Raw genomic sequence first — 62,500 nt, forward strand, 5'->3', positions numbered from 1 at the left:
AGTGGCCCAGTGGTTAGGGCAGCGGACTCATCATTGCACACATATACACATACAAACACACGCACACATACACTCTGTAAAGCACTGTTATTCGCCAAACACCCTAACTCTACGCCTACACACACGAACACACACACATGCACACACACACACTACAAACAACACACACACACGATACATATACATACACGCACACACACACATACATCAAACTAGCAGTACCTACTACTTGACCTGTGGTAGAGACAAAAGGAGCCACGCCCAATTCCTTCTTCCTTGACCTTAACACTACTAACCCTACAACACGCAAAGTTTAACAGCCACAACCACACACACATACACACGCACATACACACACACGTGTCATCATTGCACTCATACACACATACACACACACGCACACGCAGACCTCCGCGCCCGCTCTTATCCACACTTACACACACATTCCTCCTCCTCTACCACTCTCCTGTCTTTGAAAGAACTTTTCTTCACCCATTTCCCTCCGGTCATTCAAAATGTGTGTGCGTGTGTACCGTTGGCGATTCTTTCCTCTGTCTTCCCTCCTCTGGATCATTCCATCTCGTATGTTTCCGACGAAGAGCTCCACCCGAAACGTTAAACCCTCCTTCTTTCTTTCCTTCCTGGGCGTCCAATAAATACTATATTTGTTCCACGTCCACGCGTTGATGTGCTTCTTTGTGCTTTTTTGTTTGGATTAAATTTAACTATATATATACATGTGTATATATATATATATATATATATATATGTAGAAATATCTATGTGTAAATATATATGTGTCTGTATGTGTGTGTGTGTGTGTGTATGTGTATGTGTGTGTGTACTAGCAGACATACCCGGCATTGCTGGGGATATACTCTCCTTTGCAGCAGTGTGCGCTGTGTCTAACACGACCCATCATCGGAAATTTTGACACCTCACGTCGGGTTTCTTGTCCTACATCACTCATAGCGTAAATTTGGAGGAACTGTGGTTGTTCATTCGCGAGTACCAGGGAACCAATGATGGGATAGACTTGCCCTTGAACTTTGACGTCGGGGTAAATTCATGTTTATCTATCTTCTTTGAAATGCAGAGTTGTATTGTCTGATATTGTTCAGAAAATCCTTTGACTTGATGGAAGCGCCTTCTAGAAGATTCATAAGGGGTTGAGATTGTAGTGTTGGCAATGATACCTGTCCGAATATGTTGTCATCTATTGCATTGTTTTAAGTTCTAAACGATAATAAATACCCTGAAGTTCTATTTATATGATGCTATTTCTATTTTTTCACAGAACCGTTTCATCTCCAAGAAATCTCTCGACGATAAACCTGATGACACACCAAGTAAGAACTAATTTTATAGCTTAAGTCTTTTACCCGTGACTCATTAACTAATGATTAATAATTACACCAACTTTGAATCATTCGTGAAAAGAGACCCGAAATAATGATGTTCCACTTTCCTACACAGTCGGTATTTGTCAATCCTGCCTTGGGGTACTCGTCAGCCAACCCATTCGGTGCACGTTGTTGGTGGCCATCAGACGAATCAGGTAGCAGCATGTCGTCTACAAATAACAGTCGACCGATCACGTAGAGATGAATTAGGAATCCTCTACCACAATGGCTGCGCATATTCAACCAGATCACAAAAAAGAATGTGAGAAGGGGCACTAATAATGCACACTTCAACTAAGGGAAACCTTCACGTTGAAAACTTTCGACTTTTACATAAATACAAACATTTGAACATCCATATAAGTACTTTATGGCAAACAGTATTTGCACATTAAACACATCTTCCTGGAAAACCATCCGCAACATGCCCCAGGGCACGTGATCGTGTGCATTTTTGTGGTTTACAGCGTATAAACCTTGGAAATATTTCAATGTTTGCTGGGAGATCTGTCTTTGAACGTCTAAATGGTCGGGTGTACTGCGTCCCGGACAGTAATCTTGGGCGCGACAATTTCCCTACATATCTTTTCTTGACATCTAGTGTAGACTTTTCGATAATATTTTTGTATGTATGTATGTCTGTATGTATGTATGTATGTATGTATGCATGTATGCATGTATGTATACATGTATGTATGTATGTATGTAAGTATGTATGTATGTATGTATGTATGTATGTACGTATATATGTATGTATGTATGTATGTAAGTATGTATGTTTGTATGTATGTATGTATGTATGCATGTATGTATGTATGTATGTAAGTATGTATGTATGTATGTATTATGTATGTATGTTGTATGTATGTATGTACGTATGCACCTATATATGTATGGATGGATGGATGCATGTATGGATGGATGTATGTATGTATGTATGTATGTATGTATGTATGGATGGATGCATGTATGTATGTATATATGTATGTATGTATGTATTATGTATGTATGTATGTATGTATGTATGTATGTATGTATGTATGTATGTATGTAAGTATGTAAGTATGTATGTATTATGTATGTATGTATGTACGTATGTATGTATGTATGGATGGATGTAGGCTTATATGTAAGTAACGAAATCCGAATTGTATTTGTCTCGGATAGAAACCGTGACACCAAATTAACAAACTGGTCATTCTAGTATTACAAGCCAAAGTTACAAATTACATTTTTATACAAATAGTCTCGGCTTGGATATCTTCTCAGGTCATATACTGATTGGTTTGGACCATGATAAAGGTTTCCATTGACAGTAAAATTAGGGGGATCCATAGGCCCTTCAAATTTTGTCTGCGTCATCCTGTTGTCTATTCCTCTCCATTCCGATATCGTATCAGGAAACCTCTGTTTATTTAGAAAGGCAATAAAATATTTCTTATCCCAGAGACAGTAATACGGAACATGCGACCTTTATTTACGTCACCAGAACAAAGAATATCTAAACCCCAAATCTCTTGTGTACAATACATCAATAGATTTTATACTGTTCGGCTTTTAATGAGCTTTTGTCGTTAAAGCCGCACACACTCACATACACACACACAAACACACACACACACACACTCACACACACACACACACACAGACACACACACACACACACACACACACACACACACACACACACACATACACACACACGCACACATAGAAATCATGCGTAAGCTCATCATTGTCCTTTACCATCGCAATCTGAATGTTGAAAGTTCCTTTTCAGGGCCTGCTTTGAAACAATGCTTATCTTATTTCATATTCAGCTTGTCTTACTTCATGTATATTCTTGCCTATTCTTTTACAACGGAGTTAGAAAAAGCCGCAACTATATATCGTAGTAAATATCAATTAAACTTATACAGAACTAATACAATCATTTCTTTCATTAACGCTAAATCCCATCATGACCATAATATTCTGTGCGATGTCTGTTTTATACGAGAACCTGCTGTTGCTATGAAGTTACACTGGTTGGACAACAAAGTATTCAGCTTAATTGGTGAGCCATTGCCACAGTCATAATTTGTTATACTTGCCTTCAGAAAATGTTGAAAAAGAAACGAAAAAACAAAAACACATGATAGACTGTGAGAAATATGAAAGCATAACAATGTAAACCTGGGCGAATAGTCCAAGAATCATGGTGTAAGGTTCTGTGCATAACATTTAAATCTTAAAGTAAAATGATATTTAGTTTAACAGGAATTTCTTTACTGTCTCAAATACACCAAACCTTAGAATGAAGTACCATCACAGAAAGATTTCAGCTGTTCACGCGCAACTTTAAAAATTCAAGCAAGTCTCGTACTGGCGCCACCATATCAGACGTATGGCTTTTCAAAGAATCACTCGGATTCATAATACAAACTAAGACAAACTCACTGAAGCACCACACTACTTTACAAACTTATCATGAAATATATAATGGCTACAACAACAAAAGAATTACTCCCACATGTACAACTCTAACAAAAATCAACATCCGCAGATCTTTCCGCTCAATTCTCCGTTACCATCCCATGAATAACTTTTCACATCCACTTAGGAAACACCGCAGAATGCTGCTTAGCTAAATACATATAAGGCTGTTATGTCTATGGACTTTACACGGAAAATAGTCTTGAAAATTCGACTGGAATATGACTACTTGTCCTCTCAGTGACAATTTTTAACCTATATTTACATAAACTTCCCACACCTTATATTCGGATCTCATACCACTCAGATACGTCCTAAATGCTCTTCAACTAGAATAATAAATGAAACCACACCTGTACATATTTTCAGTCATTAAACTGCAGCCATGCAGTTTTTAGTGACTGAATTCTTGAGACATCTCTTTTGAATGTTTAGTTTATAAAGTTTGCCTAGGTGTTACTCTAAACAGCAATAGTAGTAAAGTTAGGAAGGAGTTGGTGGAGAGGAAGAAGACGAAGAAGAAGGAGAGAGATAAGGGAGAATGAGAAGGAATGCAGGTAGTGTGATTGTAGTAGCGTGTTAAATGGTCACTTGACCTAAATGTGCCTCGTTATGGATTATAGCAGCAATTGGGACTTTTGAAAAAACTGTTTTTTCAAAAACAGTCCCAAACACTACTACCATCCACAACGGGTCACTTTCAGGGCACTTGACCATTTAACATACTACTATCATGGCACTCCCGCATTCTTCTTCTTCTTCTTCTGAAAGCGGTACAGAAATGTTTTTTGTAAAATTAGTTTAGCATCTCCTACCTTGACTTTTTCCATACATTCATACATACATAGATACATACATACATACATACATACATACATACATACACACACACACACACACACGCACACACACACACACATACACACGCACACACACACACACACACACACACACACACACACACACATATATATATATATATATATATATATATATATATATATATATATATATATACAGTTAAAATTTACACACAGCAAATGACGAAGACAGGCGTAGGAAAAACGGGCAGATGTATTAGTTTAATGCTTGGGAAAAATAGCCCCAAAACTGGAAAAGAGCCCCAATGAAAGGTAGGAAATATATAATAATAGTAATAATATAAGACAAGGGCAGGCTGTCAGTTCAGAATTAAAAAGCGACAAATTAAACAATTGCTCCACATGGAAGATCTTTTGGTACTTAGTAAGAGTGAAAAAACGTTACATTTATAATACAGACTGTAAGACACTTCAACAACGATATAGGCATGGAATTTGGCATAGATATTAGTTATGAGAAGGGGCAGATAGTCAACAGTGAAGACGTCCAATTAACAGATGGCCAGACCTTTAAATGATTGGAAGGAGGAGAGAGCAGTAAGTATCTAGGAGTATTAGAATCTGGGTACTAAATACAGAAATGTAAACGAAAATGGAGAAGGAGTACATCGGAGGGTGAGGAAGCTAATGAAGGCAAAGGTAAATAGTCCAAATGTAGTGAAGGCCGTGTTTACTTAGGCAGTCTCATTACTTAGATACTCAGCAGCTTTTGTAGATTAGACAAAAACTGTATTTGCAAATTTAGACAGATGGATGACTCCACACAAAGGCAGGAGTAGTAAGATTATATCAACACAGAAAGGAAGGCGGAAGAGGGTTAGTATCAATAGGAGACTTTTTGGAGTTACCTTGATTAGATATAGATTCCTATGCATTGTAGATTTCCAAAGATAGTAGCATCAAATTGTGGTACTGGGAGAAGCTCATGTTTGCAGAAAGGGAAGCTGGAGCGGAAGACAAAGTTTGTTAGTAGCGGCATAAGATCAAGTATGGAGGACTAATTTGATAATGGCCAAAATAGACAAAAACAAAGTAGATTACCAATGAATATTATGGAAATCAAAAGAGGAAAGCGTTAATCCTTTGGTTAGTGAATGTAGCATGCTGGTACAGAAGGAATAGTAGAAAAGACATGATAATCTAGGGAGATAATCCACTGGAAGCTATGTAGAAAGCTACGATTTGAACATGGTGATAACTGGTATGAACATGAACCTAGTAAATTAGTAGAATGTAAGAGATGTAAAATGGTGTGGGTCTTTAACATTCAGACTGACACAGTAATAGAAGCTTGAAGGCCTGATTTGGTATTAGTAGATAAAGAGAATAGAAAGTGTCCTGACAATTGACTTTTCAGTCCCAAATAATGAAAACATTAATAGGAGAAGTATAGAAAGAAGAGTAAAGTACGAGGACCTGGCCTTTCTGTTGTCTTTATTTGAGAGTAAAATGTATTGGAGTACTTAGAGGTGTATTGGGAACTATCCTGAAAGATGTGAAGAGATGGAGAGAGGAAATGGGTATAAAACCCAGATTCGTACGGCTCTAGAAAACAGTTTCATTAGATACAGCTTAGGGACCTACTTTGGAGGCCTCTTTGCATCTGAGATTGCTTGTTGTAAATCGATGCTAAGATTATTTCTTTTCCAGCAGTCTAATTTGTTGAGGGTGTATGAAAATAACAATTGTAACTGTAATCCAAACGAACTAAGGTGCTCAAGCGTGTGTGAGTGGTGTGTGTGAGGGTGTATATGTGAATGGCAGCGTGTGGGTAGATATGTATGAGCGAGTCTGGGTGTATATGTGTGTGCGTGTTCGTATGGAAATGTGTATCTGTGTTAGTATGCATATGGACGTGTGTGTATGTGTGGGATTAACGTGTGCGTGTTGTGTGTAGAATGTGATGTGTCCTTGTTCAGGTGGAGCCTGTACTTGTGTATGTATGTGCCAATGACCAAATAGTGTGCATGTGTATTGATTATGTATTGAGGGCGAAATTTGTCGGTGCGTATGCATACTGCGTGTGGTTATGTGCGTTGCGTGTTTGTGTATATGCATTGTCTGTATTCATGTGTTATGCGCCTGTCTGGGTGCAGTAGTGTGCATTATGGCGTGTGTACTGGGTGAAACAATGTGCGTGACTGCCTGTATAGTGGCATGTGTGGCGCTGCTATTAAAGATTGTGTGAGTGTATGCGGATAAAGGTATGTGGTGTGCGTCCTGAGAAGTGCTCGGTGGTAGTGTGACTGGAGGGGAAAGATGATTATGGTTGTGTGTGTTTAAAGCTGGTATATGGCTTACCGCCGGAACCCACACGTAACTGACAAAATGCTGCGTCGTTCGTGCAACCCGACTCTCGGGCCGATGAACACCGTCGATCGCCGCCGGCTCCGAATGGGCCTGGCACCCGCTCTGGGCAGCCCCGATCGAGGGGACTCTGAACCTAGCCGGGCGAATCGATCGACCGTGTACGACCCTTGCGCCACAGCTCTCGACGACCGGCGCGGCAAACGAGATTCGGCGTTGGGCTTCTCCCGGTTCACTCGCCGTTACTTAGAGAATCCCGGTTGGTTTCTTTTCCTCCGCTTAGCGATATGCTTAAGTTCGGCGGGTAATCGGGTCTGAGTCGAGGGCAGCGTGAAAAAATAAAGAGTTCCCCGCTGCGAAGAGACGGCTGCTGCTCGTGCTGCAACCGGCGCACCGCTGCCGATCGGCACAAACGCTCGCACGAAGGAGATATTCCCACAGAGCGAACGCCGAAAGACGAGACGGCGGTGGCGGTGGCAGCGACGACGAAGGGCGGTGGGAGCGACGACGAAGGGCGGCGGTTGCTCGGAGGGACGTAGAGGACGTTGACGGGACGAGGGGCCTCGCCGTGTCGTCGTTGTTCCTACTACTGCTCCTACTCCTCTGCTTCCGCTCGTCGGCGGGTTCCCTCCGCGATTTGTCGTCATCGACCGCGCGATTCGGGGCGGCGCGGCCGTCGCAACAGCGCTTCGCAACAATGACGGTCTGGCATTACGGGAGACGGACGATCGAGCGGCGGCGGCTCGCGCGCGAGATAATGCGGGCCTCGCGGTAAGCGCCCCCCTTTCCTGTGACTCCCGACTCCCCGCCGCAGCCAACGGCCGCGGCGGACGGCGTTTTCGTCTCGTGACCGCCTCTCGACCAGACAGGGTCCCGGGACAATAGGATCCCGGGGCCGCAATGTGCGTTCGAGGTGTCGATGTTCACTGAGTCCTGCAATTCGCATCAGTTCACGCGGATAGCCGTGCTATTCATCGACGGACGAGCCGAGTGATCCTCCGTCCACTCGGGCGAAGGCGGGAGAAGGCGGGAGAAGGCGGGCGCAGGCCCGCCGCTATCGGCCGATACCTGCACTGGCCGCAGTTTGTCATCTTTCGGGAATTTACGAGACGGACCACGTCGCCGTATCGAACGCCTGTACCTCGCAACATCGGTCGCGGCTACGTCCACGCGTACGTGGGCGACACCGCGCGCTTAGATTCGTGCTTTCGATTTCACGCACGGTAGGGCGGCGGAGACGCGGGCGACCGGCGCAGGACAGCCGCCACCTGGTGCTAGCCGCAGTTGTCATCTTTCGGGATTTCACGGGACGGACCACGTCGCCGTATACACCGCGTGTATCTCGTGAAGGCCTTCCGGCATCGGTCGCGGCTACGTCCACACGTACGCGGGCCATACCGCCAGCTTAGGTTCGTTCTTTCTATTTCGGGCACGGTCGCGTGGCGGAGCTGCTGGCGAAGGCAGCCCCTACTTATACTGGCCGCAATTTGTCATCTTCCGGGAATTTACGAGACGGACCACGTCGCCGTATCGATTGCGTGCATCTCGCGACATCGGTCGCGGCTACGTCCACGCGTAAGTGGGCCACACCGCGAGCATAGGTTCGTTCTTTCGATTTCGGGCACGGTTGCGCGGCGGAGCAACGGGCGACCGGCGCATGCCTGGCGCTTACGGCCCCGCGGCGCGTGGACGAACGGGAAAAGCAAGGTGGCGTGAAGGCGGCGGCCACCCGCCGGGCTGACGGCGTCGCAGGCTGACGGCGTCGCAGGCTGACGTCTCGGGCTTCCTGCCGAACGGTCCCGGAGACATCCACCTGCCGACTGCAAGCTCTCAATATAGTCTTGACACCCTTGGGGTGCGACGGTCACCTATAGCGTGACTATCCAGCCGGGGCCGACTCGTAAGCTTACGGATCGAATTCTTTAACCTTACGGGTCGGACCACGTCGCTCTGTCTACCCGGTTCGTATCGCCACACACTTCCGGAGACTGACGGCATCGATCGCGCCTATGTCCACGTGTACGTGGCCACACCGCGCGCTTTGTTCGTTCTTTCGATTTCGGGCACGGTAGCGCGGCGGAGCTGCGGGCGAAGGAGGGAGCATGCCTGGCGTAGGCAGCCCCTGCTTACACTGGCCGCAGTTTGTCATCTTTCGGGAATTTACGGGACGGACAACGTCGCCGTATCCAGCGCGTGCATCTCGTGACATCGGTCGCGGCTACATCCACGCGTACGTGGGCGATGCCGCGCGCTTAGTTTCGGTCTTCCGATTTCGGGCTCGGTAGCGCGGCGGAGCAACGGGCGACCGGCGCAGGCCTGCCGCCGCTACCTCGTGCTAGCCGCAGTTGTCATCTTTCGGGATTTTACGGGACGGACCACGTCGCCGTATCGACCGCGTGCGTCTCGTGAACGACTTCCGGCATGGGTGGCGGCTACGTCCACGCGTACGTGGGCCATACCGCGAGCTTAGGTTCGTTCTTTCTATTTCGGGCACGGTAGCGCGGCGGAGGAACGGGCGACAGGCGCAGGCCTGACGCTAACGGCCCCGCAGCGCGTGGACGAACGGGGAAAGCAAGATGGCGTGAAGGCGGCGGCCACTCGCCGGGCTGACGGCGTCTTAGGCTGACGTCTCGGGCATCCTGCCGAACGATCCCGGAGACATCCACCTGCCGACTGCAAGCCCTCAATATAGTCTTGACCCCCTTAAGGTGCGACGGTCACCTAGAGCGTGACTATCCAGCCGGGGCCGACCCGTCAGCTTACGGGTCTGATTCCTTTAACTTACGGGTCGGACCACGTCGCCATATTCACCCGTTTCACATCGCCACACACTCCAGGCGGCTGGTGGCATTGATCGCGCCTACGTCCACGTTCACGTGGGCGAAAGCGCGAGGTTCGCTTCAGCGTCACTAGATCGGGCACGGCAGAGCGGCGGAGCTCCGCGCGACTGGTGCAGGCCCGCCAATACCTGCACTGGCCGCTGTTTGTCATCTTTCGGGAACTTACGGGAAGGACCACGTTGCCCTATCGACCGCGTGTATCTCGTGACATCCTTCCGGCATCGGTCGCAACTACGTCCACGTGTACGTGGGTGACACTGTGAGCTTAGGTGCGTTCTTTCGATATCGGGCACATAAAATCGCCGCTTCGTGCCTCGTCGATAACACACGGACACACACACTCATGGTCTTCGTCGTACTCACACTTACTCCCCGGCAATCAACCGACCGCATAACTTGGCGCACTCGTGCACTTGACCGAGAACTCTTGAAAGTAAAATCGCCGCTTCGTGCCTCGTCGATAACACACGGACACACACACTCATGGTCTTCGTCGTACTCACACTTACTCCCCGGCAATCAACCGGCCGCATAACTTGGCGCACTCGTGCACTTGACCGAGAACTCTTGAAAGTAAAATCGCCGCTTCGTGCCTCGTCGATAACACACGGACACACACACTCGTGGTCTTCGTCGTACTCAGACTTACTCCCCGGCAATCAACCGACCGCATAACTTGGCGCACTCGTGCACTTGACCGAGAACTCTTGAAAGTAAAATCGCCGCTTCGTGCCTCGTCGATAACACACGGACACACACACTCGTGGTCTTCGTCGTACTCAGACTTACTCCCCGGCAATCAACCGGCCGCATAACTTGGCGCACTCGTGCACTTGACCGAGAACTCTTGAAAGTAAAATCGCCGCTTCGTGCCTCGTCGATAACACACGGACACACACACTCATGGTCTTCGTCGTACTCAGACTTACTCCCCGGCAATCAACCGGCCGCATAACTTGGCGCACTCGTGCACTTGACCGAGAACTCTTGAAAGTAAAATCGCCGCTTCGTGCCTCGTCGATAACACACGGACACACACACTCATGGTCATCGTCGTACTCAGACTTACTCCCCGGCAATCAACCGACCGCATAACTTGGCGCACTCGTGCACTTGACCGAGAACTCTTGAAAGTAAAATCGCCGCTTCGTGCCTCGTCGATAACACACGGACACACACACTCGTGGTCTTCGTCGTACTCAGACTTACTCCCCGGCAATCAACCGGCCGCATAACTTGGCGCACTCGTGCACTTGACCGAGAACTCTTGAAAGTAAAATCGCCGCTTCGTGCCTCGTCGATAACACACGGACACACACACTCATGGTCTTCGTCGTACTCACACTTACTCCCCGGCAATCAACCGGCCGCATAACTTGGCGCACTCGTGCACTTGACCGAGAACTCTTGAAAGTAAAATCGCCGCTTCGTGCCTCGTCGATAACACACGGACACACACACTCGTGGTCTTCGTCGTACTCAGACTTACTCCCCGGCAATCAACCGGCCGCATAACTTGGCGCACTCGTGCACTTGACCGAGAACTCTTGAAAGTAAAATCGCCGCTTCGTGCCTCGTCGATAACACACGGACACACACACTCGTGGTCTTCGTCGTACTCAGACTTACTCCCCGGCAATCAACCGACCGCATAACTTGGCGCACTCGTGCACTTGACCGAGAACTCTTGAAAGTAAAATCGCCGCTTCGTGCCTCGTCGATAACACACGGACACACACACTCGTGGTCTTCGTCGTACTCAGACTTACTCCCCGGCAATCAACCGGCCGCATAACTTGGCGCACTCGTGCACTTGACCGAGAACTCTTGAAAGTAAAATCGCCGCTTCGTGCCTCGTCGATAACACACGGACACACACACTCATGGTCTTCGTCGTACTCACACTTACTCCCCGGCAATCAACCGGCCGCATAACTTGGCGCACTCGTGCACTTGACCGAGAACTCTTGAAAGTAAAATCGCCGCTTCGTGCCTCGTCGATAACACACGGACACACACACTCGTGGTCTTCGTCGTACTCAGACTTACTCCCCGGCAATCAACCGGCCGCATAACTTGGCGCACTCGTGCACTTGACCGAGAACTCTTGAAAGTAAAATCGCCGCTTCGTGCCTCGTCGATAACACACGGACACACACACTCGTGGTCTTCGTCGTACTCAGACTTACTCCCCGGCAATCAACCGGCCGCATAACTTGGCGCACTCGTGCACTTGACCGAGAACTCTTGAAAGTAAAATCGCCGCTTCGTGCCTCGTCGATAACACACGGACACACACACTCATGGTCTTCGTCGTACTCACACTTACTCCCCGGCAATCAACCGACCGCATAACTTGGCGCACTCGTGCACTTGACCGAGAACTCTTGAAAGTAAAATCGCCGCTTCGTGCCTCGTCGATAACACACGGACACACACACTCATGGTCTTCGTCGTACTCAGACTTACTCCCCGGCAATCAACCGACCGCATAACTTGGCGCACTCGTGCACTTGACCGAGAACTCTTGAAAGTAAAATCGCCGCTTCGTGCCTCGTCGATAACACACGGACACACACACTCGTGGTCTTCGTCGTACTCAGACTTACTCCCCGGCAATCAACCGGCCGCATAACTTGGCGCACTCGTGCACTTGACCGAGAACTCTTGAAAGTAAAATCGCCGCTTCGTGCCTCGTCGATAACACACGGACACACACACTCGTGGTCTTCGTCGTACTCAGACTTACTCCCCGGCAATCAACCGACCGCATAACTTGGCGCACTCGTGCACTTGACCGAGAACTCTTGAAAGTAAAATCGCCGCTTCGTGCCTCGTCGATAACACACGGACACACACACTCGTGGTCTTCGTCGTACTCAGACTTACTCCCCGGCAATCAACCGGCCGCATAACTTGGCGCACTCGTGCACTTGACCGAGAACTCTTGAAAGTAAAATCGCCGCTTCGTGCCTCGTCGATAACACACGGACACACACACTCATGGTCTTCGTCGTACTCAGACTTACTCCCCGGCAATCAACCGGCCGCATAACTTGGCGCACTCGTGCACTTGACCGAGAACTCTTGAAAGTAAAATCGCCGCTTCGTGCCTCGTCGATAACACACGGACACACACACTCGTGGTCTTCGTCGTACTCAGACTTACTCCCCGGCAATCAACCGGCCGCATAACTTGGCGCACTCGTGCACTTGACCGAGAACTCTTGAAAGTAAAATCGCCGCTTCGTGCCTCGTCGATAACACACGGACACACACACTCGTGGTCTTCGTCGTACTCAGACTTACTCCCCGGCAATCAACCGGCCGCATAACTTGGCGCACTCGTGCACTCGACCGAGAACTCTTGAAAGTAAAATCGCCGCTTCGTGCCTCGTCGATAACACACGGACACACACACTCGTGGTCTTCGCCGTACTCAGCTCTGCTTTCGCTAGACAGTAGATAGGGACAGTGGGAATCTCCTCGCCTTCGATCCGTCCACCTCCCCTTATGTACTGAAACTCTATAGAGTTTATTCCCTGTTTTTATTGTGGGCGGTCCCACATTCTCAAGGCCAATTCCCTATCTTGCGACAACCTTACATGCCAATCTAAAATGTTAAAATTCTTCCAGAAATTCAATCCATAGTAGAGAGGGATCTAAAAACATCAGCAAGGCGGGTACTTTTTTCATAAACAGAAAAAAAGAAGTCAAATCCGGGTATTTTTTTTTTTTTTTCAGTTCCTATCGAGGCACGGCCCCCAAACCTTGCCACCTCCTCAAAAAAAAAAAAAAAAAACTTGAGGGGCATCCTGCACACCAGCCTCTCAGTCCTCAAAGAAAAAAAAAAGTTGCGAGGACATCATCGAGGGGGTTTTATGTGCAGGATCCGATAGGAACACACAGGGTCAAATTTGGTGGTTGAGCCACTGGAAATGCCTGTAGTGTAGCTGACTCTTTACTACTGCAAGGAACGTTAATATTGGCCCAACGTGATTGGGCAACACGCTCGGCCAGGCTTGGAGGCCCCGCTCTTAACCTGCAAGCCACCAGCTTATACGGCCCCTGGCAACCGTATGTTTTCTACCTTATAATGGATTCAAACTTCGCGGCATTTTCCAAGAGTACGTGGACGATAATCAAGAATACAAGAGTAAGGAGTCAAGCCCTGTAGACCGTATGCCAACATCCTTCCTTGCCAACCGAAATCCATACACCATGCCAAACACCCGGCAACAGCCCGCGAAGGGCTCCATACTGACAGTTTACCTGTCAGTGGGTTGGCTCCACTAGTGAGTCCAGAAAGTGAGTCCACCCGCGCTATAAATATTGCGGGTCACAACAATCTGGCGTCTGGAGACATCAATCCAGAGCCACCCAGGGACAGTAGCCTTTACGAGGCGCTAACTTATAGGCGAGATCAGAGGCAGGATGCAAACACCCCATCCCCACCTCTTCTTGTTAGCAGCCCAAACCGGCCTATAAGAGCAGCCGTTCCGACCTTAACCATCCGAGGGCGCCGCCCCGTGAAATTCTCCTGAGAAATGGGGGGCCTTTACACAACACCGAAGCCAAGTAATGGCCGATCCGGATGAACAGAAGGCCGACAAGCGCAGCCACGACCAACCAACAGGGCATCATCTCACTCTGTAAACGAAAACCTCCACACTGCTTGGTCCCCACCAAATGATTGGCACCGCTATGGGGAAAGGACACTTTTAGTTTGTCCACGGAAGGGTTGGTACCAGCAAAAGCCAATAATGGCTTGCATCCCCCCCCCCCGCAGACGTAAGCTCTTACACCACGACAAGGTAGTGTCCCAGTGGGTGAAGCCTGGCAGTGAATCAATCTCCTGGATAAAACCCTGCAGATCATAACATACCAGACAAACTTGATGGTGCATCCACCCTCTCGCCTCGCTGCCAACGTTCCGATCGGACACCGCAGGTGTGTATCCCCCTCTACACCACCCACACCGGTGTTCCTATAGGACACCGCAGGTGCCCTCAACCGACTGGATCTTTTCTGCCCCCAACGAAACTCGGTGGGGTGGGGACAAATCGCATCAAATCGTACCCAAGCAAGTTCACCCCAAGTGAATGAGCAGTAGGAACAACAACCATTTGCAAGGTTCGTGGGTCATAACCATCAAGCCCCACGTAAGAGAGTCATAGTTACTCCCGCCGTTTACCCGCGCTAGGTTGAATTTCTTCACTTTGACTTTCAGAGCACTGGGCAGAAATCACATCGCATCTGTGCGGCTCGGCCGGCTACGCGATGCTCTGTTTTAATTAGACAGTCGGATTCCCCCGGTCCGTACCAGTTCCGAGTCGACTGTTCGCCGCCGGCCGAACGCCTGCCGCGCGTCGCGATGCGCGACGACGACCGACGCCTGACGGAGCCGAGCCGCGCGCGCACCGACGCGACGGCGAGCCCGAAGCCGTGTCGCTCCACGGCGTCCCGGGTGTGGAGCTGTTTTGTTCGCGCCCACTACGCCCGGGCACCCCGTATAAAACCGAGCCACCGCCGAAGGACGGCCCGCGCACGCGCCGGGAGGCGCGATGCGCCGACGCACGAGAAGGCCCCGCGCGCGGTTCCGGCAGCCGCGGCAACGCTCCAGCCACGCGCGGGCTTTCCGGACCGGGAGGTCCCTAGGTGGCGGCGCGACGGAACGCAGCGCAGCGGAGGGAGAGTACGCGCGCGTAGAAGCCGACCCGCGTTGGCCGTAGGCGCGACCGCGCACCTGCGCGAAGCGGGTTGCCCGCCGGCGCAGCGACGACTGTCGGAAAAATGGGGCGCACCGGGATGCCGAGTCCGACGCCAACGCTACAGCCCCGTACCGGTCCGCCGCTTCGCGTGAAGACGTGCTCCAGCGCCCGGCGGCGCGACGCCGAGCGCACGGCGACGCGACCGAGCGCACGGCGACGCGACCGCGCGGGAGCGAGGCGGCACACACGGCCCGACCGACCCGGTCCTCGGAGCCAATCCCTCTTCCGAAGGTACGGATCCATTTTGCCGACTTCCCTTACCGACATTGGCGCTATCGACGAGAGGCTGTACACCTTGGAGAACTGCTGCGGATGGTGGGTACGGACCGACTCGAGAGCTGCGATTCGTTACGGATCCGGATTTTCCAGGGCCGCCGAGAGCGCACCGAACGCCGCCCGAGACGCGGCGCTCTACCAGTACCATATCCCTATCTCCGGATGAGCCGATTCCACGGACGCGGTCCTTTGCGAAGAAGAGAGAACTCTTCCCGGGGCTCCCGGAAACGTCTCCGGGCTCGCTTGCGTTGCCGCTGCTTCGCCCAGCCGCCGGCTTCGACGACGGACGCGCTGCTAGGAAGAGCACGCCGCGTTCCCGCCGACGGACGGGCACTCTCTGAGTTCGGGTTCGGGAATATTAACCCGATTCCCTTTCGATGCGAGGCCCGCCGCGTACTACGATGAACTGGAAGTTCTTTGTTTACAACGACGGATCCGGCGCCTTTCGTGGAAGCTTTCGCCCGCTTCTTAGGACCGACTGACCCGTGCTCGACCGCCGTTGGCACGGAACCCTTCTCCACTTCGGTCTTCGAAGGTCTCGTTCGAATATTTGCTACTACCACCGAGATGTACACCCGCGGTCGGCTTCACCCGGGTACGCGCCCGCGGCTTCCACGCGCGCAGCGGCGCCCTCCTACTCGACCGGGCATCGGAAAGTCGCCTCGCCGGCGATCGCGCAACCTGTCGCCCGGCCGGTCCGGCATCGGTCGCTCGCTCCAGCGCCATCCATTTTCGGGGCCGGTCGATTCGGCAGGTAAGTTGTTACACACTCCTGAGCGGATTCCGACTTCCGTGGCCACCGTCCTGCTGTCTATATCGACCGACACTCTTTCGGGGATCTAATGGGCGAAGCGTAGGGCACCTTAGCCGGACGTTCGGTTCATCCCACATCACCAGTTCTGCTTACCAAAAGTGGCCCACTTGGCACCTTGCATTCGTTGTCGCATAACGGCGGCCGCCTCCGATCGAGAGAGGAGCGGCCCGTTTCGCCCGTTCCGAGTTCGAGAGTAGATCGAGGCCGTCAACGTCCCCGGGGCCTCCAGTCGTTCGCCTTACCGGACGGAATTGCGTGTCGTTCTCCCGCTGGCGCCAGCTATCCTGAGGGAAACTTCGGAGGGAACCAGCTACTAGACGGCTCGATTGGTGTTTCGCCCCTACACCCGGTTCCGACGATCGATTTGCACGTCAGAGGCGCTTCGGACTTCCACCAGAGTTTCCTCTGGCTTCGTCCCGACCGGACATGGATCGCCATCTTTCGGGTCCCCGGCCGCCTGCTACACCTGAGTCGGAGCGGGAACGCCGGACGCGAACCTCGCGGCGAACGCGCGGACCCGACCCGGGAACAATGCTTCGAAGCGCCGTCACGCCGAAGCGAGACGGCGACGTCGTGTCACGTTCTCGCTTTCGCTGTGCCGTCGGAGTTCGCGAATTGAAAGGCTCCAACGACTCGCAGTCGACTGGGACTCCTTGGTCCGTGTTTCAAGACGGGTCGGGTAGGTTGCCGATGCTCGTCGCTGACTGGCGGCAGCGGGCGGATTTTCGGGCGAGGTGTCCCTCGACCGCAACGCGCGTCGCCCCCTTGCGAGGGATTAGCGCGGTCGCGGCGCGCGGGCGGCCGCGTCGCTCGCGGTCTCGGAAGCTGACAAATCGAGATCAATGTTATAATTTATGCGGTTTTAATCTCACAATTCGGATTCATAAAAGGACAGAAAGTGCATGAGGGCTTTACCGACAACAACAACAGCAACAACAAAAATAACTTCTATATGCACCATTGCGTTGGCCCTGAATGCGCATCAACAGTTTCCTATCTAGATTCAGTTCTCGTCTTATAAAAGGTATTAATTATCTGCTTCAGAAATATCACAAAATGTACACCACCCAACTAACTACCTGTAGGTAATCATTCATGCATGTTGGTGCGTGTGGAGTATTTCTCAGATAAATGACTGTAAGATATCGGTACGAAGACGGATATATATATATATATATATATATATATATATGCAAATATATCCATATGCATATACATATTATATAGGCGCAGGAGTGGCTGTGTGGTAAGTAGCATGGTTCCGGGTTCAGTCCCCACTGCGTGGCATCTGGGGCAAGTGTCTTCTGGGCCGACCAAAGCCTTGTGAGTGGATTTGGTAGACGGAAACTGAAAGAAGCCTGTCGTATATATATATATATATATATATATATATATAGGTTATAAAATGAGATAGGGGTTGAAAATTCAACCCACCATGGGATAATATATATCCAATATACTGCCAGATAGGTACCCAACAAGATTAATACATAGATGTTAAAAATTGTCAAACAATCAGTTCATCTATTGTATTATATGGGTAAAGGTAATAATATTACCGTAAATTAATACTACAAAATTAGAGAATGGAGAAACATACTTAAATCAATAAAACATCAACTATCCGATGATACCCAATCAATACTTTAATACACCATTACATATGAGTAAAGGCATTATACAAAATGAGAAATACAGTAATAGTAAAAAGATAAAGAGATATAAGTAAAAAATTTCAAATATAATATGCAATTAAATCAAAACTGACAGCTGTTTCGGCAGTGAGGGCAGTCATACCTCATTTAACCTCTAAGCCATAAAGGCAGGTATAAATGAGGCATTAACAAGGATGCCCCACGGCCTCTTCAGAGAATTAAATTAAATTTGTTATAATTGTGAAAAATATTATATAACCATATACATATAAATATAAAAATATAAAAATGTAAAATATAAAAACTTATACATCATAATGCTACACTTATATAATATAATACTCATTACATAGGGAGATGAAAAATAATAATTAAAACCATGGTTCAGTTCATAAAATTCTAAAGCTATGAAAGTTAATAAAAATTACTATTAATATTAATAATAATAATAATAATATAATAATAATAATAATAATAATAATAATAATAATAATAATAATAATAATAATAATAATAGATACAGTTAAGGTTGCACCAAGTCCATCCTTTCAAGATCGAAATAACTATGAGTTTAGAAATGCTGACCACTAGGTAAAGAAAATTTAGATTAATTCGATTGGCTATTGGTTTGAAATTTAAATCACAAAAGAAAATTATACGGTTGGTTAGTCAAGGAACGCCAATATTCACACACGCATCTACAGATCAATCGCACATACACACATAGTTATATGTATATACATACACTTATACACATACATAATCACAAGCAACAACTAGCACATAGATAAACAAAAAGGGAAGCAACTATGCTACCATTTAGTCCTTCAAAATTATAACTGTGCCTCAAATAACGAAAAAGAACCACGCATGCATTTCATAAAATATTTAATTTAGATATAAATATATTTTTAAATATCAGTATGTTACTAAGTCAGATAATTATTTCATGGGTAACTTAAAATTTATAACACCGGTTTGTTGCATAGTAAACATACGGTTGTTAGATTTATCGTAAGTTTGTTATGATTCCAAGTACGCTAAATTATAAAATATAAAATATATATTAATTTATATATTATAAATAAATCTCTTATTTACTTAATAAATTCAATGCCATAATATACCAGTTTAGGCATTAAAAAATAGAAGGGGAAGTTTTGATTTAATTGCATATTATATTTGAAATTATTTACTTATATCTCTTTATCTTTTTACTATTACTGTATATCTCATTTTGTATAATGCCTTTACTCATATGTAATGGTGTATTAAAGTATTGATTGGGTATCATCGGATAGATGATGTTTTATTGATTTAAGTATGTTTCTCCATTCTCTAATTTTGTAGTTTATATATATATATATATATATATATATATATATATATATATATATATATATATATATATATATGTATATATATATATATATATATATATATATATATATATATATATATATATATATATATATATATATATATATATATGTATGTATGTATGTGTATGTATATGTTTGTTTGTCTGTGTTTGTCCCTCTAGCATTGCTTGACAACAGATGCTGGTGTGTTTAAGTTCCCGTCACTTAGCGGTTAGGCAAAAAGAGACCGATAGAATAAGTATTGGGCTTCCAAAGAATAAGTCCCAGGGTCTAGTTGTTCGACTAAAGGCGCAGTCAAATGCCTGAAACAAGTAAAAGAGTAAAATAAAGAGTATATACTTATATATATATATATATATATATATATATATATATATATATATATATATATATATATATATACGGGTGCGGGCGTATCGGTGTTTCCTCCAGCACCGTTTCACCATCGGTGTTGTTATGTTTACATCCCCGTAACTTAGTGGCCCTGCGTAAGAAAATGATACAGTAAATACCAGGCTTACAACGAAAATAGACCTTGAGGGAGTTTAGTTCCCTTAAAAACTGGTCCAGGCGGCAGTCTAATGAATGAAACAGACAAAAAGAAATCTATCTGTCTGACTATGTATGTATGTATATAAGTATATATGTATATATGTATGTATGTACGTATGTATGTATGTATGTACGTATGTACGTATGTATGTATGTATGTATGTAATCATCTATCTATCAATACATATATATATATATAAACACACACATGCATGAATGCATGCATCCATGCATACATAAATATATATATTCATACATTCATACATACGAAGATACACACACTTACATGTGCGTGTATATATGTATATATGCAAGTATTCATCTATCTCTTAATACACACACACACACATATACATATATACATGCATACATACATTTATACATTCATACATATAAAGATACACTCACACAAACATATGCTTGCACGTATGTACGTTTGTACATATGTATGTATGTATGTATATATGTATGTATGTATATATGTATGTATGTATATATGTATGTATGTATATATGTATGTAAGTATATATGTAAGTGTGAATGTGTCTATAGATATTTACATGCTTACATTCATATACACGTGCATAAAAACTTGTATGTGTGTGTATGTATGAACGTATATATGTGTGTGTGTATATATGTATATGTGTGTGTATGTATGAACGTATATATGTGTGTGTGTATATATGTGTGTGTGTATATATGTGTGGGTGGGTGGGAATTCGTAGGTTTTGATTTTCATATTCCCATAAAACTTTTCTAATCAGATTAACGCTTCTTGTGAAGAATCCAAACCGAACATTAGACTTCATTAGATTAAGTCTTGCGATTACTGTGTATGTGTGCTTGTGTGTGTGTGTGTGTGTGTGTGTGTGTGTATGTGTGTGTGTGTGTGTGTGTGTGTGTGTATGTGTGTGTGCGTCTGTGTATTTGTTGGTTGAACGAAATATTCTCACTCTTTTACTCTTTATTCTTTAACTTGTTTCAGTTATTTGACAGCGGCCATGCTAGAGCACCGCCTTTACTCGAGCATATCGACCCCGGGACTTATTCCTTGTAAGCCCTGTACTTATTCTATCGATCTCTTATTGCCGAACGGCTAAGTGACGGGGACGTAAACACACCAGCATCGGTTGTCAAGCGATGGTGGGGGGACAAACACTGACACACAAACATATACACACACATACATATATATATATACATATATACATATATTCGACAGGCTTCTTTCAGTTACCGTCTACCAACTACACTCACAAGGCATTGGTTGGCCCGAGGCTACAGCAGAAGACACATGCCCAAGATGCCAAGCAGTGGGACAGAACCCGGAACCATGTGGTTGGTAAGCAAGCTACTTACCACACAGCCACTCCTGAATATTAAAACAGTTTCCCAAGAATAACAAATAAAATTAAATAACAACATTAGTAAATAAATATATCACAATATATCCAGAAACAGGAATCATTTCACTTTACACGTGGCTCTCATTCATCAAAACATTTTGCTAATTATTGTGTGACAATATCAAACCATCTCTTTCCAATAATTAAACCTGTCAGACAAGTTCACACCCGCTTTTACAGTTCCACCAATCGCATTGGTTCATAAATTTACGATAAGATCTATGCCAGAGCTGGGTTGTTGTGCGCTCAATAAATACGTGGAATTCAGTTACAGGTCTTCAGCTTAAACCTCGCATCTCGATCTTTTGTTGAAGCCACACGAAGTATCACGTACGACCGACAACTGTCACCAGAATGGATTTCGCACAACAGTTCAGGAATATTTCGCAGCGTTATTCCATTTCTTCTCTCATAACTTTTGGGGTTCTTCTCGTGCTGACGATCGTCAATCTTCATCAAGATTCAAGAATAGGAAAAATGGAAGAGAAATCAAAAACGGTAAGTCATGGATTTTGTGTTAATATATGTATGTCTTTATGTATTTATATATGCATGTATGCGTGCATGTATGCATGTGTGTATGCGTGCATATATGTATGCATCTACGTATGTATGTATGAATATATGGATGTATGTATGAATATATGGATGTATGTACATACCGATGGATGGATGGATGGATGGATGTAAGGATGTATGCATGAACCATGTACATATATTCCTATAGAGCACACACACACATACGATCCATCACACACGTATACACACAAAAAAACACAGGCGCACACGCCTAAACATACATACATACATATATATATATATATATATATATATATATATATAGTACGTTGAAATATTTGTTGTGCAAGATTTTTTATGTGATGTCGTGTGTTGAAACAGATATTGTTATATTTCGGAATGGTCATATTGACATATTTGGTGTTATTTTGCTTCAGTGTTATTTATTTTTTACATTAATCTTAATCTTATTTCGGCCGGAGTTATTTCGTCACACTCCTGTGACCGCATCAGTGGTCCTTTGATTTCTTCTTTCTTATTTGTGTCTCTCCTTACTAACCGTAAGCCTTTTTGTATTTCTATTGTATGTCTTCATTTGCGCATGCTTATATCTCTATGTGCGTCTATGTTTATATAGTGTGTGTATGTGGGGGGATGCCTGTAATATTTGTATCTTCTGTTTATATACGTTCATGTAATTTGTATTTTGTTTTTGTTGTTGTTGTTTTTGTTTATTCTTATTTTGTTCATGTGTTTACATCTACTTATTATTATCATTACATATGCTTGTATGTATGTATGTATGCATGTATGTATGTATGTATGTATGTATGTATGTATGTATGTATGTATGTATAACAACAATACTAGTAATAACAATAACAAATCGAATTGAAAAAATATATATATATACGTATATATACACACACATATATATACATATATATATATATATATATATATATATATATATATATATATATATATATATACATATATATATATATATATATATATATATATATATATATATATATATATATATATATATATATAGTTATTTATTTCTATTTGTTTATTTATCTGTGTATTTATTATGTTTTCTGGATCCTCTATCGTCACATGTTGTGGTGTGTGTTAGTGCTCCATTCTAGTTTTCTATTCAGGCTACGTTTATTTTCCATTATGTGTGTAGCTTCTGTAATTTGTCTAATTGTTGCATCTGTTCTATGTGTGGACAATATTTTAATTTCTATGTTATTGATTGATCCCCCGTGTTTCTGTTCGGCGTGTTGGGTCAGAATCGATGAGCTTTTACCTTCCTTGAGTTGTCTCCAATTTCCATTTACCCGCTCTCCTATGCTTCTTGCCGTTTCCCCTACGTATGTCGTCTTGTTACTGCATCGTCCCTCTATACATGTCATACTATAGACTACATTCCTGGCTTTACAGTTTGTTTGTGGGCTAAATCTACATACAGTACAGTACTTATCCGTACTGGGGGTTCTACTAAAAGGATAGGTTCTACCAATTATAGATTTGATAGGGTTGCCTGGCTTTTCAACAACCTTAATTCTTAGCTTCAGTTTGTCTAGGGTCCTTCTAAAGCGGTACGCCAGTTCACCTCCAGGGTTGGTGTCAACGAACATGACACTCTGGTATTTATGGTTATCATACCAAGAGTTGGCCTTCCTTATTTTCTTTTTTGTCCTTTCTATAGTGTTCCATGACTTGTTCCTATAGAGTGGGCAAATCCCATTCCTATCATTACATAATATATTATCAAATTTCTTCATGGATCCTTTGTATACTCTGATCCTTTCTTTATGACTGTAACCTGAGAACTGCATGCGGTGAATGAAATATCGTATGTGTTTCTTTAACTCTGTAGGCTCGCACATGCGTGACACATTTCTCATTATTCTGACGAGGTCTGCCATCAAAATATTGAATTTGGCATTGTCCGCAATGGCTGAGTTCCGGTGGATCAAGTATTTTGAGGCCATAGGTTTGGTATAGTATGAATGAAGGATTTGGTTTTATTATACACAATTTCTAGCCAGAGTTCAGTGTCTAGTACTGGTAGTCTATGGTTGGGGTGTTTAGTGGGGTAGTCTATTGTAACCTTAATACTCTGGTGGATGGAGTTATCTATTTGCTGGATGCCCTCCATAGTATTAGTTTCTATTACTATATCAACATTACTCTCTTGTGGGGGTGCCTTTACCACTATGTTGATATCATCAACATAGCGAGAGTACATGTATATATATATATGTATGGCTCCGTATGGCTCTGGTCCATCCGCGCCACCTTTCTATATGTGTCTTCCTAGCCATAGAAGTAATTGTGGGCGGTCTACCTCTTAAACATCTACTGGGGCAGAAACTACTAAGATTATACTTATCTAAGTATTCATTATTACATGTCAGTCTAAGTAGGAGGCCCAGTTCTTCTGTGTTGACATTATGGAACTCCACCCGGCTCTCGTTGATCATCTCCACGCACTTCTCCACCGCAAAATCTACGTCGATCGATGGGTATAGGGATACCGCATCCATGCTACCCACCATACATCCTGTCAGGTCACAAGTGTTGTTACAGTCATTGATCCTGCTGAGGAGATCTTATCTGCTGTCACAAACATCAATTTTATATTTACCTGGTAACTTCGAATTATCAATCGCTGATAACCCAGCCTCGGCCTGTTTCATAATTTCAATCCCACGACTTCTGTCTGACAATGTTCCAGCGTATACTCGTCCCAAGCTCTTGACGGGCTCTTCCTTGACTGTTGGAATGCTTTCTTCAGATATTCGAAACTTAAATTCTTTCTGCACTCCCTTTACAAATGTCAGACTACGCGACTTTTTTGCTCTAAATCGCATCCTTGACCACCTTACAAGTTCGTCTAATCTCAAGAGGGCATTCTGCATGATTTTTTCATCTGTAGCTAGAAGTGTCACGTCATCCATGAAGGCTTTCTTAGGCGATTGTACATGGGCGATTTGTTCCGAAAAATCTACACCTTCCGAAATCAACTCCATGACTAATATAAACCACGTGACAGATATCATACAGCCAGCAGCAATGCCAACTTCCAATCGGTGCCAATTTGTTGTAAAATTTCCAGTCGTAAACCTCATTTCGAAACTGTCATAGTACATCCTCATTATTTTGATCACTTTGTCAGGAATGTGGAAGTGGTCCATGGCTGTTATTAGTAATTTGTGTAAATATGCCACTGTTCTCCTCGACAGAATTCCCATAAAGATCTTGCCTTGTAGGTATCCTTGATATGAGCATCCAATTCTTCTTTAGTGCACGATAAAGTGCCACTCTTCGGTTCAGTGAATAGCTTCATAGTAAACCCGTACGGGTCCTTCAGAAACTGCCCCCGAGTCCTTTTACTTTCTTTTCGACGCTCATATCGGCGGATATGTCGTTGCACATAACGACATTTCCTCTTCAAATCGTTATACAGCAGCGCAAGGCCAGGTTTCTCATCTAATGCAGCACATCTCCATCGCTTTCTTAAGTCGGACTTTTCCTTCCTCAACTGCTGCATTTTTCTGATCCTCTTGCTTGGTCCACACTTTCCTTTCTCTAGCCGGATATTCTCTTTTATTCCAAATAAATCTTTTTCTATATCGTATATTGAGCTTGATAATTTGCCCAGTTTCTCCACTGTAGAGCCTGCCATTTTATAAAGAGCTCGACAAACCTTGTTTTCAAACTCTTTATATTTCACTTTCTCATTAGCAACAGGCCACAAAACCCTCGGTTTCCTCTGAGTATTATCCGATGCACCAGTTTCATGACTTGTAGTTTCATCACGCGAAAAGGTCTCTGCTGTAGCATTTATCGATCTGCTGTGGTTTGAGTCCGGGGATGATTTGCCACGTGTTTTACGATCTGACGATCCACACTGCTTTTTCCTCTTCTCACAAGTCTTTCCCTGATGTATCTTCAAGCCTCTCACAGTTGCAAAGGTTCTACAGCACAGCTTGCATCCAAAGTTGTTTGCATTTCGTTCGCTGTTCGAATGAATAACCGCACTCATTTCCAAGGTCATTCCCGTGCTGACTCGGTTTGATTGATTCTCGATTCTCCCCTCTCAGGCGATCGTGGGGCTGTCATATCCATTCATATCTGTTACAATATATTACAAAGGCGAGGATCGTAAGTCCGCAGCCTCCACCAGTCTTTCCTGGTGTCGATAGTCTTTCCTATTGTCCGCTCGTCTTTCCGAGCAGTCCTCTTGTCTTTCCAAGATGCCTAACCGTCTTTCCGGTTTGTCAGTGGTTCCCTACCACAAGGTCTTAGATGTCTTGCAAACAACTTGCACATGCAAGTGCTACCAGTTAAAAGCTCCGTATACCGGAAGCTAGCAAGTGTATGGGGTCATCAGGAGAGATTGCGCGCCGTTTCGGGGCCTACCTATCGACGGCATCAATGCGCACTGATATGAGGCTCCGCTTGCTAGATCAGCTGGTTATGAAGAACTCAATATACTTTTAGCCATCGCTCATCGTCTCTTTTTAACCAAATCCAGTGGCTAGCCTTCTCCACTGTAGATTGGATATCAGTCATGATGGTATTGATTTTACGATGAGTTTGGCCTAGCGATAACAACAGTCGTCTCACGCTGTGTCCAACAAACCCTCTACATCCAATTTCTTTATTAGCCACATGGGCCCAAACATAGAGTGGGACAATACAGCCTGATTGGGGTCAGACACACAATGATTATATGACTCTTAAAATTTTACAAAATATAATGAAATCGAATGAAATCGAATGAGATACAACAAGGACGAAATACACACGTGAGATGAAGCAGAGAGATGGCTTACGCTCCGACCCCACGAGCCCCATTCTCCTACTGAAACATTTGTATGCAGACTTATGACATGTTCATGAGGAATCTTTCATTCCCAGCACCCTCGCAACATGCAACCATCTTTCTTTGAACATTTTCTTTGACAGGCATCTTCTTTCCAGCCTCACCTTCCTTTTAAGGAGGAAGATAAAATATCTCACCAACCCGAGACCGGAGATGAGGTTGCCTGTCGCCAAACCTTTCATTCGCGACTTCCATACCACCTCTTTCGCTATTGCTTACCTTCTTTCGTGAGGAAATCCGGCGGGTCAATTTTTACAATTGACTCAGACGACAGCTGTACTCTTCCCGAACCTGATAGCAGATGTTCTGCATAAACCCACACTTCAGACACTCCCGAACACTGAACAATAGCGTGCAGGACAGTTTCCCTATCCCGTCTGCATCTTGGACAGTCGGCAGTGGTGGTTCGACCGTGTCCTGCGAGCTTATCCCGAACGGGTAAGGCTCCTCGGTAACATTGCCAGGCCAGAGATTTTTGGAAATTATCCAAATACCCCGGCCCAAACGTCCTTCGGAACAGACTGTCTAACTGGTTATCTCCGAGACCTAGGGTTTCCTCTAGGATATCGTCGTTCCCAGCCTCTACCAACCTGCTATAGAAAAATGTGGTTGTGCCAAAACCGCTAGCATTACCCGAGCGATGGAACTGTAGGAGTGCTTTACGGCACTCCGTAAACCATGTACCCGACCTCGTTCTACGAAGGAACCAGCTTTCTTGTCCACTAAAACTTGTGAACCTGGGAAACATCCGTTTCGCGTGCGGAGACCACACCTGTTAACCATTCAGGAGTAGCCAGAGATGCCTCAACCTCAGCGCATGTTTGCGCATCAACAGCCAAGGCATCCCCAGTCCTCCATTCAACGGCTTTTGGCAGCAGAGAGAACGCCTCACTAGAGGAGTGGTGCCCTTCCACAAAAAGCGGAAGATCTGCTTCTCCAGCTTGCTCAACCACGAACCGGGACAGGGCACGACGGTTAGGCGGTAAATGATGACCGATGCGATACCTCCGCCCTCCCTTTCAAGGATAGCCACCGCCAAGACCAGGTCTTGACTATGCAGGTCACCTTGCTCAATACCTCTGCCCAGTTCTTTTCTACCTGGAGGTCTGGTCCAAACCATACCCCTAACAGCTTAACCGGGCCCTGTTAGCTCGAATATATTTACAACTTTCTTTCTTTCACACCACATCAAAATATCTGTTTTTTTCGAAACTGGGATGGGAAAGAAAACCTGGCACCCTGGTAAATCTGCAGTTACCTCCCAATAGCCGTTCCACTTTTCATTTTTCTCAGGAAGTTTCTTGATCTTCTTCTTGAAACGGATCCGCTGACCTGGTCGCACGATGGTAATGAAATCTCTTGATGGTACTTTTAGCGGTTTTTCCTCAGTGTTGTTGAGATGAATTTGGTTCTTTATAGCATTGAAGATAACCTTAAGGACCAAGTTGTGCCTCCATGTGTACCTGTTCAATGCTAATGAACAGTTGGAAAGATAACGTGTTAGTGTACCTACCTTTCTACATTTGCAGATGTCATTCTCTAAGACGTTCCATCTTTGAAACAGGTGATATGGGAAAGTGCAACATTGACAGCAAAATATTTGTAGAGTAAATGCAGGGCTAATTCGACTAAGCAACATGCTATGCGTCCGTTTGGAGTGTTTCAGGCCCTAACCTGTCATGCAAAATTAAAGGTGGGGTTTGTGTGATTTTTGAACGCACCGAAAAGCTGTCAGTGGATATACTCTCCTTTGCAGCAGTGTGCGCTGTGTCTAACACGACCCATCATCGGAAATTTTGGCACCTCACGTCGGGTTTGTTGTCCTACATCACTCATAGAGTAAATTTGGAGGAACTGTGGTTGTTCATTCGCGGGTACCAGAGAACCAATGAGGGGATAGACTTGCCCTTGAACTTTGACGTCGGCGTAAATTCATGTTTATCTATCTTCTTAGATTCACCAAACGATGTCATTTGAAATGCAGAGTTGTATTGTCTGATATTGTTCATAAAATCCTTTGACTGGATTGAAACGCCTTCTAGAAGATTCCTAAGGTGTTGAGATGGTAGTGTTGGCAATGATACCTGTCCGAATATGTTGTCATCTATTGCATTGTTTTAAGTTCTAAACGATAATGAATACCCTGAAGTTCTATTTATATGATGCTATTTCTATTTTTTCACAGAACCGTTTCATCTCCAAGAAATCTCTCGACGATAAACCTGATGACACACCAAGTAAGAACTAATTTTATAGCTAAAGTATTTTACCCGTGTCTCCTTAACCAATGATTTATAATTTCACCAACTTTGAATTAGTTCCACATTACTATCCATATGTCCACAATAATATATACTAAGACACTTGCCTGAATTTATTTCAAAATATATTCTACTTTACAATAATTTCCTAAATAAAATGTTACTCTAATATACAATGCCATTTATTGTGTATATGAGTATATATGCATTGCTACGTCGATAATTGTACCAAGCAGCATGTCGTCTACAAATAACAGTCGACCGATCACGTAGAGATGAATTAGGTTACCTCTACCACAATGGCTGCGCATATTCAACCAGTTGACAAAAAAGAACGTGAGAAGGAGCACTAACAATGCACACTTCAACTAAGTGAAACCTTCACGTTGAAAACTTTCGACTTTTACAGAAATACAATCATTTGAACATCCATATGGCAGCCAGTATTTGCCCATTAAACTCACCTTCCTGGTAAACCATCCACAACATTCCCCAGGACACGTGATCGTGTGCCTTTTCGTGGTTTACAGCGTCTAAAGCTTGGAAATGCTTCAAATTTTGCTGGAAGATCTGTCTTTGAATGACTATCTGGTCAAGTGTACCGCGTGGCGGACGGTAATCTTGGGCGCGACAATTTCCCTACATATCTTTTCCTGACATCAAGTGTAGACTTTTCTATAATTAGAACACACTCTTTGATCTTTGTTTGAAAAAATTGTGACTGTCACTCCATATTACCATTGCCTTGGTGTTTTTTCCAGAGGTCCCATCCACCTAGCATACATGGGTCACTCAGAGAATACCATCTGTATTTAAGGTTTCTAAAATATCAAGCCGAACGTGCTTATCACCAGCAGCTTTATCACTTTTAAGTGAGTTTAGCTCAAATAAGCGTTCAACCGAAGAAGAACCTGCTGAATAAAATAATACAATCACGAATCCATTTCGAGGTCCAACTTCATTCAGGCGGGTCACTCTCAATTTGGATGCAAAAGTCTCCACATTTTTGTTTCTGATCCCAGCATCCACTGCGGCTTCCAACTGTATTCTGTAAGTCGAATTGGACTTACCAATTTCAAGTGTTCGGTAAACTGTAGGAATTTTCAGGTTTTTAGACATTTAGGTAGTGACGAGTTGATAACTCCACCCTTCTTCTTACACAAACGTTCAGCAAAGAGTGAAAGAGGACCGAACTCAATCAGAAACCTCTGTCACCAAGTATTTCTATGCCAGGTACCCTTATAAATATCCCTGTCTTAAAATAATATCTATACCATAGAGTGGAGAGTGTGTATCCTGCACAGAAGGCTGCTATGATCTCTCCATTAAGTTCACTGACGACATTCCTTCCAATCAATCCTTGTCACGGTTATCAGTGCCAAGGTGTGCACTGAAGTCTCCTTGCAGGACAAATGACTTTACCCCAAATATATCTAAAGCTGAGGTGAATTTGCTTAGGAAGGATTTGTATTTGACCTCGGTGTTTGCTGCTTATACTTCCAGCAGCAACAGTGGTCCTTCATATTCAGCCTTAGTTTCAAGGGGTGAACCCTCACACTTAGTCGGTTTCACTCCATAATACAATCCGAAAGCTGGGGATTGAGAGTATCCTAATCCTACCTGTGGAGACATTGTTGGCAGCACAGTTGCGTAGTGGAGTTTCAAGCCTATATCCAAGTGTACGCTATCGGAGAAAGGAAATTTTGTAGAGGAGACACCGATTATATCTTACAGGCAGATTATATCTAACAATTTTGACGTTTTAATTCTCAATTATTAAAGGTTGTTCCCTTCTTGATCTGCTTTGTCGTCCTGAGACCGTCAATATTGTGCTCCCATCAAAAACGGTAAGTCATGGATTTTGTGTTAACATATGTATGTCTGTATGCATGTATTTATTTAGGTATGTATGTGTGCGTGTGTGTGAATATGTGTGTATGTATTATGTATGTGTGCTTGTGTGTGAATATGTGTGTACGTATTATGCATGTGTGAGTGTGTGTAAATATGTGTATGTGTATTATGTATGTGTGCGTGTGTGTAAATATGTGTGTATGTATTATGTATGTGTGCGTGTGTGTAAATATGTGTGTGAGTATGGATTGATAGATTTGGGGATAGACAGACAGACAGAGAGTCAGAGAGAGAGAGAGATAGGTAGGTAGATAGACAGACAGACAGACAGACAGAAAGATAGTTAGATAGATAGATAGATAGATAGATAGATAGATAGATAGATAGATAGATAGATAGATAGATAAATAGATAGATAGATGGGATGGATAGATAGATAGATAGATAGATAGATAGATAGATAGATAGATAGATAGATAGATAGATAGATAGATAGATAGATAACTTTTTATTGTAGCCACACAGGGCTAAACACAGAATAAAAATGGACGAAATACAATGTAGAATTTTTTCTTTTCGAGGTGGGTTGGGTGGGGCACAAAAAAAACAAAAACAAAAACACGTTTGATCAATAGGGATCTGTGGGTTGTGTGGTGTATAAAAAGGCAATATATATATATATATATATATATATATATAAGGTTCACAGTTTAGGTGTAGCCTTGGAGAGAAAAACCTACAAAAAAGACCAAGGTCACCTCAGACAATTCGAAAAAGAACACATGAGTAAGTCGCCTTACTTCTCGTTGTCTCTTTTGGTTACAGATTTATGCTTTAAATAGTGTCGTCTTTCATACTGACCATTTTTGCCACTTTTACCCACTTTTTATTAAAACATTCGTTCGACAAAGCCTTCCTCTCTATTCTCATCCTCCTTTTCAAGTGATACTTGAAAAAGTTGACGAGAAACTAACCAGAGAGGAAGGTGTTTGTTTGCAGTCTTTTCAAACGCGTCCACCACACACATTCTTTCGCCATAGCCATCAGCGTAACGAAAACCGTTTTCCCTTCCCGTTTAAAGGAAGGTGGTGGAACAATATTGACGATAGACTCGGCCGATAGGCGAGCCCGACCTACACGTGACAACAGCTGTTCGACGAAGGACCACAGCTCTGAAATATCTGGACACCGCACGAGTGCGTGCAGAACGGTTTCGTCGCTCTGACCGCATCTCGGGCAGGTCGGTCCGGTGATGGTTTTCGAACCGTGTCTGTAGCTCTTCTCTCGAACAGGTAGTGCGTCTCGATAGCACTGCCAAGCCAGGGATTTCTGGAAGTTATCCATAGGCCCCGGCCCGAACGTCGTCCTGAACAGGCGGGTTAGGAATTCTTCGTCGACGCCCAGGTTTGCCCCGAGTGTGTCGTCGGACCTCCCCTCCACTAGTCCTCTATAGAACGCTTTAGTCGTTTGTAAGTTGCACAAGTTTGACCCCGAACGGCAGAGCTGCTGTAGAGCTTGGCGACACTCTCGGTGCCAATCGCCCAGTTTCGGTCTCTTTTTGATCCACGTTTGCAGTTCGGTCGGTGAGACGAGCTGCGGGAAGTCGCGCCTCACAAACGGCGCCCACACCTGTTCACCGTCGTCGATGAATTTCCAGAGATGTCGCAGTCTCAGCGCATGCCTGCGCATCATCAACCACGGCATGCCCAGTCCTCCATTCAAAGGATGTTGACAGCAAATGGACTTCCTCACCATCGGAACGCCACACTTCCACAGGAAGCGGAAGAGTATGCGTTCCAGTTTGGTGATGGTGGCGTCGGGACAAGGAACGACGGTCAGGCGGTAATCGATGACGGATGCGATGTACGCGTTCGCCACCTCCGCCCGGCCTTTTAGAGACAGCTTTCTCTCGGCCCATGTTTGACTGAGAGCGACCACTCTACTCGTGATCTCGTCCCAGTTCTTATCCATTTGGAGGTCCGGACTGAACCAGACCCCGAGCAATTTAACCGGTCCGTCCGTCCAGCGTCCCACTACTGAGCCGCAGTCGGACGGCATGGGCTTGCTTCTCCAGGTGCCGAGTAGCAAATCCACTGACTTTTCCGGGTTAACCTTTGCTCCCGTCACCGTTTCGTATTCTCTTAGTGTCTCGCCAATCATCTTGATGTGTTTGTCGCTCGACACTATGACGGTGACATCTTCCGCATATACTGACACGCTCGTCCCGCAACCCAGTTCCCGTGGGATGCCCCTCAGTGTCGCCAGCTTCCGCAGTAGCGGTTCGAGAGTCAATACATACAGAAGCGCCGACAGGGGACACCCCTGACGGACCGAACGCGTGATGTCAAACGGTTTCGACAGGTGACCGTTCACCCGAATCACCGATCGGATGCCGCTATACAAGGCAGCGATCCAACCGCGGAAGACGGGACCGAAGCCAGCCGCCCTGAGGACGGCCGCCAAGTACCGATGGTCGACCCTATCGAAGGCTTTAGACTGATCCAAATTTATCAGCGCCCCACCCATGCCAGGATCCTTAACTACCCTGTCCACAATGTAGCGCATCAGATAGAGGTTGTCATGTATGGTTCTGCCCGGCACGGCGCATGTTTGCGCCCTGTCGACTAGTTTACCAATGACAAGCGCCAACCTCTCGGCTATTACTTTGGCCAAAATTTTCAAATCTGCGTTGAGCAGAGTGATGGGCCTGAAATTATCTATAAAATTCCCCTTGTTTCGGTCTTTCTTCAGCAACGTTACTGCACCTCGGCTCACGAAACCGGGGATTCTCCCGTTTTGTTGCCAGTTGCAGTAGACTGATGCCAAGAGGTCGCCAAACAAGTCTGGCATTCGACAAAACAGCTCGTAGGGTAAACCATCCAATCCAGGCGACTTATCCCTCACGCAGCCCGCCATCGCATCCCACACGTCAGCGGCTGTGATGGGACTTTCACAACACTCCGCTTCTCTTGCTGAGAGCCGCGGCAGGTCGGTCAGGTAGGCACTGAAATCCATCCCGCGTTCCGACCCACCAATCGCACCAAACAGTCGAGCAAAGTGCTGTTGAAAGGCCTCACACATCCTTTCGGGTTCGAGTAAACTGCATCCCTGTTGATCTATTAGAGACCGAATGGTGGCTCTGTTGCCACGCTGCTCCTCCGCTACCCGGGCCTCTCGCGCAACTTCGATCCCTTCGTTCCTTAAGGCACGCATTTTAGCTCTGACGACGCAACCTTCGTGCTTGGCGTTGAGGTGTTGGTCGAGGGCCATCCTCGCAGCCAGCACGTTGGTTGCGCTGCCAGTGGTAAGTGCCTCTTCTAGTTTCTTAACCAAGTCTCCCTCTACTCTATTTCGTTTTATCGCTAATTCCTTGCTAAACCTAATTAATTCCGATTTTATTGCCATTTTCAGGGCGTACCACCAGCGGTTGTTAACGACGGCTCCCGTCAGCGCCCTCTTAATTAACTCGCTAATCCGGTTCCTGTAAACCTGTCGCGCTAACAGCGACGTGTTCAGTTTCCAGTAACCGGGACCCTGCCTATGTGTTTTATCTAAGTCGAGCGTACACGTAACAAATTTGTAATCTGTGTAGCTGACTATTTTAAATTGTGGACATCCTACACTATCCCTATCCGCTGTCCTGCATAGAATTCTATCTAGATAAGATCTCGACGATCCGACGCGGTTTGTCCAAGTCCACGTTGGCACGTTCGGATGGTCGAGTCGGAACCTGTCAGACAAATGGAAACGTCTGAACAGGTCTTTGAGGCTCTTACACCCCCTTCTATTCCTATCCCTTCCCACATAATCTAGATGCGTGTCCAAGGTAGCGTTCCAATCCCCTACTAACAGTAAAGGTCTAGACGTACCCAGGAAAACCTCTAGACGTCTGAAGAAATCCGCCCGACCTGTTAAGGATGGTGCATAAAATGCCATCAGACGGAATGCACACCCATTTCTGCCATCCACGTCCAAGACAACCAGCCTACCCTCCGGGTCTAGGAATATTGCTCTTATTTTTACATTTAGACTCTTTCGAAAAAGCACCGCGGTACCTCCACCACCCATGTCCGGCAGACAGGGAGAAAAATAAATGTCAAATTGATTGCCAAACATGGACTCGAGGGCCCGCGGCTTACTGAGTCTGGTTTCACTGATAGCTACTATATCCACATTTAGTGACTTGATGTCGTTTAGAAGGTAACCTTGCTTCCAAGCCGACGCCAAGCCACGCGCATTCACACAACCTAATTTAAGCATACTTGACATTTACGGAAATTGTGTTTTACACACTACATTAGAAGAGACAAGAGGCAAGAGGGGAGGTCACTTACTCATTTTAAAAGTTTCATTTTTTCTTCTTCTTTTGTATTGTTTTTGATGAGGTGTTTGTATAGTTTTTTCGACAGGTATCGTTGAAACCCGCCAACCGCATTCGGAAATATTGTTTTTAGTATGTGATGTTGTGCTTGTGTTATGTGTAAAATTCTGATGTGTTTCGGTGGTGTGGTGTGCGGATGATTGTTTCTCTTAAAGTCATCTTCACAGATGACCGTGCTGGATGTGATGTAGTCCATTAATTCTTTATTGTCTGTGTCTATTGCAGTTAGTTGTGTGTGTGGTTTTACGGTTTCATAGCTTTTTTGATTGTCTAGGGGAATGTTGTCTGGAGTTAGATATCTCCCTACTTTACTTCCTTGTTTGGTGGATTTTTGGGATCTTTTCCTTTTACCCCCTGTGGCTATTTGCCATTCCGTCGAACTTTCGTCGTCCGACGTATCAGTAGAAGGTAAAGGCAAAGCATTTGCATTACTATGTATGCTTGTAAAAATTGTTGATGTTTTGTGCGGTGTTTGTGTTGTTGTGGTGTTAGGTGTAGAATTTGTCTTCTCGTCACTGTTTTCTGTCTTTTTAATTGTCGTCCTGGGTGTGGGTGTTTGTCTATTTTTTGTTGATTCAACATGTTTAATTAGAAGAGACAACGTCAACGGTGATTGTGTTGGTACTGTTTCTTTTCTTGGTGATGTTGTTGGGGTTTGTTTGCTGGTTTGTTGTTTTTCTTGGCATTGTTCCATAATTGAGAGTGTTGGTGTTGGTGTTGGCAACAAGGGTTTTTTATTTGTTTTCTGATTTGTTCTTTCTTGTTTTTTCTGTAACAGAGCGCACTTGGCAATTAAATGTTCGGGGCTGCCACAGTTGTAGCATCTAGGCTTTTTGCCTTTTGCTACAACATATAGGCATTGCCCATTTTCCAAGTGGATCTTATCCGGTAGGCTCTCGATAGAGGCCCCCTCAATCTGTTTGGTCACCACTATTGTCTTCCCACCCCAAATGTCGCCAAGGTACACGGCGGTTTCCAAAATGTTGATATTTTTTAAATGGTAACACATTGCCACTGTTATCCATTTGTTAGGAATCTCGGGAGGTACATTTTTAATAGTGATTCCACTCACTCTCTGGTTTTTATAGTATGGGACCATGATGATTTCATCATTTCCCAGAGACTCAGTAGAGTGAGCTTTTGCCACTTCCTGGTTAGGGAAGCGGACCTCTACTGTGTTAAACTGGGGACCCCAGTTTATATATTCTTTTTCTTTCATTATGTTTTTTAAGCATTTTTCTACATCTGTTTTTGTAATCTGTTCATTTAGTTTTTTGTTTTTTCTTATAATTTTATAAATAATTGTCTTATTTTCTATTTCTTGCTTTATGTGTTGAGGTGTATGCAGCACTAAATCTTGTCCACGGGTTGTAAAGAGAGCTCTTGTTTCTATGAGCTCTTAATTTGTAAATGTTACAATCTCCTTCTTCTGGCGAAGAACGTCAGCGAAATTTACTGGTGTTGTTGATTTTTTTGTATTAACATCTTCACTATTAGATAGTTCATTTTTATTGTTGTTCATGTTGTTGCTGTTGTTTTTGTCAATAGTTTTCGTGTGAGTTTTATTTTTAACATTTATGTTGGTCGTGGTAGTGGTGGTGGTGGTGGTGGTGGTGGTGGTGGTGGTGGAGGTGGTGGTGGTAGCAGTAGTAGTTTCGTGGTTGCTGTTGTTAGTGGTGGTGGTGGTGGTGACAGGAATGTTACCGCATGTGGTTGCAGCGTTCATTCCACCGATATTCATGTTTGCACTTTGCGTGCGTACGTTCTTTTTTTCTCCTATCGTTTCCAGACTAGGAAAATGCTGATCCATAAAAGAACGCGACCAGCGTTCTACAAGAAAATTACAGAAATGAAATGGGTTTGAAACTGCCCCTACGGGCGAATTCCTCCCTTGGAAAAGCACTCAAAAAGATTATTTTAGATCTTGATTATAATATATATATATATTTCATTGATAATTTATATATATTAGTCATTTCAAATATCTATATAAGTAGATATTTACTTAAATGAATATTAGAATATGGATTTTCTACCTTATAAATTAAAGATAATATTTAACATTATAGTCGATTTCGATATAATCATATTTAATAATAGAGTTTACTATAAGTAAATTATTATTTTAGATTATATAGATTATTTATATCTTAAAAATATTGATTATATTTTAGGTTTTGAAACCACCTGAAGAATGTCTACTACTCAAAGATATGATGAAAGAAGACATGAAACGATCGAAGGGGATATTAATAATTGTTAAATTTCTAAAAAATATAAATAAATTTATGTATTGGCTTAAGTCTTTCTTTGTTTGATTTGCATAATAGTGGTTTTGTCTCTAATTTAATATAATATAATATTTTACTATAAAATTGGATTCAATCCTAAATCTGATTTTTCCCTGTAAGTTTGGATTTATTCCCTAATACTTATTATATATATATATATATATATATATATATATATATATATATATATATATATATATAAATACATATATATATATATACATATATATATATATACATATATATATATATATACATATATATATATATATATATATATATATATATACATATATATATATAAACACATACACACAAACATATGTTATATATATATATACATATATATATATATATATAAATACATATACATATATATATATATATACATATATATATATATATACATATATATATATATATATATATATATATATATATATATATATATATACATATATATATATAAACACATACACACAAACATATGTTATATATATATGTATAAACATATATATATATGTATATATATATATATATAAATTTTTATGCACTTCCATTTATACATCTACATATACACACTATATTTAAGGAGTGAATAACCAGTTTATATAGCACCCGTGTACAAAATATCTAATCCTCATCCCTTTCGTATGCAGTCAATTTATAACCTACTATATATGTTCCCAAACATTTTTCTTACAAACATTTGTGATATTCCATTGAACGCCAAATGATATATTGACCTTCGAGCTTCAATCCGGAATATTATTCGCCAGTGCTAGAAATGCCCGACTCTTCAGTGATCATGATGGATAACTATACTAAATAATATCAAGGCAATAGAGCTTTTGCATCAATTCAAACTACTTTTAAATATTGCTTCATATTGCCTTGACAGTTTCTCCTAAGGACGCAGTGGAAAAGTCCTACAGCGGATTAGGACGCCGTACATGAAAGGTTGGCGTCGGGCTTTCTTGCGCGTCAGCAGAATGCGCAAGTCTACGTTTATAGTAATCTTCAAACTACCAGCGATTTTAGATAGCAAAATTAGTCTACTCTTGACAATGAACAGGGATATTAGCTGTTTATGTAATGTGTATGCTTTGCCATATACAAGCATGAAATAATGAAATACCAGATTCACAGAAAGGCATGCAGTTCCAGCAAACCTCCAAGATGTAACACGATATAATAGATTTGGTGGAATGGACAATGTCGACGTCACCCACATCTTCATAAAATGCTGTCCGAAAATGTTGTCATATATTGCATTCTTTTCAGTTCTAAACGATAATAAATACTCTCTATTTTTCCACAGAACCGTGTCATCTCCAAGAAATCTTGCGACGATAAACCTGATGACACCCCAAGTAAGAACTAATTTTATATTGTATAAGACAATAACTTTGAAGAAATGTTCAGGAATGAGATTAAATATTATAAAGTATCCAGCTTCCAGTTCTACAGTGTTTAGCTAAAGTCATTCACCCGTGTCTCCTTAACGATTTATAATTTCACCAAAGTTGAATTGTCTCTACATCACTATTCATATTTCTTCAGTAATATATACTAAGACACTAGTCTAAATTTCTTTTGAAATACATTTTTCTTTACAATAATTTCCTTAATAAAATGTTACTCTGTTATACTATGACATTAATTGTGTGTATATGAGTGTGTGTGTATGTGTGTGCGTGTGCAGCGCTACGTCGATAAGTGTACGAACTATTGTTCGTCTGAGAATCGAATGCCCGACCTAGCGCATCAATGCGTTTATATCTAGAATTTAGCAATCTGTTCAGTGTTGTGCTTCCAATCACTCGTGAATAGATTCCCGAAGTAACGATGTTCCACTTTCCTGCAGAGTGTGTGTTAGTCATCCCTGCCTTGGAGCACTCGGCAGCCAACCCATTCAATGCGTGTCGAAAGTGAACATGACATGAGTCAGATAGCAGCATGTCGTCTGCAAATAGCAGTCGACCGACCCCATACAGACGAAATGAGATACTTCTTCTAAAATGGCTGAGCCTTGCTCAACCAGACCATAAGAAATGTGAGAAGAAGCACTAACAATGCACTCTTCTATTGAAGTCCAAACACCATGTTGAAAACATTCGGCTTTTGCACAAAAACAAACATTTGGACATCCGTACGAGTATTTTACGGTAAAAAGTATTTGCCCAATAATCTCACTTTCCTGGTAAACCATCCTGAACATGCCCCACGGCACGTGGTGTACAGCGTATTCCCCTTGGATATATTTCAACATTTTCTCGAAGATCTGCTTTGAACTCATATCTGGTCGGGTGTACTGTTTCCAGGACAGTAGTCCTGGACGCGACAATTTCCCTACGTATCTTTTCTAGACATGTAGAGTAGACTTTGTCTTAAAAAAATCTGTGGTTATTACCCCGGATTGACATTGCCCTCGTGTTTTCTTTGATGCCCCATTCCACCTAGCATACATGGGTCACTCAAGGAATACCCTGAGTATTTAAGGGTTTTAAATTATCAAGACGAACGTATTTCTCTCCAGCAGCTTTATCACTTTTCAGTGACTTTAGTTCGACAAAAATAATACAATCACTAATCAATTTCGATGCCCAAGTTTATTCATGTGGGTCTCTCTCAATTTGGATGCAATATTATCCACAATTTTGTTTCTTATTCCATCATCCACTACTGCTTTCAACTTTATTCTGCAGGTCGCACTGGACTTACCAATTTACTGGGTTCTCCCAACTGTAGGCATCTTCCGGTTTCAGACATCTTTGTAGTGGTCAGTTGACAACTCTCCCCACTACTTATAACCCGAAGGTCCAGCGCAGACTCAAAGATGACTGAGACGACAACAACATCTATCAAGAATTTCTGTCACTAAGCATTTCTATTCCAAGTACCCTTATAAACAACCGTCTTAAAACGATATCTATATCATAGAGAGTCCAGAAGACTAGTATGGCCACCACATTAAGGTGTGTGACGCCATTCCACCCAATCAATACTTCTTGCGGTTATCAGCGCCAAAGTGTGCACGGAAGTCTCCTAGTAAGACAAATGACTTTACCCCAAATATATCCAAAGCTGCAGTGACTTTGTTAAGGAAGCATTTGTATTTGGCCTCGCTATTGGGTGCATTTACTTCCAGCAGCTACACCACTCCTTCATTCTGCTTGAGCTTCAGGAGGTATCCCTTAATACCTAGTGGGATTCACTTCATAATCCAATCCGAAAGCCAGGGATTGTGAGCATCCCACTTCCGCCTATGCAGACATAGTTGGCACCACAACTGCACGGTGGAGTTTCCAACCTAATTCCAAGTGTGCGCCTCCGAAGCAATGAAGCTTTCTTGAGGAGACTGATTATATATAACAGGCAACGTTTTGTCTCGTCCGGTTTTGACAGTCTAATTCTCAATTATGAACGGATGACCCCTTGTGGACCGGCTTCGGTGACATGGAACACACATATTTTGTTTTCCCTTCCCATGCATCCCAATTTGAGTTGGGTGGAGACTGAAAAATATTTCCCAAATGGACTCCTTCATCCAAGATCCGGACGCAAATGCTGTTATCCCTCTCGATGAATGACGCGTTATGGCTATTCCTTCGAGCCCATTGCATATTGAGGCTATGATGGCCTGATTCGCGCCAAGCACCAACCTGATATTTGTAATTGACCAATCCAGTACCAAGAATTGATAATATGGCTACATATCTAAAAAAGACTTTATCATTATTACGGTCACAAATATATATACTCACATCCAAGTTCAACAACAAAACAAACATCCATTCATAAGGGAGACAAATACACATTCTGATATTCTGAGATTAATCTCTCAATTCGTTGACATCAACGTCAACAACAGGCTCAATAGACAAATGACTAATTTTCTTCGTTTAAAATTTATTCTTAGCGAATCATTTACTTCTTTCATTCTGATTTTCATTCATTCACTAATTCTTTTTCTCTTAAATTCTAAATTTCTCTCCTCTCTATCAATTCCTTCCAAGCCAACAACTTCCTTTGTATAGGATACAAGAATTCTTTCTTTTAAACTAAATTGTTTCATTTTAATTTCACAGAACCCGGTCTCGGATCATTGTATACTCGGTGGGGCAGAACTACTTGTCCTACTAATTCAAGCCTTGTATATGACGGTTAGTATAAACTATACTTCTGTTCTCTCTTTCTCTCTTTATCTTTCTCTTCTTCTCTTTTTATTCCTTCATTTTCTCTTTCTGTCGTCTCTCTCCCTCTCCGTCTCTCTCACGCACACGCCCACACACTCAAGCAAATCATTTGATGACATATCACGTTTGAAACGATACCTATAGACCCTATAGAGTCTGCACAAGACTGCTTACTCCTATGTAGGTATTTGGTCAAATCAGAATTTAAATGTTGTCTACTACGGACCAAGTGAATAGGCGGTTGTCTAACTACAGAATATAGATATCTCTACATTAAGTTATAGATAGGACTAGACGGGAATCCAGTATAGCGATCAAGGACTCCTGGCTGACTTGTATGGAGTGTAGATATCAAATACCGAGGCTGCTGACTGGTGATCAAGTGTACTGGCTACGGATGGTGGTATTGTACGTGAGCGACATGAGCTGAAAAGTGGCCACTTGACTATCTTTAACTAGAGTGCCCAATGATCGTAGGTGTGGGCTAAATTGAATAGAGTCTATTAGAATTGATGACAGTGACTGTAAATGGTTAATGGAATGAAAGCACAATGTAGAATGAGGACTGGACAAGCCACATGTAACTGATGGAAAAAGCTAAGGACTTTATTCATTAAGTAAAATATAGAGAGACTAAATATTAGTGAGAGAACACAACAGAGTACGGAATGCACTTCTATTCTTCTCCGCCTCACCGAAATCGTCCTATCGCTAAAACCTTGCTCTTTTCATGCACCACATCACCTCATTAATTATCCAGTATATCTTTGTAAGGTAATTCCGAAACTTCCAATTCAAAACTGCTGCTACAAACGTCTTCCCCAATCAACCTCACAATCCCTAAAAGTCCTCCGAATCTTCTCTCTTATAAACACTACACGTATCCTTTATCGGTCGCCCACTCCGCCGTCCATTCTTCTTAAGCACTAAGCCATCACTGAACCTCACAATTTTTCCTCCTACCTCGTTTCTGTGTATTGCATGAAAAAAGGTCTGTGTGATCATAACGTCTATGTAAGCCTGATTCGTTCGAGTCTAAACGAGAGGTTTAGCCACTGACTCTCGTATGATCGACTGAACAACATTTCATCGACGGTTACCCACCACTTCTCTGCATCTCGTCGTCTCCCGTATTGTCCAACTCAAACCTCCTACACTTTCCACCACCCAAAACATCTCCGTTCACACGTGAACATCTTTTCCATTTCGGATAAACACGAGTGCATGGGTTTCTTTTCCTCCATCTATTGACATCCACCGAAAAACACCTACCCCATGCAAACATAAATAATAATCCGAGTCGTAACCACAAATACTTACCCGTATACATACAACATATATATACATATATATAGGCGCAGGAGTGGCTGTGTGGTAAGTAGCTTGCTTACCAACCACATGGTTCTGGGTTCAGTCCCACTGCGTGGCATCTTGGGCAAGTGTCTTCTGCTTTAGCCTCGGGCCGCCCAATGCCTTGTGAGTGGATTTGGTAGACGGAAAGTGAAAGAAGCCTGTGGAATGTAAGTATATATACATATATGTATGTGCGTGTATATGTTTGTGTGTCTGTGTTTGTCCCCCCCACCATCGCTTGACAACCGATTCTGGTGTGTTTACGTCCCCGTCACTTAGCCGTTCGGCAAAAAGAGATCGATAGAATAAGTACTGGGCTCACAAAGAATAAGTCCCGGGGTCGATATGCTCGACTAAAGGCGGTGCTCCAGAATGGCCGCTGTCAAATGACTGAAACAAGTAAAAGAAAAAAAGGGTATATATATATATATACATATATGATGAGAAGTTAAATGTACAGCCACGATTCAGCAACACACAGCTTACGCTAACATAAACACCAACATATATACACCACAATTCGTTCACACGTGAGTAAACATGACTTCTTTTAAGTGAAAAATTGTAATGAATGTTTCCGTTATTTCGTATATAATTTTGCTTAACATCTTTTTTACTTGATTTATTCTTACCAATTCTAGGTGTGGTTGGTGGACAACATTATTCCCAGACTGGTGGCGGAAGTAATCTCTTGTGTCTACCCAACGATCCCATTTGGGCCAATTATACGGCAGAAGTTGAAAAAGGTGGTTACATTCATGGCAGTGAATATGAAATATCCCACTACTCAAATAAACTCTTTTCTTTTGCTAACGCTGAATCAATTCATGATCACAACGTTCCGTGCGCTGTCTGTTTGACACGACAACCTGCTGTTTTTATGATGTTACCAGCCAGGACACAGTGTTACGCTGGTTGGACAGCTGAATATTCAGGATATTTGATGACCGCGGGTTCTGGTCATAAGGGCACACATGAATATGTGTTTGTGGATTATGCACCAGAAGCTGATCCAGCGGGTTACAAGAACGAAGATGGAGCTCTATTATATTTCGTTCAGGCTGCTTGTGGTTCATTGCCGTGTCCACCGTATGTCCAAGGTCAAGAATTAACCTGCGTTGTGTGCAGTAAATATTGAATAGAAATTAAATTCGGTTCCATATGAAAATATGACTGTGAATAACAAGAAATAACATAAAATTTTAATTGTGTTACCTAATATTTTCTTTAAAGTATGTCTATCGTTACAATAAACTGTTGTACTAGTTTACAGAAGATATTCAAACAATACAAAAGAGGCGACGTAGAATGCCAGAAATATCCTAAAAAACAAGAATATTCTAAATCTGTCGAAATGATTCTAGAAACCATTTTGTAAGATTTCAGTTTATCAAACTTATCGTTGAAATAAAATGTTATTTTGTTTAACAGTATTTTGTCTTCTGTCTCATGATTCAACAAAACCCCAAATAAAGTACCACCAAAGAATTATATCAGCTTTTCATGCACAGCCTTAGAAAATCTAATACTCGACGCTACTATCTCAGACATCTTGGTTTTCAAATTACAGCTCGGATTCTGACAAGGAGCCATAAACCGCTATATTACATAGCACAGAACTTAACTGATTCTTTCAACAACAACCAAATACTTCCACACAATCCATTCTATTTGCCGTTATTAATCAGGAAAGCTTTCCGATCCATTCCTACCCCATATCTTATAAAACCTATTTATCGTCTACTTTAGAAATATCACAAAATGTTCAATTTAAGCTTTCTGAGCATGTGGAATTTACACGATCAATCCCTCAAAAGACAGTATAAATGAGTATTGGTCCTGCCAACCTACATCTATATCACAAAATTCCCACCTCTCTTCAAAATAAGATACAAAATGAAACTCGATGCACACAACATACACGTCATACACTAAACGCTGATATACAAGAATAAGAAATAAAATCAACCAGAAAAATTGCCTCATTTCGACAGCAGAGAACATCAAATACGACGATTTCTTTCACTCATCTACGTAAACATACCAGAACCGAAGAAAGGATGGATCCTAGAAGCTGAATACATTTCATGTAAAACGAATACAACACCCATAAAAGCGAGAGTAAAGAGAGCAAATATAGTCAGGGCAAGCACGGATGCTGTGTGTAAGAAGGCTGAGATGTTGTGACCGTCACGTTATATCCAATAGGATTCATGACAGTATGTTGGAGGGTGTCGAATATTTGTCAGATAAACGAAGGTTTCGGTTAACAACATCAAGCTGCAATAAAGATTATTAATGTTTACTATCCCACTATTATTAGTCTGATGGGTAAATCTGCATTCGCTTCTCTAGATTACAAATATTTTCTTGGTTGTAAATCGTAAACAATTGCAGAGAATACGGACGCTGGTAGATTTTCAAATTCATCTTTTGATTCAGCGGCATAATTAGACAGTTAAAACGACCGCCATGTGTTTAAGCTGTACAGAGCATGCGCAGCTGCATATGCAACCCGCCATTACGATAGGAAAAATTATGGGGCTTTGTTGAAATCTGACATGGCTGTAAGATTTATTTTGTAGCTTATTTCAAATTAACCTTATTTCGAGGGCCAAACCGAGAGTGTTACACACACACACACACGCACACACACACATATATATATTAAATTAGGTCAAACTATATCTGAGGGGTCTAATATGCTTCATCTAAGAAAATTTAATCATAACTATGGAATTCCGCCGTACATATGCAGTCCATACGGAAGGTGCACTTGCGAATTGAGTTTCAAATGGGAGACACTGTACCTGTATGTTTTGCTATGATTTATAAAACAAGAAGAAAAATATTCAAAGCTAGTGATAATGACTAGCTAAAAATATGTATGAATGTCATTATTCGTTTTAATAGAATATTTCTGGCCAACAGAAAGAGAGACGGCTTCTAACTTAGTTCCAAGTATCTTTCATTGGAATTTCAACAACATGAACAGGATATTTTTGTATGTATGTATGTATGTATGTATGTATGTATGCATGTATGTATGTATGTATGTATGTATGTATACATATATGTATGTATGTATGCATGCATGTATGTATGTATGCATGTATGCATGTATGTATGTATATATGTATGCATGTATGCATATATGTATATATGCATGTATGCATGTATGTATGTATGCATGAATGTATGCATAGAAATAATCGGACTGAATACCCGATCGATCGGTTAAACCTTTGGGAGTGAAGGACTCCTAGACTTTGTTAGGGCTTCCTTCTAGGAGAAGGTAACTCAGGTAACTGGGATAACTCCGATATAAAACCTGCGGCTCAGTGGTTACCGATGACGTTGACTTGTTCTTCCTTTCGGATTATGGCAGGTGTTGATTAGTGAGTGGGATTGACACAGTGCACAGCCTTTCCTCGCTTAAAAAGAGTCTTCATGCACAGGCATTGCACGATAACAACATTGATTAAGCTTCGTGCAATGCCCATACTCAATAACGAGGGGGCAGCCACCAAGTATGTATGTATGTATGTATGTATGGATGGATGGATGGATTTAAGTATGTATGTATGTATGTATATATGTATGTGTATATATGTCTATCGATATATACATGCTTACATTCATACATACATGCATGCATACATGTATACGTAGATACATGTATGTATGTATGAATGTACGTATGTATGTATGTATGTATGTATGTATGTATGTATGTATGTATGCATGCATGTATGTATGTATGTAAGTATGTATACATATATGCATGCATGTATGTACGAATATATGAAAGTATGTATACATGTATGTATGTATGCGTGTGTGTATGTATGTTTGTATGTATGTGTGTATGTATGTATATATGTGTGTGTATGCATGTATATATGTATGTATGGGGGTATGTATGAATGTATGTATGTATATATGTAAGTATGTGTGTATGTATGTGTGTATGTATGTATATGTGTATGTATAGATGTATGTATTGGGGTATTATGTATGTATATATGTATGTATGTATGTATGTGAAAATGTATGTATGTATTTATGTGTGTGTGTCTGTATGTATGTATGTATGTATGTATGCATGCATGTATGTGTATATGTATGTATGGGTGGGTGGGAATTGGTAGGTTTTGATTTTGATATTCACATAAAACTTTTCTAATCAGATTAACGGTTGTTGTGAAGAATCCAATCCGAACAGCGGACTTCATTAGATTAAGTCTTGCGATTACTGTTTGGGTTGAGCGAAATTCTTCCCACACTGAATATTCAAACAGTGTGTGAGTGTGTGTGTATGTGTGTGTGTGTGGGTGTGTCAGTGTGTGTGTGTGCCAGTGTGTGTGTGTGTCAGTTGCTGTGTGTGTCTGTGTTAGTGTGTGTGTTTGTGTCAGTGTGTGTGTGTGTATGAGTGTGTGTGTGTCAAAGTGTGTGTGTGTGTGTGTGTGTAAGTGTGTGTGTGAGTGTGTGTGTGTCAGTGTGTCAGTGTTTGTGTGTATCTGTGTGTGTGTGTCAGTGTTTGTGTGTGTGTGTGTGTGTGTGTGTGTCTGTCTTTGTGTCTGTGTATTTGTTGGTTGAACGAAATACTTCCCACACTGAAAATTATAACGGTTTCCCAAGAATAAACAAATAAAATTAAATAACAACATTAGTAAATAAATATATCATAATATATCCAGAAACAGGAATCATTTCACTTTACACGTGTCTCTCATTCATCAAAATATTTTGCTAATTATTGTGTGACAATATCAAACCATCTCTTTCCAATAATTAAACCTGTCAGACAAGTTCACGCCCACTTTTACAGTTCCACCAATCGCATTGGTTCATAAATTTACGATAAGATCTATGCCAGAGCTGGGTTGTTGTGCGCTCAATAAATACGTGGAATTCAGTTACAGGTCTTCAGCTTAAACCTCGCATCTCGATCTTTTGTTGAAGCCACACGAAGTATCACGTACGACCGACAACTGTCACCAGAATGGATTTCGCACAACTGTCCAGGAATATTTCGCAGCGTTATTCCATTTCTTCTCTCATAGCTTTTGGGGTTCTTCTCGTTCTGACGATCGTGATTCTTCATCAAGATTCAAGAATAGGATAAATGGAAGAGAAATCGAAAACGGTAAGTCATGGATTTTGTGTTAATATATGTATGTCTTTATGTATTTATATATGCATGTATGTATGTATGCATTTACGTATGTATGTATTAATATGTGGATGTATGTACGTACCGATGGATGGATGGATGTAAGGATGTATGCATGAATCACGTACATATGTTCCTATGGAGCACACACACACACATAAGATCACACACGTAATTACACACGAAAACACAGGCGCACACACCTAAGCATACATATATATACATATACGCATATTTGTATATATAATATACATATATATGTATATCTAAACATACATATATATGAATATATTAGTGCGTGAACATATATAGATATATATATAAAAACAAATATATGCGTGTGTGTATCTATCACTGTATCTCTCTGTCTATCTCTCTCTCTCTCTCTCCATTTATCTATATATATATATATATATGTGTGTGTGTGTGTGTGTGTGTGTGTGTGTGTGTGTGTTTGTATATAAATATATTCTTTTACCCGTTTCAGTCATTTGACTGCGGCCATAAGAGAGCACAGCGTTTAGTAGAACAAAGTGACTTCAGGAATTATTCTTTGTAAGCCTATTGCTCATTCTATCGTTATCTCTACCCGAACCGCTATGTAACGGGGACGTAAATACACCGACATCAGTTGAGAATCGATAGTGGTGCGACAATAACAGACACATATATAAAACATAGATACATACAAACTATGTGTGCTATACACACAAACACACCCATACATCTATATATATATATATATACATATCATATATACATACACACATATATAGTTACGTATGTATGTACATACATATCTATCTATCAATCTATTTATCTACATATCTATCTATCTATCTATCTATCTATCTATCTATCTATCTATCTATATATATATCTATCTATCTATCTATCTATCTATCTATTTATCTATCTTTCTATCTATCTATCTTTCTATCTATCTATCTATCTATCTATCTATCTATCTATCTATCTATCTATCTATCTATATATATATATATATCTATATATATATATATACATACATAAACACACATCCCAAGTAAACACATAGAAGGGTGGAATTGTACTCCTGTCCGATCGCTCTTTCACCAGACATAATCCTGGAGAGGGAAATAAGTGCGTAATGAAAAAAATCTAATGGTGGGGTTCTAGCATGTCCATGCCCTGTCGCTGCAACGTTTAGCCCTATTAATATTAGTGTTAAGTATTATATCTAGATGTACACTTACACACACGCACAGAAACAGACACATGCAAACATACACACGCACACATAGGAATACGTACATATTTACACACATTTATCTATTTCTCTCCATCAGGAACGGAAGTGAGGCGAGTTTTTTTTAATCTTTTCTTTCCAACTTAAAATAAAACGTGCGAGTGCCAATGTAGATCGGTGAATTTCGTAATGTTTGACTGTAATTCACGTTGGTTTTTATATATGACAATATGTAAGAACGAATGTAAATACATACACACAGACACACGGACAAACACACGCACAAATAAACACAAACACACACACATACGCACGCACACAGACACACGTGCTCAATTGTACACGAAGAACCACACTATACAGTGTATGTCCACTCACATATATGTGTGCGTTTGTGTGTGTGTATGCGTATAAGTAGATACGTGCATTTGTGATATTTATGGTGTGTATGCCTAAGTATACGTGCATACGTATATATTGATATGTATTTCTCTCTCCTCTCTCTCTCTCTCTCTCTCTCTCTATATATATATATATATATATACACACACATATATATATATATATATATATATCTATATATATATATATACATATATATATATAAATATATATTTATATATATATATATATATATATATATATATATATATATATATATATGTATGTATGTCTGTGTGAAGACGCAGTGGCCCAGTGTTTTGGGCAGCGGACTCACGATTGTAGGATCGCGGTTTCGATTCTGTATTGCTGGGGATTAAAGCTCCACGAGGCTCAGGGAGAGGGTTGTTGTGATCACTGCTGTACTCTTTCGCTACAACTTTCTCCCTTTCTTTCGTTGGCCTGCGGGGAGGCGTCATTTAAAGGCTAAAACAATGCGATGCGCATTGTGACCAGCGATGTGTAGCAAAAACTGATAGCCTGGTCTGTAACGGTGATCACGGAGAAATATGTATCATACGCACACAACACACACACACATACACACGTACATACACACACACCAGCACAGATGTCCACATACACCTATTTCATTATTACCCACAAGGGGCTAAACGCAGAGGGGACAAACAAGGACAGACAAACAGATTAAGTCGATTATATCGACCCCAGTGCGTAACTGGTACTTATTTAGTCGACCCTAAAAGGATGAAATGCAAAGTCAACCTCGGCGGAATTTGAACTCAGAACGTAACGGCAGACGAAATACCGCTAAGCATTTCGCCCGGCGCGCTAACGATTCTCCGTGATCACGGAGATAAATCTATCATACGCACACAATTCACACACACACACACATACACACGTACATACACACACACCAGCACAGATGTCCACATATACCTTTAACGAACTATATTCATACAGATACGCACACACTTATACACACATGGGCAGAGACACACACGCACATACACGTACTTAAACGCACACACGCACACAAGCACACGCACGCACATTACTCCCACACAACTCCAAAACACGCCATACACACACGCATGCACAATTTCACATACACACCGATACATATACATACACGCAATATATGCCTACACGCGCACACACACATACACATACGTATACACATATAGACACAGACACACACACACGCACGCAAAAACATGCGCACACATACGCTCGCACACACGCACACAAATGCACACACCGAAAACTCACAACCCCATGGATACACGTATATACACAATTATATACGCTTACACACACATACAAACGCCCACGTAAACGCACACACAACTACACGCACATATAAGACGCACGCGCTTACATACACACACACACAAATGTACCCACACGTACGTCCCATACACACGGCACACAATTATACATACATTTATACACACAAACGCACAGTTACTCACTACACAAACTCTACGCATACACACATATACACTCAAACACACACACACGTGTCATTATTGCACACATACCCACATACACACACACGTACACATACACTAAGTGAAGCACAGTTATTCGCCACACAACCTAACTCTACTTCTACTCACACGAACACACACATTCATACACACACACACACGACAAACAAAACACACACACGAAACATATACATACACGCACACACACACATACTTCAAACTAGCATTACCTACTACTTGACCTGGGGTAGAGACAAAAGGAGCCACGCCAAATTCCTTCTTCATTGACCTTAACACTACTAGCCCTACAACACGCAAAGATTAACAGCCACAACCACACACACACACACACACGTGTCATCATTGCACACATACACACAGACACACACACGCACACGCAGACCTCCGCGCACGCTCTTATCCACACTTACACACACATTCCTCCTCCTCTACCACTCTCCTGTCTTTGAAAGAACTTTTCATCACCCATTCCCTTCCGGTCATTCAAAATGTGACGGCGTGTGTACCGTTGGCGATTTTTTTTCCGCTGTATTCCCTCCCCTTGTACTTTCCTTCTCGTATGTTTCCGACGAAGAGCTCCACCCGAAACGTTAAACCCTCCTTCTTTCCTTCTTTCCTGAGCGTCCAATAATAATATATTTGTTCCACGTCCTCGCGTTGATGTTTTTTTTGTGCTTTCTTGTTTGGATTATATTTAACTATATATATACATGTATATATATACATATATATATATATATATATATATATATATATATATATATACATATATATATATATATATATATATATATATGGAGAAATATGTGTGTATATATATATATGTGTGTGTGTGTGTGTACTAGCAGACGTACCCGGTATATAATATATTGCAGTCATTTTAAAACAGGTGATATGGGAAAGTGCAACATTGACAACAAAACAGTTGTAGAGTAAATGCTGGGCTAATTCGACTAAGCAACATGCTATGCGTCCGTTTGGAGTGTTTCAGGCCCTAACCTGTCATGCAAAATTGGAGCTGGGTTTTCTGTGATTTTTGAACGCACCGAAAAGCTGTCAGTGGATATACTCTCCTTTGCAGCAGTGTGCGCTGTGTCTAACACGACCCATCATCGGAAATTTTGACACCTCTAGTCGGGTTTGTTGTCCTATATCACTCATTGAGTAAATTTGGAGGAACTGTGGTTGTTTATTGGCGGGTACCAGAGAACCAATGGGGCGATAGACTTGCCCTTGAACTTTCACATCGGCGTAAATTCATGTTTATCTATCTTCTTAGATTCACCAAACGATGTCATTTGAAAAGCAGACTTGTATTATCTGATATTGTTCAGAAAATCCTTTGACTGGATTGAAGCGCTTTCTACAAGATTCCTAAGGGGTTGAGATGGTAGTGTTGGCAATGATACCTGTCCGAATATGTTGTCATCTATTGCATTGTTTTAAGTTCTAAACGATAATAAATACTCTGAAGTACTATTTATATGATGCTATTTCTATTTTTTCACAGAACCGTTTCATCTCCAAGAAATCTCTCGACGATAAACCTGATGACACACCAAGTAAGAACTAATTTTATTGCTAAAGTCTTTTACCCATGTCTCATTAACTAATGAATTATAATTTCACCAACTTTGAATTAGTTCCACATTATTATCCATATGTCCATAATACTATATACTAAGACACTTGCCTGAATTTATTTCAAAATATATTCTACTTTACAATAACTTCCTAACTAAAATGTTACTCTAATATACTATGCCGTGTATTGTGTGTATATGAGTATATATGCAGCGCTACGTCGAGAATTGTACTAAGCCCTCTTCATCTGAGAATCAAATGCCCGAGCTGGCGCTTCACTGTGTTTATATCTACAATTCAGCATTCTGTTCACTCTTGTGCTTCCAATCATTCGTGAATAGAGACCCGAAATAATGATGTTCCACTTTCCTACACAGTGCGTATTTGTCAGTCCTGCCTTGGGGTACTCGGTAGCCAACCAATTCATTGCACGTTGTTGGTGACCATCAGACGAATCAGGTAGCAGGATGCCGTCTACAAATAAAAGTCGACCGATCAAGTAGAGATGAATTGGGATACCTCTACCACAATGGCTGCGCATATTCAACCAGATCACAAAAAAGAATGTGAGAAGGGGCACTAACAATGCGCACTTCAACTAAGTGAAACCTTCACGTTGTAAACTTTCGACTTTTACATAAATACATTCATTTGAACATCCATATAGGTACTTTATGGCAACCAGTATTTGCCCATTAAACTCACCTTCCCGGTAAACCATCCGCAACATGCCCCAGGGCACGTGATCGTGTGCCTTTTCGTGGTTTAAAGCGTATTCCTCTTGGAAGTTCTTCAACGTTTGATGGAATATCTGTTTTGAACGACTATCTGGTCGGGTGTTCCGCGTCCCGGACAGTAATCTTGGGCACGATAATTTCCCTACATATCTTTTCCTGACATCAAGTGTAGGCTTTTCTATAATTAAAACACACACTTTGGTCTCTGTTTGAAAACATTGTGATTGTCAACCCATATTACCATTGCCTTGGTGATTTTTCCAGAGGTCCCATCCACCTAGCATACATGGGTCACTCAGAGAATACCATCTGTATTTATGGCTTCTAAAATATCAAGCCGGACGTACATTTCACCAGCAGCATTACCACTTTTAAGTGAATTTAGCGCAAATAAGCGTTCAACCGAAAAAGAACCTGCCGAAAAATAATACAATCACGAACCCATTTCGAGGTCCAAGTTCATACGGGTGGGTCACTCACAATTTGGATGCAAAAGTCTCCACATTTTCGTTTCCGATCTCAGCATCCACTGCGGCTTCCAACTGTATTCTGTAGGTCGCACTGGACTTACCAATTTTCACTGTGCGGCAGACTGTGAGAATTTTCAGGTTTTCAGACAGTTAGGTAGTGCTATCAAAAACCTCTGTCACCAAGTATTTCTATATCAGGTACCCTTATAAATATCCCTGTCTTAAAATAATATCTATACCAGAGAGAGGAGAGTGTGTATCCTGCACAGAAGCCTGCTATGACCTCTCCATTAAGTTCACTGACGACATTCCTTCCAATCAATCCTTCTCACGGTTATCAGTGCTAAGGTGTGCACTGAAGTTTCCTTGCAGGACAAATGACTTTACCCCAAATATATCTAAAGCTGAGGTGAATTTGCTTAGAAAGGATTTGTATTTGAATTCGCATTTGCCATACCGAATCATCCATCGAGTGGGATAAAAGCAGTTGCCTCTGGATCTTGATTGGAGAAGACGATTCGGAAAATATATTGCAGTCTCCACCCAACTCAATCTGAGATGCATTGGGATGGAATACAAAATATGCATCTTCCAAACCCCGAAGCAGGTCCAGAAGGGATCAACCGTTCATAATTGGGAATTAGACTGTCAAAACCGGACGATACAAAACGCTGCCTGTTATATATAATCGGTGTCTCCTCAAGAAAGCTTCATTACTTCGGAGGCGCACACTTGGAAGTAGGTTGGAAACTCCACCGTGCAGGCGTGGTGCCAACTATGTCTGCACAGGCGGAAGTGGGATGCTCACAATCCCTGGCTTTCGGATTGGATTATGGAGTGAATCCCACTAGGTATTAAGGGATACCTCCTGAAGCTCAAGCAGAATGAAGGAGTGGTGTAGCTGCTGGAAGTAAATGCACCCAATAGCGAGGGCAAATACAAATGCTTCCTTAACAAAGTCACTGCAGCTTTGGATATATTTGGGGTAAAGTCATTTGTCTTACAAGGAGACTTCCGTGCTCACTTTGGCGCTGATAACCACAAGAAGTATTGATTGGGTGGAATCGCCTCACACACATAATTGGGGTGGCCATACTAGTCATCTGGAAGGAAACGGACTCTCTTCGCGCCAAACACCAAGCTGATATTCGTAAATGACCAATCAGGTGCCAAGGATTGATAATATTGCCAACATATCTATAAAAGAAGAACTTAATCATTTTTATTGTCACAAATATATATATACATGTATATATATATGTATATATGTATATATATATATATATATTTATATATAGGATCTTTCAACCCTATTATCTCCCCTAATTTCGCTCTCGCGTCTCATGTTTGATCTTTGACTTCTGGCTGAAATCAGATCGCCATGTTGATTCGTTAGTTACTGCACGCATTTTTTTCTCTCCTTCTTTCTGTGTTTTTTTTCTCTGTGTATCTTTCTGTTGAAGAGCGTAGGCTCGAAACGTTAAAGACTTGTTTTATTTATATTTCCTGAGCGCCATACTAATACAATTGTTTGTTTGTTTGTTTTCCACCTGCCTTCGTCTTTTGTCTATTTTCATAAAGCTTCCCGTTATATACATATATATATATATATATATATATATATATATATATATATATATATATATATATATATATATATATATATATATATAGGCGCAGGAGTGGCTATGTCGTAAGTAGCTTGCCAACGAACCACATGGTTCCGGGTTCAGTCCCACTGCGTGGCACCTTCGGCAAGTGTCTTCTACCATAGCCCCGGGCCGACCAATGCCTTGTGAGTGGATTTGGTAGACGGAAACTGAAAAAAGCCTGTCGTATTTATGTATATATATGTATATGTATGTGTGTGTGTTTGTGTGTCTGTGTTTGTCCCCCTAGCATTGCTTGACAACCGATGCTGGTGTGTTTACGTACCCGTCACCTAGCGGTTCGGCAAAACAGACCGATAGAATAAGTACTAGGCTTACAAAGAATAAGTCCCGGGGTCGATTTGCTCGACTAAAGGCGGTGCTCCAGCATGGCCGCAGTCAAATTACTGAAACAAATAAAAGAGTAAAAGGAAAAAAGAGTAAAGATATATATATATATATATATATATACTCACATCCAAGTTCAACTACAAAACAAACATCCGTTCTTAAGGGAGACAAATACACATTCTGATATTCTGAGATTAATCTCTGAATTCGTTGACATCAACGTCAACAACAGGCTCAATAGACAAATGACTAATTTTCTTCGTTTAAAATTTATTCTTTGCGAATCATTTACTTCTTTCATTCTGATTCTCATTCATTCACTCATTCTTTTTCTCTTAAATTCTAAATTTCTTTCCTCTCTCTCAATTTCTTCCAAACCAACAACATCCTTTGTATAGGATTCAAGAATTCTTTCTTTTAAACTAAATTGTTTCATTTTAATTTCACAGAACCCGGTCTCGGATCATTGTATACCCGGTGGGGCAGAACTACTTGTCCTCCTTATTCAAACCTTGTCTATGACGGTTAGTATACTCTGTATTTCTATCCTCTCTTTCTCACACGCACACGCACGCACACTCAAGCAAATCATGTGATATATCACGTTTGAAACGATACCTATAGACCCTATAGAGACTGCACAATACTGCTTACTCCTTTGTAGGTATTTGGTCAAATCAGAATTTTAAATGTTGTCTAATATGGACCAGGTGAAAAGGATGTTGTCTAACCTCAGAATATAGATATCTCTACGTTTAATTATAGATAGGGACTAGACTGGAATCCAGTATAGCGATCAAGGACTCCTGGCTGACTTGTATGGAGTGTAGATATCAAATACCGAGGCTGCTAACTGGTGATCAAGTGTACTGGATACGGATGGTGGTATTGTACGTGAGTGACCAGAGCTGAAAGTGGCCACTTGTCTATCATTAACTAGAGTGTCTATTGATTGTAGTTATAGACTAAATTGAACAAGGTCTAATTAGAATTGATGAATGAATGTATATGGTTAATGAAATGAACGCAGAATGTACAATGTGGACTGGACAGACCACACACTGTAACTAATGGACAAAGCTAACTTAGGGTCGTATGTATTATGCAAAATGTGGAGGGATGAAGTACCACTGAGAGAACCCAAGTGAGTACATATTGCACTACTATTCTTCTCCACCTCACCAAAATCGTCCTATCCCTCAAACCTATCTCTTTTCATGCAACACCTCGCCTCATTAATTGTCCAGTGTATCTTTGTAAGGTAACACCGGCACATCCAATTCAAAGCTACTTCTTCCCACATCTTCTCCAACCAACCTCATATCCTTTGTGAATCTGCTCTCTATAAACCCTACACATATCCTTTATTGGTCGCCTCTCCGCTGTCCATTCTTCTTAAGCACTACGCCATCAATGAGCTTCAAAATTCACCCCACCTCAGTTCATGCTTTGCATGAAATAAAATCTGTGTGATCATAATATTATAGTATGTGGTAGGCCCGTCTCGTGGTAGGCCTGACTCGTCCGAGACAAACCGATGGATATAGCCAGCCACACCCGTATGGTCGGCTAAACAGTATTTCATCCCCTCTTACCCACCAGTTCTCTGCATCTCGCCGTCTCTCGTATTGTTCTACTCAAACCACATGCAATTCACATCACCAACAATTTTCCCGTTCAAACGGGAACGACATCTTTTCCATTTCGGGAAATCACTACCACATGCGTTACAAAATCCCTTTCCTTTCTCCGTTTATTGACATCCACACACACACATCTACCCCATGCAATACACATCACAACCACAAATACTTACCCGCACACACCCACAGACACAAACACAAACACAAAGACACAAATATATAACACAGCATACACTCATATAAACACTAAAACATACACCACAATTCGTTCACACGTGACTAAACATGACTTCTTTTAAGGGTCAAACTGTAATGAATGTTTCCGTTATTTCATATATAATTTTGCTTAATATCTTTTTTACTTGATTTATTCTTACCAATTCTAGGTGTGGCTGGTGGACAATGGTACGACCACACAGGTGGCGGAAGTAATCTCTTATGTCTACCTAACGATCCCATTTGGGCCAATTATACTACAAAAGTTGAAGAAGGTGGTTACATTTATGGCAGTGAATATCAACTACAGCATTACGACACCAATACCATGTTTTCCTTTGCTAACGCTAAATCACTTCAGGATCACAACGTTCCGTGCGCTGTCTGTTTGACACGACAACCTGCTGTTGTTATGATGTTACCAGCCAGGACACAGTGTTACGCTGGTTGGTCAGCTGAGTATTCAGGATATTTGATGGCCAATTATTACGGGCATAAAGGCAGACATGAATATGTGTGTGTGGATTATGCACCAGAAGCTGATCCAGCAGGTTACAGAAACGAAGATGGAGCTGTTTTATATTTCGTTCAGGCTGGTTGTGGTTCGTTGCCATGTCCACCGTATGTCAATGGTCAAGAATTAACCTGCGTTGTGTGCAGTAAATATTGAACAGAAATTAAATTCGTTTCCATATGAAAATATGTCTGTGAATTTCAATAAATAACATAAAATTTTAATTGTGTTACCTAATATTTTCTTTAAAGTATGTCTATCGTTACAATAAACTGTTGTACTAGTTTAGAGAAGATATTCAAACAATACAAAAGAGGCGACGTAGAATGCCAGAAATATCCTCAAAAACAAGAAAAATCTAAATCTGTCGAAATGATTCTAGAAAACATTTTGTAAGATTTCAGTTTATCAAACTTATCGTTGAAATAAAATGTTATTTTGTTTAACAGTATTTTGTCTTCTGTCTCATGATTCAACAAACCCCAAATAAAGTACCACCATAGAATTATATCAGCTTTTCATGCACAGCCTTAGAAAATCTAATCCTCGACGCTGCTATCTCTATCATCTTGGTTTTCAAATTACAACTCGGATTCTGACGAGGAGCCATGAACCGCTACGTTACATAGCACAGAACTTAACTGATTCTTTCAACAACAACCAAATACTTCCACACAATCCATTCTATTTGCCGTTATTTATCAGGAAAACTTTGCGTTCCATTCCAACCCCATATCTTATAAAACCTATTTATCGTCTACTTTGGAAATATCACAAAATGTTCAATTTAAGATTTCTGAGAATGTAGAATTTACACGATCAATCCTTCAAAAGACAGTATAAATGAGTATTGGTCCTGCCAACCAAAATCTATGCCAAAAAATTCCCACCTCTCTTCGAAATAAGATACAAAATGAAACTCGATGCACACAACATACATGTCATACACTAAACACTGATATACAAGAATAAGAAAGGAAATCAACCAGAAAAATTGCCTCATTTAAGCAGCAGAGAACATCAAATACGACGATTTCTTTCACTCATCTACGTAAACATACCAGACTCGAAGAAAGGATGGATCCGCGAAGCTGAATACATTTCATGTAAAACGAATACAACACCCATAAAAGTGAGTGTAAAGAGAGCAAATATAGTCAAGGCAAGCACGGATGCTGTGTGTAAGAAGGCTGAGATGTTGTGACCGTCACGTTATATCCAATAGGATTTATGATTGTCTGTTGGAGTGTGTCGAATATTTGTTAGATAAACGAAGGTTTCGGTTAACAGCATCAAGCTGCAATAAAGATTATTAATGTTTACTATCCCACTATTATTAGTCTGATGGGTAAATCTGCATTCGCTTCTCTAGATTACAAATATTTTCCTGGTTGTAAATCGTAAACAATTGCAGAGAATACGGACGCTGGTAGATCTTCAAATTCATCTTTTGATTCAGCGGCATAATTAGACAGTTAAAACGACCGCCAGGTGTTTAAGCTGTACAGAGCATGCGCAGCTGCATATGCAACCCGCCATTACAATAGGAAAAATTATGGGACTTTGTTGAAATCTGACATGGCTATAAGATTTATTTTGTAGCTTATTTCGAATTAAACTTATTTCGAGGGCCAAACCGAGAGTGTTACACACACACATACACACACACAAACAAACACACAAACACACACACAAATACACACACACACACACACAAATACACAAGCACGCACACACACACACACACACACACACAACACACACACATATATATATTAAATTAAGTCAACTTATATCTGAGGGGTCTAATATGCTTCCTCTGAGAAAATTTAATCATAACTATGGAATTCCGTCGTACATATGCTGTCCATACGGAAGGTGCACTTGCGAATTGAGTTTCACATGGGAGACACTGTACCTGTATGTTTTGCTATGATTTATAAAACAAGAAGAAACATATTCAAAGCTAGTGATAATGACTAGCTAAAAATATGTATGAATGTCATTATTCGGTTTTAATAGAATATTTCTGGCCAACAGAAAGAGAGACGGCTTCTAACCTAGTTCCAAGTATCTTTCATTGGAATTTCAACAACATGAACAGGATTTTTTTGTATGCATGTATGTATGTATGTATGTATGTATGTCTGTATGTATGTATGCATGTATGTATGTATGTATGTATGCATGAATGTATATATGTATGTATGTATGTATGCATGTATGTAAGTAGGTATGCATATATGTATGTATGCATGTATGTATGTATGCATGTATGTATGTATGTATGCATGTATGTATGTATGTATGTATGTATGTATGCATGCATGTATGTATGTATGTATGCATGTATGCATGTATGTATGTATGTATTATGTATGCATGCATGAATGTATGCTTGTATGTATGTATGCATGTATGTATGTATGCATGTATGCATGTATGTATGCATGTATGTATGTATGTATGTATGTATGTATGTATGTATGTACGTGTGTATGTATGTATGTATGCATGTATGTATGTTTGTATGTATGTATGTATGTATGTATGTATGCATGTATGTATGTATGTATGTATGTATGTATGTATGTATGTATGTATGTACGTGTGTATGTATGTATGTATATATGTAGGTATGTATGCATGTATGTATGTATGTCAGGTAACTTTCGAGTGCTACTGGTGACATGTAACCCAGTACAACCTGTTGCATTGTCGGGTCGTCGGCGACTAAGCCGGCAACCCCACGAAGCTTGCTTGCTGAGGAGCGAGTCTATTGGACACCCTGTGGGATGAAAAACAAAACCCGTCAAAGAGCGGAGGAACTCTTGAGAGTCAACGGCCATCCAATATATGTCTTAAGGCTGTATCATGCGCGGGGACATAGAAGTAATCGGACTGAATACCCGATCGCGCGGTTAAACCATTGGGAGTGGAGGTCTCCTAGACTTTGTTAGGGCATCCTTCTAGGAGAGGGTAATTCAGGTAACTGGGATAACTCCGACATAAAACCTGCGGCTCAGTGGTTACCGATGATGTTGACTTTTTCTTCTTTTCGGATTATGGCTGCTGTTGCTTAGTGACTTGGATTGACTCAGTGCACAGCCTTTCCTCGCTATAAAAAATAAATTTTCATGCACAGCCATTGCAAGATAACAACATTGATTAAGCTTCGTGCAATGCCCATACTCGATAACGAGGGTGCAGCCACCAAGTATGTATGTATGCATGGATGGATGGATGGATGTAAGTATATATGTATGCATGTATGGATGTATGTATATATATATGTATGTGTATATGTGTCTATCGATATATACACGCTTACATTCAAACATACATGCATGTTTACATGTATACATACATTTATGTATAAATATATGCATACATATATGTATGTATGTATGAAAGTATGTATGCATGTATGTATGTATGTGTGTGTATGTATGTATGTTTGTATGTATGTATGTGTGTATGTATG

At 41.9% G+C, this 62,500-nt stretch overlaps 1 protein-coding gene, 1 long non-coding RNA gene and 1 pseudogene across 2 annotated transcripts in view; 2 read left to right on the forward strand and 1 right to left on the reverse strand.

Annotated features, from left to right (window-relative positions):
• LOC118766840 overlaps positions 1-17,428 on the forward strand; it is an 18,633-nt gene extending 1,205 nt beyond the window's left edge. The window contains exons 2-3 of the long non-coding RNA XR_005002749.1: positions 14,995-15,004; positions 17,330-17,428. This is a non-coding gene — a long non-coding RNA (uncharacterized LOC118766840). The remainder of the gene's footprint in view (positions 1-14,994; positions 15,005-17,329) is intronic.
• Positions 7,918-8,076, reverse strand: LOC115221868 (annotated as a pseudogene).
• A 12,322-nt stretch (positions 17,429-29,750) lies between the features above and the next one.
• On the forward strand, positions 29,751-59,188 carry LOC118767015 (short-chain collagen C4-like). Its single transcript, XM_036510921.1, has 5 exons — positions 29,751-29,787; positions 31,234-31,298; positions 39,317-39,350; positions 42,069-42,143; positions 58,673-59,188. The coding sequence occupies exons 1-5, from the start codon at positions 29,751-29,753 to the stop codon at positions 59,170-59,172; spliced, it is 711 nt and encodes a 236-aa protein (XP_036366814.1). The 3' UTR covers positions 59,173-59,188.
• Positions 59,189-62,500: the final 3,312 nt, after the last annotated feature.

The sequence above is a fragment of the Octopus sinensis genome, linkage group LG18 (genome assembly GCF_006345805.1).
Source record: "Octopus sinensis linkage group LG18, ASM634580v1, whole genome shotgun sequence".
Lineage (NCBI taxonomy): Eukaryota > Metazoa > Mollusca > Cephalopoda > Octopoda > Octopodidae > Octopus > Octopus sinensis.

What these genes read in the sequence shown, in the direction of transcription:
- LOC118767015 (XM_036510921.1), top strand. Translation starts at nt 29,751, where the DNA reads ATGGCTGCGCATATTCAACCAGTTGACAAAAAAGAAC. An exon ending in TTGTGCTCCCATCAAAAACG is followed by an intron (nt 31,299 to 39,316) that starts GTAAGTCATGGA and finishes GTCATCTCCAAG; the next exon opens with AAATCTTGCGACGATAAACC. An exon ending in TAAACCTGATGACACCCCAA is followed by an intron (nt 39,351 to 42,068) that starts GTAAGAACTAAT and finishes TTAATTTCACAG; the next exon opens with AACCCGGTCTCGGATCATTG.